The sequence below is a fragment of the Copidosoma floridanum genome, unplaced genomic scaffold (assembly GCF_036245765.1).
Source record: "Copidosoma floridanum isolate Cflo_tuat_1 unplaced genomic scaffold, Cflo_Japanese_pri ptg000013l, whole genome shotgun sequence".
Taxonomy (NCBI): Eukaryota; Metazoa; Arthropoda; class Insecta; order Hymenoptera; family Encyrtidae; genus Copidosoma; species Copidosoma floridanum.
This window is the reverse complement of record NW_028321890.1, coordinates 4,301,660-4,373,748: the sequence shown is the minus strand read 5'-3', so window position 1 is coordinate 4,373,748 and position 72,089 is coordinate 4,301,660. Positions and strand designations below refer to the sequence as shown.

General features: G+C 31.4%; 1 pseudogene; it reads right to left on the bottom strand.

Annotated features, from left to right (window-relative positions):
- Positions 1-20,022: 20,022 nt before the first annotated feature.
- Positions 20,023-39,834, bottom strand: LOC149374801 (uncharacterized; annotated as a pseudogene).
- Positions 39,835-72,089: the final 32,255 nt, after the last annotated feature.

The following is a 72,089-nucleotide window of genomic DNA, read 5'->3' as shown; positions in this document are numbered from 1 at the left end:
ACTTCCACTGTGCCCATGGTATGATTTGTATGGTATCAATTAAAGGGGAAGATTAAATAAGTGTGGCAATACACCCCCACACATAGGTGGTGAGTGGGTGGCCCCGGCGACTGGGCCAATAGGCTGTCGCGGTAACCTGATATTAAAAATATATATATATATATATATATATAAATTTAAGATTACCTGCATGGCACTGGAACACTAGAACATGGGCATGCGTAAAACTTTCTAGTTGTATGATTAATATAGATTAGATGATGATACGTATGTATAGTAAAGAGGTAACCATTGCTAAGGCAGGATGTCTCATTTATAGCATAGAACACTTATAACAATATATCTATTTATATTAGGAACCACAACTTAATAACAAAAAGCATGACGATTTAATCACATAACCAATTAAACAAATCAATATTTAGCTGTCCTGTTGACAGCCTCTTCAGGATTAGAGATTATGTAGGTGCCAAAACAACACGTAATAGGAACGCCCATGGTGTCTATATTCTCGTCTACATATATTATTAATTTAACTTAGTTACAGCAACAGTTTTGTTCTGAACATTCAGTTATATAAGAATTTAAAAAAAAAGATTTTTAAAGTTATAAAAAAATGGCACAGACATGTAAAAAGTGACTTATCTGGTCAAACATAGTAACATCAGTGCCATCTAGTAGATACTTTAGTGAAAATCCTGTTGCCGTGTGTTATGTTCTATTATACCTTTCTACACCCTCTCTAGCGACTGTCTTATAGGATTTTTTTTCTCTAGATCATTTATGTCATACCTAATTTTATTTAACAATGCCAGATTTAGCCTTTTGCTTATGCTACTTATAAAGTGTGTATTTACCTATGTAATAATCAGTTTTGTTTTATTTTTTTTTAGAAACTCTCCAAATTCTGTAGAATTAGTTCCTGCATACTGATACGTGAGGATTATTCCAATTTGATCCATTTCTCAGACTTTTTTGACTAACATAAAAAAATCACATGTAATTTCTGTTTTTTAAGACACAATAAATACATCCCTTGTAAAGTAGTCCCCTAATAGATATAGATATTTTTCTGTAGATCAAGATCTACTAATCCCTTCAGTGGTGTTAACAGACTTAATCTCGAAAGGTTTTGATGCTGATTCTCAGTGTAATGGTAATCTATATTTTCTTTGATCTCTTGGCTTATTTTTTTACAAACTTTACAATCATTAAAAATTTTTTTTATATTTTTGTCAAGTTTTTTGATGTGTACAAAAGGCTCATTTTTTTTAACATCTGTCTAATACAATAATAATACCATTTTTCATGTACATCCTTAATTAATCGTTAATTTAAATTTTCTAGTAACAGTATTTTCGTTTTGTGGAATGCTTGTCTATAAAATACATTACTTTTTTTATTAGTTTTGCGTTGTTGTTTTTATTGTTTAATTATTTTGTTAATCTATCTTGATGCCTTTTATCTTAAATAAGTTTATTATTCTTTAAGCTTCTATTTCTTTACTTCCTTCTAGCTCCACTACCAGATTTTCGTCCAAACAGTCTGCCTCCTTATCTTAATTATCTAAAATGTATTTTATTTTAAAATCATATTGTGACAGATAATAAGCTAAGTCTTCTAATCCTTGTTTTATTCTACTTTTTGTATTCATTTACTTCAAAGACTTGAGATACAAATATACTACATATTTTTTTATTCGATTAGCCAGTGTTGCCAATATTTTACAGTGTTTTTTATACCAAAGCATTCTAGGTATACTGTCTTCTTTGTTCTTTTGAACTTCCTTTGGTTTTTTTAAGAAGTATGCTACAGATTTCCCTTTGCTATTAGGTTATCTTTGTTTTTATACTGCGTTAATACGTTCTAGTAATGCAGTACGAAAAAAAAAGATTTTTTTATTCTTTTCAACGAATCTTGACATTCTTGTGACCAAACGGATTCATTATATTTCCTTAGTAGTTTGTGTAATGGACCTAGAATCATTCACTATTTATTATGATTTCATGATATAAATTAATATTTTCTGTGAACTATCTTGTATTTTTTTCAGTTTTCAAAGTAGAAGAATCTCTGATAAAAACTAAATTATCTTCAATTAGGTTGTTTCAATTGTTCTGTTTTTTATGACCCAGATATTTTACTACATCAAAAGCAAGCGTACATTTTTTTAAATTTTAGCCTTAATTATTTTCCTATTATTGCTTTTAACAATTGTTCGACATATGTTATCTGGTTTTTTAAGGTTGAAGAGTAAATAAGTATATCTTCTATATAGCTGACCAAAAACTCTATACGTTTGTTTTTATTAAAATACTGCTTCAAATTTGTTGAAAAATCTTGTTGTGTGATGAACCTAGTCTTGTTTCTGTGTTGAATATGGAGAAGAATCGACAAAAAAGCTGAATTAATACCTTAGGTAGTGTTACGTGGGATTCTCGATGCAGGATTAAATAGAAGCGTGACTTGTTGTTACTTATGCTTTATTAGAATTACTTATCATTGAGGGAAGTTGTGCGTGTCTTCTCGTCTCGTGGACTTCGTCCTTACCCTCTCGCGTCTCTAGCTGATCTGATTGTCCCTTCTCTCTCCCTTTTTTATCACCTCTATTCTCTATTCCCCTACCTTTCAGGCCCAAGCCAGCAGAGGCGCACGCACGCATAGCTATATGCTATCGTACGTAACAGTAGTAAAATGATTACGATTTCTTGGTTTTTATAATTGGATAATCTTTTAAAAAATGGGGTTCAACTTGTGGTACAAAAATTTTTATGAAATTCCTAAGATCTATGAACAGCCCAGACCTTTTGTTGCCGTCTACTCTTAATCCCAAAGTTACAGGGGCTTAAAAAAGACTATATAATACTTTTACTTATTTTTTGTTTAGTAATCTGGAAACTTGTGGTTGTATTTCATCTTATTGTTCCATCAGCTGATGTGCATCTGTATGGTCTTTTACTGCAGTATGTACTGACTAGTAAATCTATTTGTGCTTCATAATCCTTGACCATACCAATATCGTATTCATCTCTTGCAAATAATCTCTTGCAGTCTATAATTAATTTTTCTATCTTATATCTCTTTTGATTATCTAAGTGGTCTATCTTTATATTTATGATACTAATCAACCTTGATACCTCATCGTTGATTTTACATTTTTGTTAAATTTCGAATTTTTCAGTGTGAGCTACGTAGAGTTTTTTTTATCATGTCAAATCCAATGATAAAATCTTGAACGTCATCTTTGTCAATTGCATGCGTCTATGTATATTTTGCAAAATCAGAAATTTTCATCTTAATAGTCATCATTTTTTTTATTTTTTTTTCACTGTTAGCTATATTTAAGTATGATTTACTATTATCTATTTTTACTTTTAGCAGTGAGACATAACACCCTTTGTCATAAGTTTCGTCTTCGTTCAATTTTTTCTCCGTTAATGCTTCAATTTTAAGTAACGGTGTAACTTTTAGTTTTTTTTTTTCTAAGCTCAAGTGTACTGTAAATGTATAGTTTAATGATTAGTAATGACTTTTCGTCTATTGCTTTTGTCTCTATCAATATTCTTTATCTTGAACCTGCACTACTCTTCAGTACATCTCACGCCTTTATTTACGTTTTGACATGTTTTGCGTGGCCTTTTTACTCTCCTTTTTTATTATACTCTGTCCTTACATACTTTTTCTTAAAAACAATGTTTTTTTCTTACTTTCTTTCATATTTACTAATTTGGTTGATTAAATCTACTGATACATACCTTTGTCTTTGTCTATCTTGTTTATCGTGAAATCTGATAGCCAGTTGCTATAATAACAACTAACTTCTTTTCATTCATATTTTTATTCATATCTAGTAAAAGTTTTTTTTTAAAGCATAATCAATTTACTACCCTTTGTCATGTATAACAGCAAGGTTAAACATTACTGTGTTCCAGTTATCTTTATTAGTAAACATCTCCGGAAAGTTTTTTTCCGTTCCGTCCAAGTTGAGCCGATTGTAAGTTGTGTAATCTTTAAACTACACTAATCCTGGCAGCTTTTTTTAAGGACAGTCTTAATACCTTTTCTTTGTTTAATATTAGTTTGTATTAAATCTTATACACTTTTTTTAAATTCTTTCTTCCACTGCTTTGCATTAGGGTTTTTACTGTTGAATTTTCAATTATAAATTAAGTTAACGTTTTCTGAAGCTAAACTTTTCCTGAATACACTTTTATTATTGCTTATTACCTTTCTTATTGATATAAACTGGTTCCAGTTCAGTAATAAAGTAATCCAGTCTTTCATCTTTTAACGTTTTATTTATAAGCTGTTTTTGATTTTGGTGCATTCAACTTTTTTTATTAACTCTTTATGTGTGCTTATAAATAAACAATTTTCTTATAAAATGTACATTTTCTTATCTTCTGTTGTAGTTGCGGTAAACGTTATGATGTTTGACATCAAATTCTGAGGTGATGCCACCAATGAAAATTCAAACAGTAACCTTTTAACCATAATTACTAGAATTATTACTTTGTATAACAATTAACTTATTATAATTCATTGAAGATTTTCGAAAGTCAAAACTTGATTTTTTACTTCATAGCAAAAGATAAAAGGTTTGATTTACTGTACAAGAATTCTGGTGTACAATTGTTACAATCTTACCTGTAACAAGAGAGATAACAATTAAAATTCGTTTATTTCTCCTGTTACACTGACACTTTTCCACTATATTTATACACGTTTTATTAATTTTGATTTTATTGTAAGTATTTGAAATACGTATATTCGATGCTAAAATTAGCCTTTTTCTATGCGTGATGCGCGGTGGATTTGAGTAACGGAAATATATTATGTATGTGTGTATGTAATGTATATATGTGTGTGTGTGTATATTACATAGTTATTTTTAGTCAATTCAGGCTCAAACACCCTCTATTCCTCACTGCTCCTATCTATTCCAACAATTTAAACCGTGTTTTGGTCAAGGACCTTCCATGAAGGTTATTCGATTATATTGAGGTCGGTTTTATTATTTAGATGTAAATTGTTTTTTCTTTGTTACATAGATATTTCAGGGGACTCAGCCTCTAATCCCTTATCCTTTTTTAATCTTTCACCCATCCCTTACAATTTATAGCGTTTGGTGATCAAGGATTATTAAAGCTTATATGTTTATCTCATGGTTGGTTTAATTCTTGAAGGGTAAATTGCATGTGCGATTAAACTACGGGTTCAGATAGGTTTTAAGGACTTAATGTTGTTTAAAAGAAAATTAAAAGTAATTAAAAAAAACTTAAAATTAATGGTATGGATAGTCAACTATTTGGTCCACGTCTCTATAAAATTTTGAGTTAATTAAGAGCTTCATAACGGAGTTTAAAAAAGTAAAGTTGTGTAAATTTAACCGCTCAACTACAGTGTAAATGGGGAGAGGTAGTTTAACTCGCAATAACTTGTGATAACTATTTTCGTTACATTAAATTTTTTTCAAAAAAACAGTCACCCATTCTTGAAAATATTTCGCATTAATTAATACTAAGATCATTAACATTTGGGAATTTCTCAGCAAAATAATTGAACCTTAAGATAAAAAATCATGCCATAAGTAACTTCAAGTTTTGAAAAACAAGTAAAAAAACATGACTTTAACTTTAATACAGATTTCATTTCATATTAATTTCAAACATATTTATGAAGTAAAAGAATTTTTAAGATAGTTGGATAGTTTACAGGGCCAAAAAAAATATCTATAGTGCTAAATGTATAATCATCAAAAAATCCCCCCCACTCTCGTCCATCCCCATTTAACTTCTCAACAACCTCAATAGTTTAGAAAATGATTGCGTTTTGTTGGGTAGTAGTTTTGATTGCACTAATCAATTTGAGTGTCGTACAAGAAACTTCGGTATATTTTTAAGAAGTTTTAAGCTTGTATAATAGTACAATTTTTAGAATAATATCCTGTAATAATAAAGAAAAATAAATTATTTGTGTACTAAATGAATAATTTATATTGATAAAATTGTAAATTATAAATTTATAAATCTTAAATTTTTATGTCTTTTTGAATTTTTTAGCCTTAAAAATCCTTTCATACATTTTGTATGGATTTGTTTAATTTCACATGTACTGTAAATATAATTTTTCAAGTATCACAAACGTATAAAAATTTTTGATATGTCTTCTTATGTTCTATTAACTTTTCAGGGTTTAAAAATTTTGTTTTACGTACATTGCAGATGAATAAATCTTTTAAACTAAAACCTAATTCTTAATTTCAAGTTGTACTAAAATAGTTGTGTGAGTTTAATGATATATTTTTACTTCAACTGCATTGTGTGATAGATAAGTTACAAGCTTAATTTTTCAATTGATCATATATGTTCATTGTAATCCTTTTTGCATCAGTTTTTATTACATTTTAAAGTAACCTGTAAAACATATGTGTAGATATAAAAAAAAGATAATTATTATTTTTTAATTTCTTATTTTACGAAATAAGACTTACGAAATTTGCCAAATTACAAATTACAGATAACAATTTTAAATATACAGCATTCGTTAAAAGATCAAAAAATTTCTAGCTTTAAAAATTTTTTCAAACATTTTCTAATGTGGATATTGGGGATAGGTGAGTATCTAAATTTTTTTTCATTATTGAAAAATTTCAGACCCATCAATATTTTGTATTTTAAATTCATTTTTAGCTTTAATCTGAATGAAAATATTACTTGGATGTTTGCATCTCAAAAGGGTAACATATACCTGTCCATAAAAGACTATAAGTTTTTTCACACATAACCTTACAGAACCAAAACAGTGACCTTAAGATTTGTTAATAGTCATTGAAAAAGCTAATACAAAGGGAAACTGTTTTCTGTACAAAATAAAAGAAAGTGATAATGTGCTACCCGTACCTAATGCTATTTTCGGTACTAAAACTTTACATCCTTTTTCGTAACTTGTAATTGTTTTTGCATCAATGTAATGTTACAATAATTTCATTGTTTATAACCTTGTATTATTACAAAGGCCATCTGAAATACTTAAGTTTCTTATTTATGTAACAGTAGCACTTATTTTTTAAGTTAATGGTTGTGTTAAAGTACTTTTAAAATATTATATAAAAATTTCCATGAGAAAGTTCATGTAAATATAATTGTCTGTTTCATAAACTCTTTCATGAGTAGCATGGTCTATAATATAATAAGTTATTTTCTCTCTTTCATTGTTCTTAAAATTTTATTGTTTAAAAATAAGTACATTTATCATGAGACGTTAATGTTACATTATTTAGTAAAAAACTATTAACATACTAATAATGTTCGAATAAACATTGTTTGATCTTCATTAGTCAGATGTTTTTAAGCAATTTATTTTTCCATTACCAATATCCAATAAGAACGAGGGAAATTTTTTGTCTATTGATTTAATATTTGTTTTCAAACGTAAAATCCTAAATGAATTACAAATTTTTAATTATTTAAAAGTCTCTTTTATCATGTTAAATTTATAACTATATTTAACTACGTGCAGTTTGACGAAAATCACCTCCTAAAATTATTGATTTGTTCTTGAACGGTGTGTTTGTATGATACAAATCTCTTAGAGTTCTGTCAATTGTTTCTATGGTTTTTTTTGTATCCTAGAATCATCGTCCCAAAGTATGATATCAACTTCAGTTAATTTTTTTTTATTTTATTCTAATTCTTAAAAAGATTTTTTAATTTAATTTAAATCCAATGGCAATCTAAAATTTCTGTGGTTCGTCATTCCTTCTGGTAACAAAATCGAAGCATACCTGTCCAAGGCATAGATATAATTTTTTTGTGGATTGAAATAAAATATTGTTTTAAGGTTTTGTATAAAAAAGTTTTACCAGAACCACCAGGACTGTCAATAAAAGAAATTTTATTTTTAAATTTGGTAACTTTAAGAAAAATAAGCTTTCGATTATTATTTAACTTTAAGAACATTTCAAAAAATTGTACTGTGTAAATTTAATTACCCATTGTGTCCTTAACAGAATGTTTTTCTGCGTGTGTGGTTGGTTTTGGTACCAAAATCCAAAAAAGATTTCTCATTAGATATATCTATAGACTCCTTTTACTTGCTATTTTGTCATAAAATAATATTGAAATGCAAACTTGGTAGTTTGGAACATGACTATTTATTCATAATTTATTTATATCTATCAATATTTCGCTGTCTTGCTGACAGACTCTTCAGGATTAAACTCTATAATTATAATGAAATAAAACTTAATGAGAATCTGATTAGTGTATCATTTAAATTCCATGTACAAATATTGACAAGTACAATAATATTATACCATCGGCAAGACTCGACGACCGCGTTAGTTCATCAGCCACCTGAATGACAGAGTGACGAGCCTCATAAAGCTATCATTGACTTACCTCATTGGCACGCTCTTCAGCGAGCTTAGCTGAGTAAGCAACAGAAATCTTGGTTATGGCATTTCAGAACGCGTTAGCAGCACTGAAACAGTATATATCCTAGTAGTAACTTCATTTTTGTAGGCATCAAAATGGGCTTTTTGGCATTCACTCGTGGGGCTCAGCAGCTTGACAATGTTACTCTCAGTAAGTCCCTTCACCCTCGCAGCTACAGGTGTTACGCAATTAGAGAAACTGTCACCCTCAGTACTCTCTTCTGTAGCTCAGGTCAGCAGACACCACATGTCAAAACATAGTAGCAGACGACCTAGCCAGACAGACTCTCAGCATTGAGCTCACAAGCAGTTGGCAGCAAGCACAGTTGGCAATTCAGGGACAGACGCAAACAACAGTAGATACTTTGTGACTGGCACACTCATCACATAACCAGCTTCCCTTACAAACAGTTTGAGGTTACGAGATGCAGAGAGATGCGTTAACATCTGTAACCACAGGAAAACAGTAACTTTCAATTAGGCTAGCAGCAACACATGGAGTTGCAAAAAGAAAGTTTGCAACTGCACCTGCAATAAAACGTCCAAGGAAAGATGAGAGGCAGGGGGAGTATGTAAAGAAAGCGCACCAAAACTACGACTATTACGCTACTCATGGGTGAAGGGAGGAAGAGTGTAGAGTATGTTTATTTGAGCTAAAGACCTGAGAAAGAGAGAGAGAGGACAACTAGAGTATGAAGAGAATGAGAGGAAGAAAGCAAAAGCCTTTTTTTGTCCAGGACAAGCAGAACATAGGGGACGTGCTCTCGTGGCTCGCTTAGTGTGAGGTGAAGGCACTGCAGTGATGTGAAGCGTAGTCAAGTGTATAGAATATAGAGTAAAGAAAGATATTGTGTATTAGAAATAACTGTTTGAAATTAACATAAGTTAAGAGATCTGCTGTTGTTAAGTTATCAGTTCTTTCCGTAGAATGAGAGAACTCCTACGCAAATTCCCCTTTTTAGGAGCCAAAGTCCAGATAAACGAGCGACACAAGAGAAACGTACAAAAGAGACAACTGTCAACACTGCATAAGCTCACCCTCTTTTTATTTTTAGTTGTAGACTGCAGAAGCATTGTTACATAACGATTTACGTACATTATTTTCCCCGTTGGAAAACAAAAAATTAAGTGGCGGAGGTGAGACTGTAAGGTTAGAGTACGGTGAAAGTATTAACTAGTCACCATTAGTCGTTAACACTTTTGCAGGATACCATCGTTTTTCTCATTCTGCAGTTGTCTCTACTGGGTCAACTTTTACATCCGCGGTATTGAGCACATTTTACGTAATTTTATGGTCATTCCATAGTAACAATGAAAGCATTTTGTCAATATCTTTCTTTTTTTGCTTTATTTACTTTTTCTATATAAAAAAAATAGCTAAAAAAATTCTTATTTAACAATCACCGTATCCTTGACTGTGTACTTATTTCTTACTTACATATTTATTTTTTCTGATTACTTACACTTTTTTGCTGTCAACAGACTTATATTTTAATAATAATGTAAATCAAAATTTACATATGTACAGTCAAAATTCGTTAAGCGGGCCACTTGAAAATCAATGGTCAGAATATTTGGAAATAATGTAGGTATTTAGTTATTGGTATCGAAAATCTTGATGAGATTTGGCTTGTCAGTTCAAAAATAATAGCACTTTAAGGATATATTTTTATCATTTATGTAGCATATCATTTGTTTCAAATTTTTCACAATTGTTATAAGCAACTGTAAATAGTTAATACTTCTCAATCAATTATAACAATATAAATTACGGCATTCAATTCTATTTTTAATTTTAGATTAGTGAATAAAAAAGTGATTTGCGGACTCACATTATGCTAAGAACTACGTTGATTGGTTTACATTGCTATGTGACGCAGTGTCATGACCAGTGTTGTATAAATAACTGTTTAAAAATGCCAAGAGCTGATCCTTGTTGTAATCCATTAAGAAAGAAAGTCACAGTTGTGTGTATAGAAACTTTATTAAATTTACATGTAAATAAAATCAAAAGTGTAAGAGTTTGGTAGGGTTATTTATGTGTCAAAGTTGCAAAAGGCAAGTAAAGAAACAATCAGGCATTATTGACAACTAAAAATTTGTAGATAACGGAGAGAAAACAGAACCAGCGACTCTCTAAAGTGGTACTGACAGTGACAAAAATGATGATTTTGATAGAAATCCTGATTTTAACGACAAGGTAATCGTAACGTAGAATTGCTTTCAATTACTTTTAAAGATTAAATTTTTTCAATTATTAGTTATTAGTAGTTACTATTAATATGTCTATGACACTGCATTTCTGAAAGGTTTATTCTTTTTAAATTTTTTGACTCAAACACTTCATTCAAACCTAAAATAGCAGTTTTCGTATTATAGGCGCACAGTACAAAGTGAACGCCGAGAGAGTGGGATTTTTGTATGTTTGTGCCCAAGATGGAAACAATGTTTTTGTTGCCAAGGGTGCAAAGTTCTTTACCACACGTAAGGGCAAAGTGATTTAAGGGCCTAAAATTTGCTTCTAGGGTGCAAAGCAGCAGTTGTACTTGGCACCCGTGGTAAAAGAAGTCTGGTTTTTTTTAGTACAACAGTATATTAACTATGTACAAATAATGTGACTATTTTAATTTAACGTTCTAATTAATAATACCTGCTGCGTCAATAGAATGAAATAAGTCAGTAGTTTAAAAGTCTTATTATTAATAAGTTAGGATCTTATTTTACCTAAGTAAAACAAATATTTATTAATAAAAAAAAAATAACGTAAATACTTAAAATATCTTAGTTTTGGACAACGTAATCATTTTGTACTTTAATATTATAAATTTATTTAAGTATTCTTTATTGCTATGAATGTTCGAAATTAAGTTCATAATTACAAGATTTTGCGGGACCAACTATCAAAAGAGCTTGCTGCGAATCACTCTCTGTTAAAACAAAATAGAGCAGTAACTTTTTTATTGATGAAACTTGGATCAAAAACTTAAGGCCTGCTATTTCCAAGGAAACTACACATGCAGGTAAAATTTGTTTAGTAACAACAACAGTACCTATAACTTGGAGTGCTCGGCACATGAAAGAAAGATTAACCAAATGGCATCACGAGCAAAAAAATTATATACTCTTTCAGATATGGAGCTAGTGCTCAAAAGAAATAAAGTCGTCGGTGTTTAAAAGATTAGATTGATGGTAAAGTCAAAAATTATTTTCTTTCTGATAAAGTTAGTAAAGTAATGCTGGGTATAAAAGATTACATGTGAGTTGTAGAAAATAGTCAGCAACAGACAAAACAAAGGAGACTACTCTTAAACAATCTTGGTGACTTACATGATCAGTTTATGCAGCAGAACCAAGAAATAAAAATTTCTCTATCTAAATTCTGTAAACTAAGACCACAAAAACGTATTTCAGCTAGTGCAAAAGGAACTTACAGTATCAGTGTTTTTAAAATACTCAAAAACATACAATTAAAATTTGAAGGATTGAAAAATAATTTATCTGAAAAGGTACTTATTTTAATCATACATATCGAGATGTATTGAATGACATGCTTTGCGAGAGTCCAACACCCGATTGTTTTTTTAACGATTGTGAGAAGTGTCTTGGCTGTGAAGTGATTATTGTTGAATGGATTTTTTAGAAAAATCAGAAATTACTGAGATAACGTTCAGTCAATGGACCAGCACAGATAGGTGCAGGATACAGTGCAAGCTATTATCTAAAAAAGAATGAAAAGAAGAATTTTTGATACAATTAAACAATGATTTTCTTGAATTGGCCAAGCACAATTTTTTAGCAAGATTTCAAAAAGCTTTTCTTCAACAAATAAAAAATTTAGTCAAAGAAGAAGAATTGGTAGTCTGCTTGGATTTCAGTGAAAATTAAACATTCCAAATTCAAAATGCCGTGTAATCGCATCTTTGGGCCAATGTTCAAGCTACTTCGCATATATGCGTAGTTTATTTAGAAAAAAAAGCACCTTAAAACATGAGAATTGCATTGTGATTTTAGAATACCTTTGACATGATGCTAATTCAGTGTATTTATTCAACTCCAAGTTTATATCTTACTTGAAAGAAAAAATTGGTTAAGATAAAAAAAAAAATGTTTTTTTTTTTGGAATGGAGCTAGGTCTCAGTATAAAAATAAATTCAACTTTATCAGTTTATTTAACCATGAAGTGGATTTTAGAGTAGAAGTGGAATGAAATTTTTACGCCACTTTTCACGGCAAAGGAGCTTGTAATGGAATCGGAGGTACGGTAAGAAGACATGCTCATCGATCTAGTTTGCAGAGCATAAATAATAAACACGTCACTTCTCCGAAACTTCTTTACAAATTGGCAGTATAATTTTTTTAAAACATTTACTTCGCTTTTTGATCCAAAGAAGAGCATAAAGTTAACAAGAAAGTTCTAAGGCCTCAATATATGATGTCAAACACAGTTAAACACACTCGTCAATACCATTGCTCTACACCTATCAGTAAAAATAAAGTATCATGCAGAAACTTTTCAGAATCTGAAAAATTAATTGTTGAAAGTTTCAATAATTGAAACGAGAACAACCCGTACGAGTTAATAAAAATTAACAGCTTTGGTTGTATATGACATCCCATGTCATATACTTGATATTTATAACTTCAAAACAAAGAGTTTTGTTTTTAAATTGTAGAAGGCAAAAGCTCAGCGATCTCAAACCATTCAGCCGTGCAACTGCTTCTGAAATCAAGTGATATACAACTTACTTCTTTTGAAACAAGCTACCGTTGCAAAACTTAAATTACGTGTGCAAACTCCAACAATCTTATAAAGCGTTCATCTTACAACATCAATTTGCAGTGGTACATCTGAGAATATAAATAATCAACAATGTCAATACTCTTTACTGTAAATGTCCAAAAAAAGTATACACAACTCTGACAGCAACATGTACTTAAAGTAAAAACCAAGAGATCGGAAATTTTAATAATTATTTACTGCGTAATTATTGCACCACGATTACGCTTGTGTCAATCAAGAGTAGTTAGGTTAAGCTTCGATTGGTCTTTTGGATCCAGAATTTGACGCCCATTCCTTGAACGCAATAGTAGAAAAACTCCTTGCACATAACAATATTTGCCTTTTCTCTTTAATCAAGTGCTCTAAAGTAACTATGGAGGTTGAAGAGTGAGTTTTGTTGAGTCTTTTAAGAGGATGTATTACTTATTTCGGTGATTAAGCTGCGTCTTAGAAACGTGCATTTCAAGCAAATGAATGACCTCATTTGGTGACTAAGCTATGTGAAAAAAGCTCGAGAAAACCAGACCACTGTAGACTCACCTAAAAAGTGAGTCAAGGAGCAACAAGAAAGCAAGGAACTTGGGTTCTAACGTTAAAAGGAGCGGCCTAATTATTGTCTTCGTCATGAGTGCTTTCATTTAGGATAAAAATCATCATTGCAGTCAACCTTGTAAGATCTTGCAACCGTGTGTGCGCAAGTAGCGACTAACCAACGATCATTGAAGTTAGTTAAGTTAAGAAAACTATGAATTGTATGAATATTGTAAATGTTAATCCAAAACTTTATAATTTATACTATTTGTAAAATTAACTATTTCCAGCTTTCCTAAGCTAATTAAACTATCAGATGAAACATAAGTTAGTTGTTATCTAAATTTCCTTTCCCAATTTAAAAATATCTTAATTACTTAATTATGTAAAATATTTTAAGATTCAAAAATTGAATAGACGACGTATGACAAAGACCTTACAGGGACGTGCGATAAAAAGACACATAAGATAAGCTTCTACTGCATTATAGAATATATAAATTATAGCTGTAGCTTAACGCCAGTTTGCCTGTGACACACTTGTACAACTTTATACATATCAATTAGCAAAACCTAACACCACAGCGCTGAGTCAACTATTTAAACGAAAACTATACTGTAAGTAAAGGTAAATAAGTTTTTTGGGCCGACGTCTGGTTCCTGACGAACAAAATTTTATTTCACTTGTTTATAAAACGAACCTACGAGTTTCACCCTTTATTCATAGATGTTTGGACGTAACATGTACTTAACAAAACAATTTATTTTTTAACAATTATTCATACGAATGACATAATAAATTAACACGCAATCAAACATATTGATCCATTCTTTTAACTTAAAATCACACTTACTCAAATTCTACTTACCTGGAATCCTTTTTTCACACAAATAACTGCACTAATAGAGAATCACGTGCAAGGCGCAATGCTTTGCGTCAAAGTGCAACGTTAACAAATCAACGACGTAGTTCCTAACAGAATGCGAGTCCCTGAATTTTTTTTACTCCCTCATTCAAAATTTAGAAAAAATTGAATACCGTTATTCAGATTGTTGTACTTAATTGAGAAGTATTGTTTATTTACAATTCTTAATAACCGTAAAATTTCTTAAACAAATGACACAATACATAAATTCTTAAAATACATCCTTTAAGTCTTATTATTTTGGAACTTACAAACCAAATTCTATTAAGGTTCGTTGAGCCAGTCGAAAGAAAATTTTTTTTTTTGTGAAATGTTGGGGAAAAATACAGTTAGTAATAACTTCTGAGAAAATGAGAATTTAAAAAAAATAAACATTACGTATTTCTTTGTTTTAAACAGTTATAACTTAATACGTACATTTTTTCCAGATATTTTGACTACTAATTTTTAAGTGGTCCACTTTATGAGTTTGGATTCTATGTATATATATTTCCACGACAATTACAACGTTCTATTTTTTCACATTTCTTGTATTAATTTTTTTTACATTTTACATAAGCAGAATATCTTGACATCCTATTTTAATACGCACTTAACATTAAATCAAGATTCAACATAAAATAAAGTCATGGATTTAAACAGAGCTAGTTGTGTACTATTTTTGAGATAGCTAATGCAACACTTTTTTCTATTTTTTTTCTATTCTGCTGTATTTAAAAGGCCAATTAAAATTGTTTGACAAACGCAGCTGAAAAGTTTTGTTATAGAAAACATAAAATACTAGCGACTAAAATCTTATAAATTTAATATTTCAACGGAAAATAATCAGGCAAACGCACGTAATTAACTTTAGGCATTCTGATCATGGCGTTTTTTATTTTAAAATGGTCAAAGATGTTGCAGAAATTTTTTCCAAATTTTGTATTTCAATAAACCAGTTTAACAGACTCGTGAATTTGAAGGTTCTGCCTCTTCAAAAAAAAAAAAAAAAAAAAAAAATAAGACCTCGTAACGCTAAGAAATGTCATGTATCTTAGAAAGGTGACTCAGAAAGTGGTGGGTTAAAATAAAGCTTTTTTGTACCTGATAATGGTGCAGTGGCGAAGTTCAATTTTCATTTGGTGCGTTATAATCTCGATTTTTTTATGTACTTACAAGAGCCCGTAACGATCCTATTTCAAATACCCGTAACGCTAAACATGTCCCGTATGTTTTTGAAGCGTTCGATTTTTGACTCGAAGTGTGGCATCACAATATGGATTTTTTAATGAATTTGTAGGAGCCTGTAACATTGTTTTCTTTACTAGTAGCCCGTAGCAATTCAAAAAGCATTATATCTCCGTATAATGTTGGATTATGGACTCAGATGGTGACTTGTGCGAATATTAATCGTAAGTACATGATGTTTATGTAAGAATAAAGACGAATTTTTATGAAGGGCACTATTACTCCGATAATAATGAGATTTTATAAAAGCCCGTAATGCTTCTATTCGTTGAAAATGAAATAAAGTCATCAAAATTTTTCTTGTGCGGATCTAGCAGGGTCCAAAAATCTTAGCTCGCTGTCATGGATAATATGAAAAAAAAATATTTAACAATTAAAAGTTCATTTTGTATTTTTGTCAATTCCAGCCCTTTAAATATGCTGGTCTTAGTAAAATTACCGGTGAGAAATTTTGGTGAAACATCTTAATTAAGCAGCCACATTTTTGGGCATCCCACAGCCACAACGACCGTTTTGAGGTGTGAAGAGATAGCAGAAATCAATGTCATAAAAGCTTTAAATTTAAGGATAAGTAGGTGTAACTTGAAAAAGAGAGCTATTAAAATTTGATATTTTTTTTAATTTCACTGCTTATTAATATTTCAAACCAACATGGTTTTTGTTAACTTTGATGGTTTGCCACGAAAAATTTTGTTTTGCAACTTAAACAATTGAAAATATCTCAGATAATTTTGCATACTTTTTTTTTGCTAAGAAGTGGCATTGTATTTTTCATAAAAATACAAATATTTAAGCAAAATTCTCTAGTTTACTCTGAAGTAAATATACGAGTACAAGAAATTAACGTTTTTTGCAATAACGGACTAATAATTCAACTTTATTGCACAAAAATTTGTATATCATCTTTATGTATTTATGTATCAGACTGACTTAGCACTTTATTAATTTTATTGAAAATAAAACAGAAAAAAAACAAGAAAGTCGCATTGTAACAGCCAGTGGAAGGTCTGCGCTCCCACGTGTACCCCTCTCTTGCAACTAAGAGGCCGACGTTCCTGTGCACATGGGGCAAAACTTGGGCTGTGGCTATCATTTGAGTTAAAATAAGTTGTTGTATATGATTGTACCGTAAGAAATATAGTATTTATTATACGTTAAACATGCTTAATTTATTAATTGAATATAAAAATTGATTGCAATAAAAAATTTCTTTATTTAACTTTTCGTGTAAGGTACAGAACCCGGTAGTAGATCGCGACCCAGTTGTCTATCAACAACGCACTTTAAAATACTATATAATATGTAGGCTAGGTTATATTTTGAAAACATAATCATAAGACTGATTGACTACTGGGTCGTTATTTACTACTAGGTCCTTTACCTTACGTTAAACTTCAGCTTTTTTGTACGTGGTTTGTACAAGTTTGTACGTGAAAAAACGGTGGCTTTGGGTGCACTTAAAATAATAAGAACGTTTTGTATTCGACAATCCTTTATTACTAATATTGGTGAGGCAAAAGTGTGTTATCGACTTATTGAAAATGCACCAAATGTTACCGAAAATGCAATTATACCTTTTTTTTTTAATAGGTGAAACATATAAGGCTACTATTACTATTTTTTGGCCATCTTCCATCGTAGATATGGCTGAGCAAATGTCTGCAATATCTGTTGTTCGAACATTAAAATCATGGATATTTTGTACAGTCATATCCATATTTGGACCAACGATATTTACTGTATCATCAATATTATGATATATTGCAGCTCCCGCTGACCGTTCATGGTCACGTTTAAAATGGACGATACAGTTAAATTGTGGTACGTCGGTTTGTTGATTATTGTCCATCCATTTTTTAGTCAACATTAAAACATAACATTTTCTAGTGACTGTATCATTTATATCAAGTAAATGTTTCCGTAGACTTTGAATATTAAAACATAATATAGACATATTTCTTTTACCAGAAATAAAATTGGTAATCATTTGAGCTTTAGTCTCTAGAGAATTTAAAGAGAGCCTTTGAAATTCTTGTACTAAACTTACAGTCGAAGCAGCTTGTTGACGGTTATGATAAAATTTGGACTGAGTCGGATTGTTATCAGGAGTTACAATCGATTACAATATACAAGCCTTCAAGACTTGTTACACGAGAAAGGGCAACGTAAACGAGTGATTGCGAATGCAATTTTTCATACTGATAAACGACTTGATCGAACGTTCCACCTTGTGATTTGTGAATTGTCATAGCACAAGCTGCTATCAATGGGAAATGTTTTTGTTTAACGGTAACTTTATTGTCTCTTGGTAAAGAAATATTCGATGTTCGTAGTTCGATTGGTACGGTGAATCTATTAACCCCATTTTTTATAGCAAATGAACCAGCTGTTTTCTGATTTTTTCACCAATTTTAATGTTACCAGGAAGTTCTAACCAAACTCGACAAACAATATTATCTTTATCGAAATCTAAATGAACTAACTTACTAACAGCACTGTTGGCTAAGCCATCAGATACATTAATGTTTGAAGTAATGAGAAAATACTAATCTTTAACAAAATTAACAATGTAAGGTAAACCACTTGTATCTATTACTGAAATTTTGTGTATTTTTTGTATAAAAGCACTTTCCTGTTGAGCATCTTTTGATCCAAAAATTACATCATTGGCTGTAGAAATAATTTTGTGTGGTGATTGTTGTAAAATTTCATTATTGTAATTATTAACATCTAAATTTTTAGGATATAAACAAATCCCATCAGGGCACAATCTTTGAACTTCAGCTTTGGTGAAAAATCTTCATTCAAGAATATCAAGTTCAACATTTGATAATACTTCACCTTTGCCAATTTTTGTTAATATAGAAAAAAACGTTTCATTAGCTTGCCTCATTACTTGAGTAAGATCGTAAAATCTCAATTTTCAGCATAAATAAGGCTCAACCGGACAATTTTTAATTGATTTGTAAATAAGCGTTGATCTTACTGGTGGGAGTTGACGTAAATCGCCATTAAAAATAACGTCAATATTTTCAAAATAATCTTTGTGATTTCCAGTAATTTGTTTTAGACGCGTGTTAATATTAACGAAGAGTTCTGCACTAACCATGCTTATTTCATCAATAAAAAGTACTTTAACGTATTTAAAAAGACATCTATATAATTGCCAAAGTTGTGATGATAACGGTAATAGATTTGAAAGAGAAATTTGAAGAGCAGTGTGAACGGTGGTACCGTCAATTGCTATAGCAGCTTTACCAGTAGAAGCACAGGTTATGTAAGCATTGCAATGACAATTAGTGTCATTGAACCTATTGTATAATTTCATAATTAGTTTGATAAAAAATGTTTCACCACACCCAACAGGACCAGTCAAAAATATTTGAAAAGGTGACTCATGTTTATTCTAGAGATGATCAATAATGGTATCTAAGAGTTCTCTTTGCTCTTTGTTTGCAGATCTCATTAAATCGTAAAACTCTTCAGTATCCATTAAAGTTTCTCTTTTTATCTTGCTATCACACCAAGTTTATTTAAAGATGCACGTTATAAATTAGTGTTAACAGCACCTTCAGAATCGCGAAGCAATCTTTCATACGGGTCGGGTTAAAAAATTATGTTAGCGTGATTTTGTAAATCTTCGTCTTGAACAGCGTTTTCATCATTTTCTCTATGCAACTGCTTACAAATTTTAAGAGTTTTCTGTATATCCAAGTTAGATTTAAATTCTTTTCTGCGCTCCAAAATGAAATTGTCATTATCTTAATATATTTAAATGAACTTATTTTCAGCTAACACATCATTTTCTTCGCTTTTAAAAGGAATGTGTTACAGTACCATTTCTCGTGCATAATCATTAAAGGCAGTCATATCTTAATAACGATACCTAATAACTCTAGGCTTTTGCCTTTTAATATATTTTTCTTTATTATTCAAATAATACTTAGCAACAAACTGTGCCAACGTAACGTCCTCTAGACTGTCAGGTCTTTTTTCGTTTTTATCAAACACATTCTCTTTCCAAATATATACACAATCGTCATCCATTTCATTAAGTTCTTTCATAGTTTTTCTTATTCTCGTACGTTCTGTAGGTTGAATAGTAGGTATATAAACGACGGCTTAAGACGATTTTGCCATTGGTTCGCGCAATAAGTACCAAGCAGCTTTCTGTGCTGATATTTCAACAGAATTAAGAACGGCAACACTCATTTTTCTTGTAATTTAACTATATCAAACTCAGGATTTTCATCCCTAATTTCAATAATTTGTCGTTGTAAATTACTTATACCTCGATTATGTTTGTTAACGTAGTCAACAACGTAAGCTGCACAAGAATACTCATCTTGAATAATTTGAAAATCCATAATAGTTTTTAAATGATGCAAAACAAATGGATTGAATGTATTGTGCCATTTTTCCGACGGCGTTCAACGATAAAACAACTTTGGTCGAGTGTTGCCAGCACGGATGATGTTACAATAATGTTCGTAAGACATGATGTCGTTGTGACTATAAAAATTTTCAAAATCTTTGTAATCGAAATTTTGTAAATTAGTTTGAATAAGACTGTAATGTTTCATATAATTATTAAAAGTTTTTTTAGAAATATTCGAATCAGTATCTTTCATTGGTATTAATGTCACAGTTTTTTTAGATGGCATGAAAGGTGCTCCAAATCTAGAATTTTCTTTTTGATTTGGATCCATTTTTTTATAACAACTGAAAGTTTGCTTATTAGTTTAAGGTTTAATATTTTCGGATGCTTTAGATGCTGCTACTGGAACTAATTCATCAATCATATTGATCACATCATCGTCATTTTTTAATAAATTTGCAGGTGGATTATCTAACCACAAAAGAATATAAGCATGAGTACTACCTCGAGGTTGAAATTCTATTCTTTTAAAATAATTTATCAATTGTAATTTCCAAATAGACTCTTTGTTATATTTTGCAGAATGTTCATTAAACAATTTACTAATTTATTAAAATAAATTGCACAAGTAATAGCATCGTCATTGATTAATTTGGCTTTTCAATCGTTTCGATCTTATCTTCGATCAGCCGAATACCAAGCAGAATTAGATATACATCGAAGAAAAGCGAGGTTACCTTCGATACAACTGTTTATATAATTTTTCGATTGAATTACCTCTTTTATAATATTAATTTCATGGCCAATATGTTTGAAAGTAACAGCATCTCGAACTCGCTGTCTCATAATTTAAACAGCCAAGTATAAAAGATGTTGGGGATCTGCACTCCAACGATCTGTACGTCGAAGTTCACTGGTAGCTTGCATAAATGAAGTTACATTAACTCCTTTCTTGTAATTTGTAAACTGCCCACAATAAATGTTTGGAAATGAAAGCTCTCCAGCGTGTTCATCAAACAAAATACTAATAGGCACATTTTTTCGCCAGGTGCAATGTATAATATTTTGTCTTCATTCCACATTAGAGTTTGTTGTTGAGCTGTCAGGTTGTCTTCCCTTTGAATATGTTCACTAACTTCATCATGATCAATTTTAGCATCATCTAGATGATTATTTAAGGCCTCCTCTTCGATGGAAATATTATAAAATAGGTACAGTGGAGTCTGCACTAAATATATTAACCAGTCCTTGATATTTTTTTTTTACAAGACCATGAACGTAACTCGATTTATGTATTAACTTTTTCCTAATGTGTACATAAAAAGAATGTTCATCTTGAATATTTCTTGGAAGTTGAATAACTGTTGTTTTAACATCAATTGGAACACTAATAATTGGAGCATAAATACCGAATTGGCCATGGACATGTCTGAGTCTTCTTATTTGCATAAAAGGGATTGTTGAAGAAATAAGTCGCTGTTCACTAAGATTTCACTCTGGTAATTGTGATAGAATGAATGGATATGTAAATCCTTTGTATGTGGATGATAATGGAATTTTTTTTTTGTCCAAACTTTTTTTAAATATAGAACAAATTGCCACTACAGTAATGCCGCTATCAAAATTCTATTAAAAACAAATAATTATTGAATATTAAAATTTGTTTGAGAGTGTAAAAAAAAAGTGATTATTTACCGGTAAAATTGTAATTTAAAATTTTTTTTTCACCAAAGCCTATTGCAAACTGCGCAAGAATGACCCAAAGTATTATTTAAAAAATTGTTTAAAAAATTAGAATGTGCGTGTGCGTGTTGATTATAGTTCGTATATTTTGCCACAACTTCATTATTATCTATTTCCAAGTCAACGTCAATTCTCGAAGCAATATCTGAAGGCTCACGAATGTTTTCAATACTAATTCTTTATTGTAAAGTAATGTTTGAATTAATGGTGTGAAATGCAAGTTTTTTAAATGCAAATGGATAAAATTTGAAGAACTGTTCACTTTAAAATGAGCGAGGATTTATCTTTCCATTTTTATAGTTACATCGATAATAAAATAATGTATGCATATATTGTGTCATATAATCTTGCAAATATATATATATGCAGTCCATGTGTCCGTACTCGTGGTCACTAGAGAGTATCTCATTTGCACTTCTGGGATTCGAACATAAACACACAAAAAAAATGATTATCGTAGTAGCGGTCTCGGTTGTAAAGGTGTAATTGTAAGATTTAAAAGTTTAAAAAAACAGTAGAACAAACAGTTGCTAGCTGGCTTAGATGGAATATCTCTGTTATGATTAAAAATGATATCTGGTGGAGCACATGTGACCCTATACTTATACAGGGTGTTATTACATTATGTCGGTACACGGACAGAGTCCTGTATCGAGCATGGATTATCATGTAACGAGGCATTCGTCCGTAAATTTGTGCATATGTTTTGTCTTGGCTTCAGAGTATTGGTTTTTTTGTCTCTGAAATAAAAACAAATAAAAAAAAAAGAATTAATAAAAACTAATAATATAATGAAAATTTAAAAACGAGAATTCATACAAATTTAAATTTTTTTAATTATAAAATTAATTTTGAATTCGTAGCAAACATAAAAGATTTATTTGTTGTTGACTTTAAGTAAAAAATATAAGTACGCGTAATACCTTTGAAGATCATAATTCTGTGAAGATAATGCAGCGTTAAGTTGAGACATTTGTTTTTGTAATTTAAGTTTTTTTCTATATCTTCGACAATATTGAGCATTCGTAGACGTACTAAAAAAAGTAAGTAATAAATTGTTAAGAAGTACTTTAAAAGTTTATGAACACAATCAAAACTTACTGGTCAGATGTATGATTAGAATATCGTTTTCGTAAATTTGACAATTGTAATGTAGGCGTACGTAATTGTGATATCAGTATGTCTGTATGTGTTTTCTTCAATTTATTTAAAGGAGGATATGGACTTTGTTTTTCTGCGAAATATTTGCTTCTTGTTTTATTCTCAATATCACAAGATTCCTGTGATTTTACTTGAAACATAGTACGTTTTTCTCTAAATTCCCTCACTCTTTCTGTTGAATTACAAAATGGTGAAATATTGTTGTTACATATTATTGCTCTTTGTTATTCATTTTGCTGTTGATTTTGTTGCTGCTTTTGCTGTTCATTTTGTTGTCGATTTTCGTTTTCGTGAAATGTTACTGTATGTCTTTGACGTAGCCTTAACAATTGAGACGAAAAGTTAGAATTTGATTTGGTTTGAACTGATGTTCTGGAATGAAAAAATGGACTCGTGTCTCCTCTTATGCTTAGATTAATTTAAAGAAAACTAAAATTCTGGTTTGAGGTGGCAAAATATGAACTCGTTTGTGATGTGGCATATTTATGTTATTCAAGAGAATTAAAACTTTGTTTTACATTATGAGGAGATTTGGTTAATTGTTTATTTGTTGATTTCTTTGACTTTTTTGTTTTTGATTTTTAAGGACTTAAATCCGTTTCAACTAAATTTAAAGAGCAAACAGATTCTTAAACTATTGACGTAGTTATTGCTAACACGTGCAAACTAAAGATTAAAATGCACTTTGTATCTACAGAAAATCACTATCACAAAATATTAATACTGAACTCATTGACACGTTGCAACACGATGACAATTAACCTCAAAATGAAATACACATGCTTTTTACGTAGCACTAAAAATTGCTTCTTCTTACAAAGTTGACTGTCAGAGAGGGGAGCAATGTCTTTAGAAGCCTGTTGCGGTTGTAGTTTATAAATAATGACAGTCGGCGCCACCATGTCAGAGCCAAAAAAAACTTTAAGCGGGCATTCAAAAACTATTTGAAATACATTTCACATAGAATTATATATATATATAAATTATTAACATAATTATTTAATGACAATTTGCCATTATTTGTTTATCAAATGCAAAATGAGCGCCCTTAACAACCATTTAAATGATATGTAACGCGAAACATACATATGTAATGAAGTTATATAATTTATTTATTATAAATGTAATAAATTACTATATTTGTATAATTATGTGACATTGAAATATAATTAGTTTGTCGAATTCAAAAGAAGGGCCTCTAAAAACCATTGATACGTTCTGCAACTCTATTGTATATGTTTATTTTAATAATTTATTTATTTATAAGATAATTTATTTATAACAGTAATTATCAGCATAACTGTAATGCCGAAAAAATCTCAGGTTTAATGAAAATCGGTCGGTATTTTATGCATTAAATGCATAAAATACAAATATTTAGTGCGTAATAGCGCGCCTTGTTATATTTAATCCACATAACCATATTTATGCTAATTAAATTTTTTTTTGTTTTTGGATGTTTTGTTTTTGGATTTGGAAAACAAATACATAATTTATTATTAATTAAATGTATTATCAGTATATGCATATAAAAATGAAATATTATAGTTACCAACCACACGATAAGTACAAGAAACTGAGTTTCTATAGTCGGCAGCGCTTATTGCAGAGTTGGTAAGGTACCCAACTCGTTTGCAAGAGGTCGAGGGTTCAAATCTCTGAACTGGAAAATGTTCAAAAGGATGTTTCAAGGGGACTGTAGGTAAGGGGGACGAGGTATGGGGGAAAACTTGAGAGGAAAAAACTTTCGGTAAGCCACTTCCGTTTCATAAAATCTGTTGGTTTTAAAATTCCAGCCCCCGGAGTAGGCGACATGAAGAACTTCGTTCTAAAAATTTTGTGATTGTTAGATTGGAATTTTATCAAGAAATTTTTAAGATGACTTCTAGAGAATCAGAATTTCCTGCGAAAAATACTCTTTTTTGTCGAATTAACGTTTAATTGGGATGGGACATTTAATATTCACAACAATCACTTTTACGTAGAGGTTAATCCAAACAAGATTGTTGTGAATAAGCACTACCAAAGGCTTAGTCTGAACAAGTGGGCAAGCTTACTTGGTAATCGTGTGGTGGAATTTGTTTTTCTGTCACAGGAGGACATATTTGCGTCCAAATACGTGCATATACTTATACGTATTCATTAAAATAAAGACTGGGCGACTAAATTCCACAACTGGTCGACTGCTGCACATTACCACCAATTTTAAGAAACGATTTGCCAAGACTGTTGCAACATATACCAGACGAAGAAAAGTTACTTATCTAGTACCAACACGATGGTGCTTCGATTCACTCGGTTTGGCAAGTCCAGGATGAATTAAATATACAGTTATGAAACTCTTGGATAGGTCCCGGTAGTATGGAAAAAATTGTAAAATCAGTTTCGTAATGTATCAAATGCTCTCTGCACTATTATAAAATTGATGAACCACCAATCATTTCAGAAGGACACTAAATCCTTGAATCTCAGTAACTCTTAATCATACTTAAGCCAAATGCAAATTCCAATGCAATCACTTCTATTAAGGTCCTGTAACTAGGCTTCCACGGTCACCAGCCCTAAATCCATTGGATTTTTTTTTTCCGTGTGCAATAAAGGGCCGAATTCACGCTGCTGAGATAGACTATGAGAAACAGTTAGAATTGCGCATAAATAAAGCTGTAGACCATATATCCCCCGAGATAGTGTGAAAAGCTTTACAAATTTTCGTTTAAAGACTTCACTGTTGCATTTAGCATGAAGAAGGACATCAAACATTTCTTATAGATACAATGATTTAATTAAATACAGATTATACAATAATTAACTTTAGAACAAACACATGTTTGAATTAAGTAAGGTAGTGAAAAGCAACCATTGACCTAGTATGGTCCGAGTACCAAAAAGTACCACGAAAGAATCGTTGCTTAAGAGCAACTCAAGTACCAACCAAAGGCAGCCAAAGTTCCACCAAAGTTCCACTCAAGAGCCACCAAAGTACCACCCAAGTCCCACTGCTTTAGTGCCACCCAAGTGCCACCGAAGTACCACCGAATACTGCGCAAGTGGCACTGCTTAAGTGGCACCCAAGTAGCGCACAAGTGCCACCAAAGAATATCCAAAGTACCGCCCAAGTGCTGCCCAAGTACCACCGAAGTACTGCTAAGGTGCTGCCCAAGTGACATTGCTTTGGTGCCACCAAGAACGGCTCAAGTGCTGCCAAAGTGCCGTCAAAGTTTCGCCTTCCGAATACAGCTGCTTCCATGGCACCCAAGCACCACCGATGGACCACTGCACAATTGTCACCCAGGAGCAGCCCAAGTACCACCTAATAGCCGCTTAAGATGAATTATTAATTATTTTTGTTATAAGTATTTATTATTATTATAAGTATTGTTTAGAATTTATTTTCATTACCCTGATTGTATTATTCATCCTGTTTATTATCGTTATCCTTATCATCATTGTCAATTTCATTTTATGCGATTCTTATAATTAAAATGATTTCAAGAAAATATCTTGGGTAGACTCAATAATGTTTTCGTACTCTTATTTATTTGTTTTACGTTTCTAACACTTAGCCCTTCACTTCCTCCTATTAACTCCATAGCCACACGTTCTAATGATTTAATTACATTTGAGTGCCATCGCTCACCCACTAGAGTATCTCTTTCAATTTAATTTGCTGACCTAGAAGGTCGTTTTTATGTTGTCACGATCGATGACAATGCACTTAATGGTAGGCTGTGCCATTAAAATTTGCATTCGAGACACGCTGAAATTGACCACTTTAGTAGATCCATTTACTAAAAAAATAATTGTTGAATAACTATTCTGTAAACAGCCTTTAACTCAGAAAAAGCTGCTCTACATGCCAGTTCCTGCTCGAAAAATGCTTAATTATTTCCCTATCTACATGGGACGTTCTTTGTGGACGTGAGACCCTATGTTGCCCAAAATTTGTTAAGATTTGTTAACTTATTCAAGATCGCAAAATTAAGATTAGAACATCTAGATTTTTATGCCCAGTGGCACAATATGATAATCTAATATGGCATGGCCGATATTTGAGCTTCTCAAGCTGTCACTTGATTTCAGATACAGGTTAGTGAAAGTTAAAAATTGTTTACCATTTTTTAAATAGTTGTTTTCTAATTTATTGTACCCTTAAAACTCATGATGTTGATGGTGATTGACAATACATTGACCAATTAAATTTTTTTTTTCTATTGAGTTGCAATTGTTTTAGATTACGTATCTAAAGTCAGATATTGCAACTTGAAGATAAGAACGAGTCCTAGGTAACTCAAAAAGGGATAAAAAAATCACAATAAAAATTACTTTAATTATTATCGTGTGATAGTCTTCGATCTATTACTGGTATGTTACATTGAATGATAATAATAATTTAGTTGTTATTTACAACATAAAAATTTTTCTTTTTAGCATATAATACAGACAATATTCAATATATTTTATGTAAGGTTGTAAAATAAGATTGTCACAGTATCACGAGGTTATGTTAAAGGCTAATTTTATTATGAATTATAAAAAATCAAAGATTAATTTTTTTAGAAAAATGTATTAATTTTGTATTATCGTTCTAATATTAGTGTTTATCATGAAAAAATTTCAATACGTCGATCTGAACCATATAAATAGACATTTTTTAATCTATTAATAAATTTTTCGTTTCTATTTTATTATTAAATATATCACGTGAGATTTAAACGAAGCATTTTTGGCTTATGAATGTGTGAATTCAGACGTATACGCAGTATAAGCCTGGTTTACTGTTTCATTAGTCCAAAGGTAAGATTCTTAATAAAAAAATCTTTTTGGTTATTAATATTTTTACCCACTTATAGTAGTACGTACGTCTTTTTCATCTTTACGCAATCATTTATAGGTATAAAGCGTTCAATAAAGATTTTTATTGTATTCTGAGTAAGATTTTTTACTAATAATTCTCCTACCTACTTATAATATTATGGATAAAGTATTTTCTATTTTTTGAAGCTCTTATTAATAAGTGTAAAGAGATCAATAGTGAAAAATTAATTTTTTTTTTTATACGACTCCGTACCGAAACTGACACCATGCTATAAGAATTTAATTGTACGTCGAATTTTAAATTAAGTATGTGTTTATAGTGAAAGTAAGTGAAATTTTATATGGATTTGTTTCCGTAAATTCATAGATTACAGTTACACCAGCAGTTTGTTAGGAACATTCAATTCTTTATTATAAGTAAGAGAGGACGCAAATTTAATATTTGGTGTGATGTTTTGATCCTAGCTCACATTATGATGCCAGATAATAATGCATTTACCAATAAATATAAATACTATTTACGTATTACGCAAAGCTAAAAAAGTATTTTATTTATTAATTTGTGGAAACTGTTGCGTTTATATCAATAGTAATTTTTATTATTAATTACAGTGACACATGTTATGCATTTATCTTTTCCATTTAAAATGCACGGAAAACCTAAGGTAGTTATGTAATTATATTTTGTTATGAAAATTTTATAGAGCAAACAAAATAGCTCATTCTTAGTCTTCTTGTACATTAAATCAGAACAAATCATATCGTCTGATAAAATTGATAAGGTATGCGCATTTTCTTATTATGGTTACTGTTATTAAAACACTGCAACCTTAATAACTTTAACGTTGAAAAAAAAAATAGGTTTGCTTATGTATTTTGCAGTATGTCTGATGTAGTACTAGTTCATGGTGATCGATGTTGTAACCCTTACAACAGGGAAGGTTGTAAGGGAAAAGATTTAGGATATCTTTAAAAAAATCTTAAAAGAAAATTTCCTAACACTTCTCAGAATGCGAAGATATGTTAGAATTGTAGAAATAATGATGACAAATGTAATGGTAGTATGGATTTTGAGATACATGAATTTATAGTTAATGATAAACTAAGTGATAGTACTATAGTAGATTCTATTAGTTCTTGTAATGATAATTATCACTATAATTGTTATGTATCTGAGAGTTTCGTGAATAAGTTAAGAAGGGAGACTGAATTAGAGGAGATGCTTGATAGACTAAGACAAAAGTTTTAAAGCTTATCAATCAAGGATCCGTAAAAGTTAAGCATTTTAACAATTGCACTTCAGTCATGGTTAGTGCATAAAATAGCTAGCGAATTTGGATGCAGCTGGAAACTTGCAAATTGATCAAAGGACCGCAAGATATCGATTGGTATTTTGGCAGTTCTCAATGTTATATCAGGTTGTATAGTTCAAGAAAAAACGGTCAGAAAAATAATTGATTTTTATAAGAGTGATGCTTACAGTAGAATTTTGTCCGGCAAAAAAAGTCTTATTTCGGTAAAAATGTCTGACGATCGCTGTTTGATATAAAAGCGACTCTTTTTAATGGATTTACAGGGACTCTACCTGACATACAAAGAAGACATTCCTAATATTCCGGTAAGCTACAGCAAATTCACCCAGCCTCGTACAAAAAACTGTGTTCTAGCAGGTTCCAGTGGAACACATCCAGTCTATATTTGCACCATCCACCAAAACTGTAAACTACTTTTAGATGCAATTATTGGCCAACTAACGAGTCATTTAAATAAGTCTATAAAAGATTATGAGGATTTTCTGAAGAAAATAACTTCTGATAAACCTGAATAACTTTATTATTTATAAAAATTTGACAAATTTACTGTCATCAAAAATTTCTTACAATTTTTTAACCAAACAATGACAGATCATCATATTTATAAAGTACAATTCAGTAGATGGACAGAAACAGATCAATAAACTTTAATAACGCAAATTCTGTCCACTGAAGATTTTTAAGATAAATTAGGTGATAAGCTATTGCTTTTGAAACCTCACAGTTTTATAGCAAAAATGGAGTGCGACTTTAAAAAAAAAAAATTAATATTGGTGAGGGTAACATGCTTGTTATATTAGACTTCTTAGAAAACTACAAATATTCTGTTTAAGAAGCTTCACAGGCCTTATGTTTCTATAACTCTCAATGCAATGTATTCCCTGTAGTTTATTTATGCAGAGAAAAGAATAAGCTTTAACACAAAAGTCTCGTTTTCCTGTCAGATAGCACACGTTATGACACAGCAGCAGTTTACACGATGCTGATTCTACAAATAACAAAAAGTATCTAAGCAAAAAAAGTTATTTATTTTAATGACAGTGCCAAGCAGCATTTTAAAAATAAGTTTCAATGATAAATGTCGTCGATCACCAAACGAATTTTAATGTCCAAGCTAAAAGGGATTGTCATGCAACTGCTCATGGCAAAGGAGCATCAGATGGTATTGAAGCATTGTTCAAAAAAAAGGCTGTACGATGTAGTCTTCCATGCAAACCGTCTGACACCATTCTAACACCTACAAAACTTGTTGATTGGAGTCAGAAACATTTTAACAGTTTTACAACACTGTTTAACAGCAAAGTAGAACATGAAAAAAATTTAAGATCACTCAGAAAAAGGTTTGTGGAGGCTCCAGCTCTTTCAGAGATACTAAGGAGTCATTGCTTTACAGTGTTTGAAAAAAGTCAACTACTTATCAAAAGATACTCAAATGATTTTACGGGTACAAAACTTCATTACATTTGAAATAAATGTTACAGGCTTTATTATAATAATCTTTTCTCATAATTATATTCTTTTTACTTAAGACTAGTAATAAATTCGCTTCACAAAACCTCGTGATACTGTGACAGTCTTATTTTACAACCTCACATAAAATATATAGAATATTGTCTGTACTATATGCCAAAAAGAAAATTTGTTTGTTGTAAATAACAACTAAATCATTATCATCATTGAATGTGACATACCAGTAATAGATCAAAGACTATCCCACAAAGATTAATAAAGTTATTTTTATTGTGGTTTTTTATCCCTTTTTGAGTTACCTAGGAATCGTTTTCATCTTCAAGTTGCAATATCTCACTTTAGATACGTGATCTAAGACCATTGCAACTCAAGAGAAGAAAATTTAAATTGGTCAATGTATTGTCGATCACTATCAACATCATGAGTTTGAAGGGTACAATAAAGTAGAAAAAAATTACTTTTTTGTTATTAATCAAATTTTGGAACGGATAGAGTAAAAAATGAGACCAATCAATAAATAAAAATAAAAAGAAAATTTCAAAACAATCTTTTATTCATTGAACCAAAAAATGGTAAATAATTTTTAAACTTTTACTAATCTGTATCTGACTATAAGTGACAGCTTGGGAAGCTCAAATAAATGTATTATAATTAAACTTTTTTTTTATACCTGACATTTTAAGTATCTCATTAATTTAGATTCTAAGTATTTTTCAGTAGAAATGTGTTTTATTTTCAATGATGTTACATAGCTTATTGTATCCTACTCTTCGTTCTTTTTAATTTAATACCCATATCAAAGAGGTTGCAAGAAAAAAGGTAATCCACAATTCCCTCTCGGTTTCTATTTTACATTTCTCATAACGTTAAATAGATTGTTGTATTCTACTCGTCGTGCGCTTTCTTTTAAGAGCCATTTCCAGAGACTTGCAAAAAGAAGGTAATATGCTATTTCTTATAACTGCCATATTGAATAAGCAATGATGTTGAATAAACAATTTTGCATTATCTTCAGAACCAAGGGTGTGTGCGAAATTTCAACCCGATCGAAAGTCGGAAAGTGATCAAAAAATTGATTGCAAGATTTGTCTTGGACAGACAGACGGGAAACCAAGTTAAATCAAAGCTTGTGAAACAAATTTTTGCTTCACTTTAGTCACCTTGAATGACTGCCCTACCAAACAAAGTGGCTTTTATTAGAAACTTTTTAAAGGTTAGAATAGAAATACTTAAAGTGTGATCAGAAGTAATATCAAATTTTTTACAGCAATGATAATTTCTTGAATTATATTTAATACTCTATTCTAAATTTGTCTGAAATGACAGCAAATAACTTAAAAATGCTATTACAAGGAAAATTTTAAGGTTAAAAAATAAACATTGTGTCTAATAAAACAAAATATCCTTATTGAGTTTGAGCAACGAACAATTTTTTAAAGTTTTCTTATATGCCATTATAACGTTGTATATACGTAAAGACTGTAAGCAACCAAAAAACTTTTTTTGGAGAGATTTTTAAGGTTATTGACAGGATATTGTAAGATTATAACTGTTTTAAACTACTTAACTGTTTTAAATAATTGAAAACAATGAGGAAACGCTATTTCAAGGCATATTTTTAGACTAGGGACAAATAGTTGTACGTTAAGCAATAAAAGAGAATATATTTGTATCTAGCAATGAAAAATGAGTTGCATTAGCCTTTAAAAATATTTTTTCAACACCTGGAAAATATAAAAATTAAACAAAACTGCTGTTTTTGAGTTGTGTTTACCACTTTTAACTGCAATATTGGCCTTGCCATATAAGATTATCATATTGTGCCAATGGGCATAAAAAGCTAGATGTTCTTATCTTAATTTTGCGATCTTGAATAATTTAACAAATCTTAACAAATTTTGGGCAACATAGGGTCTCACGTCCACAAAGAATGCCGCATGTATACATACGTATATATGTATGTGTATATCATCGATAAATAGTAAAAATATGGGACAGTAATTAAAGTTCTGTCGTAAAGTTGGGAAAACGTGGAGCACTTGCATAAGCGCAAGGTAAAGGTGACTACACTTTAGATTGTCACTAATTATCTTTTTTAGTATTTGCCGTTAAGTATACGACAAATCTATGACTGGTACTGTTCTTATTATAGTCTCAAAGCTTATGTGGAATCTTGTGGATGGAAGAAGCGTAAGTTGTCTTCATTGGTGAATTAAACCTTTTATCCTCTAGAATGCAATATTATGGGACTGCAGCCTTTCCTTTCTACCTAATTCATGCAGCGGATAAGTATGTTCTAGCTCATTAAGTTGCAAAAAAGTAATTTGTTTATCATTTCGTATACATATACAGTGTACAATGTAGCTTCATTCAGTGTCAAATACATACTTTATGGTTCATAAATTGCCTTTTTATAAATTAGACAAGTAGTGCACACCTATGTTTAACTGCGGATGCTGAAGACAGTAATTGTTGACAAGTTGACATAATCACTTGAATGTTGGGTTTATGCACTAATTGCACTAATCAAATACACACGAACGTGTCACAAGCTTTTGTCATTAAATAAGCAATTAGAAAGAAGATATTATAAAGAATCATTATTGACAGCGGAAAGATAATGTTCAAGCTGGAAGAGAGGCAACTGATGTGGAGAGGGCACACAAAGCAGTGGGCAGATTTAATTAAACTGTGAGAGATATTTAATAAAAAATTATTTCCCTCTTTTTATTATACTATGCATAATTAGGTATGTGCAACCGGCAGACATATATCGTACGATAGTTGAAAGCTTGAAGAGTCGCTTCAAAGTCAGTATTCTTAATATTAATTTTTATCAGACCTATTTTTGAGAATCATAGTTTTTATTACATTGTTTATTAAGTAGATTCTGATGAAACTGTCATTTATATACTATAACCAAAGAAAAAGGTGTGTCAAATATTTTACAGTAACTTATTAGGGATTGAGTGGTTAATTTGAATGTATCAACAACCACTTTTGATAATTAAGACAGTTGTTAAACTATCTAAAAGTGACACGATATTAAATAAACAGTAACAAATTTTTACATGCTTACCAGCAACTTTGACTTATACTGTTATAGAGCCTTATTTTTATGTTATTTAATATACATTCACCTTAGCAAAAAAACTACGAAGTGACAAAGGAGTTATTTTGAAATGTCCAAAATGTCTGATCTTAGAGTGAAAAAAGTTGAAAGTACTTGCATTAATGTTGAAATTATTGAAATGATATACGTTTTGAGATTATTAATAGCTTTGATTTGTATAATAATCTTTCATTTTAGTTCCAAAATGAAACGTACAACAATGCCATTGTTTTGTAAGAAAAGCCGTTTCACAATCGACTAATAGTTTCATAGTAAATTCTTGTACATTCGATAAAAATACCTTATCAAAGTGAAAAAAATTAAATGTCACAGTCAATGATAAGAATTCAATAAAAAACATTTAGTCACGATGTATCCTATGCAATTTAGAAAAATTTTGTGTATGGTTTTCTGAGACGATTCAAAATAAGTTGAGTAATTTCTCAATGGCAGCAAAACTTAGACTAAAGGACGTCTGTCTTACCTGTAGTATAAACGTCTTATTTACCTTTTGTAGTATATTGGTAAGAAAAAACTTTTCTTTAAATAAAATAATATTTTTTATTTTAAAGAACGGAATGTTACGTGTATAAGAAAATTACAAGACTCGATCTTAATACCCTGCTACCGTCTAAGAGAGGTTAAATTGCTGCTGGATACTAAGCATGAGTAAGTGGACGTGATCGAGGCCAAACTATAAATGTTAAATGCCATTTAAGTTTAGCAACTTATGTTAATTTGCTGGATAATATGCTGTTATTTTTTATCCAAGAGCCTTTTAAAATAAAGAAGTGATAAGTGTTGTAAATTTTAAGTGCAGTGGACACTGCAGGAGTTGTCTGAACATGTTATGAGGAAAACCCCTTTCTCTCACAATATTGAATATTGAATTACAAAGAAGCTCCACTTATAGGGTAAGTCCATTCATCATCAATTGTGATTTTTTATTGTTTTGTATTGATAGCAAAAAATTTGTATACAAAACTAATTATTCACATTATGTAGAATAATAACTGTAAAGTAACTCATTTGTTTTATTATTAAAACACGTGGTATGGTTATTATCATGTCTAGTGACGTCTACCCACAGTCACTAAAAAAGACCATATGGTGTGGCTTGGCTAGTGATTACACCTACAGATCAATCCCGATGCACGATCAATTGCTTGCCTGTTCACCAACAGTTTCCACTCCATAACTTCGTCTCCACAGAAATTGATATCTGGCTTAGGCCTGCCAGAGCACTTTTTTCCAGGAGTATGCTAATTAATTTTACCTCCATTCTTTAACCTATTCCCAGTCCCACCTCCAGTTATTAATCTGACTTAATTTTCAAATAGGCCACGCCCTGTGGGCTTGTCATCTTTCCTGGAGAAGCAGTTAATTGGTGAGCAAGTAGCTGGTAATAATTAGACAAGTTATATTAAGCATTTATTTGACTCTTGTGATGACTTTTAAAATGTTTTTATTATTTGAAACAAAATCAAACTAAGTTTTGCTAATTATTTAATTAAGATTTTCTGATCACAATAAAAATTATTTAACGAAATTCCTGAGCTACTTTAACGGCCATCGCAGGAGAGCTGCTGACGATGAATCGCTCTTTATCCGTAAAGGTACAGGTAAATTTCTTTAAAAATAATTTTACGTGATAATGATTATACTGAACTTTTCATACAAAAATATATCAAGAAAAGACTTCACCAAATAAAAAATACTAATAATGATATTAACAACATACTAAATGACAATCTACGTGATAAAATAAAAATTTCTATTCCATTTAACCCATTTAACCCATTATTCTTTAAATTTTGTTCAAAAATTTTCAAAAAATTAAATATACAAATTTACCCTATTATACAAAATAAATTGGACAGTGTTATTATTCTTGGGGAAGACAAGATTGATAAGCTCGATCAAACCAATGTTGTGTATCATTTTGTATGTGATTCTTGCTCTGCATCATATGTAGGTGAAACAAAGAGAGCATTGAAAAAATGCCTGAATGAACATAAAAGTACCAAGAAAGATGAACTTGTTGTCGCTTCACACATGAAAAAAAATTTAACCATAATCTTAATTTTTCTCAAACAAAGATTCTAGACCGTCAACCTAATAGACAAAAAAGATAAATATCTGAAATGCTATACATACACTTTACTAAACACACAATTAATAAGAAAGAAGATACCTTACTTCTCAAAACATATATAAAGATTTAATAAGTTATCTTTTTAAATAATACAATGTAGTTATGTACTGCTGTTATGTATATTCGTAAGAAGCGTACATTTACTGTTTATATGTATATGCGTAAATACATACATGTTTGACACTTACGTTATTCGTTTGAGATACCCAACAGTCTGTAACGATTGTCTTAACAATATAGACGTGAGTAACTGTTTAGTTTTAAAAATATTTATATTAGTATTTTATTCGTGACTACTTACTTATAATTAATTTTGCATTAATGCAGATATTTGTAAATATTGGCCCTGCAATGTAATTTATGAAATTTGTTGTGTTTTTTCTGTTAATAAAATGAGCCTGATGAGGTTGGTGTTAAGACCAACGAAACGTTGCTCAAACTAATACCTGACTTTGGAGTTCTTATTCTCACTCCTAAATTAGCTCTTACTGATCGTGTGCTTATGCACTAATCCTCAAGAAATCATGAAATTTCTTCAAATATTCCAATTGCATTGGAACACTCCTAAACACAAACACATTTCCTATTTGTGCACTGAGCGCTACATTCTAATTCTTGTGCACAAAAGTTACGTAAAAGAGCCATAACGTAAGAATCGGGGGTTCTTCCTAAAAAACTATTATATTTACAGTAGACAGCTGTGACGCTGGTGCTCTCAAAATCCCACTGACTTACAATAGCAGAATAAGGCCTACTTTTACAGCAAAAAAACATCCAACTTTAAAAGATTGTGTGCCTTACTTAAAAATAAGAAGAAAACTAATCCAACACTATAAAACTCGTTAACATTTCTCGAATCACGAAACTAGCTGCATCATTATCTATGCTTATAGACACAGAAGCTATCACAGTGTTTGTCAAAACATATATCCTTTTAAAATAATAACTGTGTTCAACATCAAATAAGTATTACAAAACATTAACTATATACAATTTATGTATTCACGCACTAGCAATTAACTTTAGTATTTTGTAACTAATAGCATGCGTACAATAGTCCTGCGTGATCAACAATCATAGTGCTTCACGTTTAGGTTACTTTGGCTGCTCACGACTGCTCGCTTGTGAGCATTTAGTCAGTCCGCACCGATCGCTCGTTCATTGAACCACAGTCGGGTCACTGTGTACACTAACCAAGTGGACATTTTCTCGAGTAAATCATTTTAAATAGAAAGAGAAAATGTTTTGTGTAGTTTACTCGTGTGACTCCAACAAAATTGTTTTCAGTTTAATTATATTAGTAAAATAAGTGTTCTTCAACTTCGTTCAATATCCTTAAACTAGCGCACATAAAACGTAATTTTGTTATTCACCACAGTTTTTCAATTTTTTCTCATTAAGTGTTCTAATTTCTGATGTCAATATACTTTATTATTTTGTTATATATAAAACAGTGTGAGTGTTAATCTTTCAATAAACCCAAGCAATTGGCTCCCACTCTTTTCCCTCACAACCGGTAAATCAAATCATACAGTTCACAATCATTGGGTTTTCAATCACAAACATTTGTCCTTCGAGCCGGATCAAAAGGGTGAGTGGGGAGCTCCGGCTTATTATTAGCCACGTGCGAGTTACAAAGTTGGACATCTTAACCAACTTCTTCTTCATGAGTGAAGTGCGGACGCGGTCAGCGCGCCGGTACGTTGGGCGTACTTTCTCTCTCTCACACACACTCGCATACAACAACACTTGGTACCTGTGGTAAGTTCAGTGCTTTTTCTCATTGTACACAAACTCAAGTACATACTCGTTGGCTTCGTTGCGTAGCTTATTGCTACACTTTTCTCGTGTGATTTGTCACCATCTTTTTGTGCACAGGCACTAGTATGTACTCACTGGCCATCTTGTTCTTCTTGCGTTGCGCAGACAGACCACGTTTTGAGACCACGTTCAACCTCATCTTATACTAAGGGGAAACAGTTAGCGGGAATTTGGGGAAAGTCAAATGTAAAATTCACTGTACCCATGGTCGTACAATTCACATAATCATCATCAGATCTATTATCTTCTTCCTCATAGTTACTGGCCTGATTAACCCTAACTGTTTTATCGAAAGTTTTCCCCATAGCGTTTATTTCTTCCACATACACATCATCATTCATCGCCCATTTGCTCACATTCATTAGAGGAGTTATAAGTCGAAGTTTTTCTTGTTCAGACTCATCTGCTTGTTTTCTTAAAAATCCAGGGTTTTTGTTGAGCATTCTTTTTGAGAGCTAAAAAGAGCCTCTTGAAAGATAAAAGCTCAGATTATTTTTAGCTGTTCTAGCTTGAGTACTATTACTCCTTTGCTACTTTGGTAAATAGATTTTAGCTACATAGAAAACAATTGGCTTATATTTAGCCATGGCCTTCATAGTCTTATAAACATAGTGCTCTCTTGCACTCATAAGAACATGGCTCGCACATAATTGGCCATTAGTGCCCTCGCTCTTTCAATTTCCTTTGTGTGCCGTACTTAAAACCTTCTTGCTCCACAGAACAACAAGGGTTTCATTGGCAGCGGGCTAACACTGACGATGTGCTCGCCTGTCACAGTTGGGCATAGCACTTGGAAGTGCTTCTCATCGTTGCTACAGGCCGCCATTGCCTGCCAGTTCAACGTTAACCGTCGTTGTGATTGAGCAACTTCAATGTCTGGGCCTGAATACCTGTGCACATAATCGTCGTCTTCAAGGTCCTGCAAACATTCTTCGCACTCAATTAAGCAGGTAGATGATCACCTGCGTCGTCTACGGCTGCTCCTTCAACAGTTTTTAAATTGCGATTCCTAGTCAATTTAAATAACTATTAATGACGCAATTCAATTTAGTGATGAAAATTAGAAAATTTCAGTTTATTTAAGCACTAGTACAAGTATTGATTTGCGTTTAATATAGATCTATTCAATTAAGAGATTTTCTAATAATCAGTTATAATATTTGTTTAAACAATTTGTACTGTTAAGAGCTGGCTTGATTGTCTTTGCCAGGTGTAAATAACGTTTGGTCACTATGAATGCATATTACTTAACGCAGCTTGGCCTCTATACCAAAATAAAGAATGCTTTCATTAATTTCAAAAAAATTGGCTTGGCCAAAATGACAAAGGGTCAAGCTGTGGATCGACGATAGCAGATCAAAGATGTGTTTAAACAATTTAACACGATTAATACTACTATTATGACTTTGGATCCTCTTGATAAATGACACGACTATTTTAAAACTGGCGTGTTTGAGGGTGGTAAAGACCTTTTTTATTCGGCCATTAAAGAATTGAAGGACTACCTGTTCTCGTAATCAACCGAAAATCCAGCTCCTGTACCTCCCAACTAAGCCCCACTTCAAAATTGTGTGCAAAGTTATGCCTAGTTACCTTTTATTGATTTACCAGTTTTTAATGGTAACCTTAGTTGTTGGGAGCATTTTTAAGATGTGTATAGAGCTCTGGTACACAGGAAGCAGGATCTTCCAGGGATTATTAAGTACCAGTTCCTACGTACTCATGTTACTTCAGATTTAATTAAAACAATTCCTCTTACTGAGAAAAACTACTTGCAGGCTTGAGAGACCCTGCTTGCCTTCTACGACAACCAGCGTCGATTAGTGTCCTCATATACCAGCAATTTTATCAGTGCCCAAACCATGAAAAATTCTTCTTGCACTAATATGAAGCGCATTTTAAAGGAGATGTTAGGTCCCTTTTGTTCTTTATCAGCCATGGAAAAACACATGGGCAACAATGTCATTTTCATTGCTTTCGTGACTAGCAAATTTGATTTCCACACCAATAAAGATTGGCAGAAGCATCTGGGGAGTAGTAATAATGCACCTACGCTAGGAAACATACGTGAGTTCATAACAGCCCAAATTATAACTTTAAAAGCTTCTGCTAGAAAAAACCCGATCAATCCAGACCAAGGAGCAAACCTAATAAGTCAGTTGTAGTAAATCAAACTGTAGCTTATTCTTCTGAAACAAATACACCTAATGAGTCAGTTTTAGTGCATCAAACTGCAGCTTATTCTTCTAAAACCAATACACCAAAATGCTTGTTCTGTAATCAAACTCATGAGTTGTACCAATGTGACAGTTTTAAATCAAAGCCTTGGAATTAAAAAAATAGTTTTATTAAAAGCAAAAGAATTTGTCTTAATTATTTTGGTAAACTAAGTTCAAATAAGTGCACATCAAAATTTAATTGCTTTAAATGTCATTAAAGGCATAACCCATTGATGCATAAAGATGAGTTTGATTCTCACAAGGGCAAACCTTATAATGAAAAGAATAACGAGAATCCTGATCCTAAAAACAATGCATGTCTTAATGTCGGTATTGCTTCTGGAGTGAACTTTCCCAGAGCACCCAAAGTTCTTCTTGCCAATGCAGTGGTATACATTGTTGATTCTAATGGTTCAAGTCTCACAGTGAGACAACTTATTGACCAATGCTCGCAATCATCTTTGTCTCCGAATCTCTTTATAACTTATTGAATTTTAAGAGTTGCAGTACCAATATCTCATTGTCTGGTATAGGAGACCAAGCTGTAAATGTAAAACAGTCAGTTGAATTCAAAATTCAACCTCATTTTGAATCCAATTTTAGTTTGGAGGTTGAAGCTTTGGTAGTGCCTTGGGTCACTTCTTATAAATCTCCAGTTTGTAGTAAGGTACTAAACTTAAGCCATTGAAAGGGTCTGCAATTGGCTGATTCCAATTTTTTGGGGCTGCATGAAATAGATGTATTACTTGATGCATCTGTTCATGCTGCAATAATAAATAATTTTGTTAAAAGAGGTGAAGCTAGTCAACCCATAGCCTCATCTTCCAAACTAGGTTGGCTTCTGTCCAGCCCAGTATCTTCATCATCGTCGTTAAATTCAACAGACCCAGTGTCTTTACATATCATAGATAATTCTTATCTTTTTGATCTTGTGCATAAGTTTTGGTCAATTGAGGAGCCCATATCTAAACCTACGTTAAGTCCTAAGGAATCTGGATGTGAAGAGCATTTCTCTTACACTTATTCCAGGTAACCTCATGTCCGCTATATGGTCCCTTTGCCCTTCAAAGCTTCGGTAGACGACCTCAAAGCCGCTAATAAGTTCTGGCATCAGGCTGCATTGTCTATGCTCAAGCAGCTAGAGCAACGATTCCTCAGAGACCCTGAATTGTATAAAGCTTATAACCAGTTTATGACTGAGTACTTGGTCTTGGGGCATATGAGGAAAGGTCATGAACTTAATCGTGCTCAATATTTTTCACCTTATCATGGTGTTTATAAAACTAACGGTGAAACTTTTAAATTGAGAGTTGTATTTAATAGATCATTCGAAAACCGTTAAGGCCATTCGTTGAATTCCGTTTTGCATTCAGGCCCCAATTTATTAAATTATTTGTTTAAGATGATTCTTAAATAGAGATTTTATAGTTTTGTATTCACTTCTGAAGTAGAGAAAATTTTCAGACAGATAACGGTTCACCCTGAGTATCAGGTCTTTCAGGCTATTCTTTAGCGCTCACAACCATCTGTTCCAGTAAAAACTTATTTACTCACTACAGTCACTTATGATCTGGCCAGCTCGCCATATTTAGCTACTCGTGTTCTTCGACAGCTGGCAATGGATAGTATTCATTTACATGCAAGAGCCACCAAAATTATCTTAGAAGAGTTCTATGTTGACGATTGTCTCTCTGGCGCTCAGTCTCTTTCAGAAGCACAGCAAAAGGGCGCTGAACTCCTAGATTCAGCTCAATCAGGCAGTTTTTCTCTGAGAAAATGGTCTTCTTACTCGGTGGAAGTACTCTCAAAGATCCCTGATAAGTTTAAGATTAGCAAGCCCAAAAAATTCAAAGACTATGATCAAACGGTCTCTGTTCTTGGCTTGTCTTGGAATCCTAAAAATGATGAATTTTAATTTCAACTAGTCGTTGATCCTAAACCTCAGTCTTGGACGTGACGATCATTATTAAGACAGTTGGCGAAGATCTTTGACCCTTTGGGATGATTTTCACCTGTTATCATTTTGGGCAAAATTCTCTTTCAGTCCCTGTGGCTGCTTAAAGTATCATGGGATCAACCCTTGCCACCACCAATAGTCCCTAAATGGATTAGTTGGTTGGACGAATTACCCCAGTTGAACCAAATTAGAATACCTCGCTGGAATTTCTTTTCACCTGATTTCAATTTCTTTGAAATTCATGGTTTCGCAGATGCATCTAAGTCAGCTTGTGCTGCAGTTTTATATGTTCGTATTGTTAAGAATCAAGGTGTTGATGTAACTCTTTAATTAGCTAAAATCAAAGTAAGCCCAATTAAGACTGAGTATTCCACGGTTGGAACTTTGCGCTGCTCAGCTTCTTGCGAAAATAATTAGACATGTCTTAGATTGTTGTCCTGCCAAGGAAGCGCCTGTCCACCTATGGACCGACTGTTTAAATGTATTGCATTGCCCTTATGCTCTGCCTTTTAAGTGGCCTACCTTTATTGCCAACAGGTGCTTTAATATTTACGAGCTAGTACCTAAAGCTGAATGGCATCATATAAGGTCCATGCAAAACCCAGCTGATATCGCCTCGCGGGGAATTTATCCGAGTCAAATGAGTGGACAGCGTTTATGGTTTTCTGGCCCAGATATACTACACGAGTTCCAACCCGAATACCCAAAGCTCAAAATTGATCTCCTTAAAGATGCTTCGCATGTAAATATATTCGTTAAGGATAAAGGCCTAGGTACCTTTGTCAATGGATTGTATGGACGTTATTTCAAATGGAAAAGACTACTTCAAGTATTTGCCTACTGTCTTAGATTTGTTTATAGACTCCTTGTCAAAATAATTCAAAGGAAGTCAAAAATTTATACTGACAATTTTAAACCTAAATTGCCCCTTATTTCTGTAAACATTTATTTTAATTAAGCTTTATTCAACATATCAATCACGGAATTAGAAAATGCTGCACTCTTGTTAGTCTACACACATTAGCAACGTTGTTTTTCTGCCGATTTAGCTGTTCTTCGACGAAACCAAAGTTTCAAGCCTGATGAATTTGAACAGCTTTCATCGTTTAGTCGCTTACGTAAACTTACACCAGTGCTTACTCATGAACTTCTACGAATAGGTTATAGGCTTAGCAACTTGCTATTGGATCCAGATTCGAAGCACCCACTGATACTTTATGGTTTTTTGTTGCACTCATTTTTTTGTTTTATTTTATTTTTCATTCTATTGTGTTTTTTCATATCCTTTTTTATTTTATTTATTTTTTTTTCATATTTAATTTCAGTACTTTTTTTTCTTTAATTTTTTTTTATGCATTTTGTTTTTGTAATTAGAAAAAATTTATTTTCTGTACTTTTACTTTATTTCCTTTTTTATTCTTTTTTCTGTTTCATTTCATTTTTTAATGTCTTCACTGTTTTCATTTTTTTTTCTTATTTCATTTTTTAATTATTTTTTTTATTGTCTTCTTTTTCATTTTTCTTATCATTTCTCATTTATTTTCTTTTCTTTTCTTTTGAAGTTTTTTATTCTGATTTTGTACTTTTTTTTTATTTTTATTTTTAATTGTTTATAATTTTGTTTTGTATATTTTTTTTTTAGTTAACTCCTGTGTATACAATTTTTTTAAACTCGTATTCTTTTTCCTTTTTTTGAAAGTGTATAGTTATTTAATACAATTTTTGTTTTATTTTTATATAATTATTAAATAACATTTTTTTATTATTTGCTAATGAAATTTTAAATAAGCACCCTTAAAAACTATTAAAATGATATGTAACTTAAAATATACATATATAATGATCTTACATAATCTATTGATAATTGATTCTATAAATGACTATATTTATATAACTATATGACATTGTAACATAATTTGTTTGTTAAATTCGAAATAAGCACCCTTACAAACCATTGATACGTTTTGCAACTCTATTGTATATGTTTATTTCAGTAATTTATTCATTAATCAAATAATTTATTTACAACAGTAATGACTAGCATTGCTTCAATGCCAATAAAACATCAGGTTTAAAAAAAATTGGTCGGTATTTTATGCATTAAAATAATAAAATACTACTATTTTATGCGTAATAACGCGCCTTATTCGATTTAATCTACATAACCATATTTATGCTAATTAAATTTTTTGTTTCTTTAAATTTATTATTCAGAAAAAAAATTATTTTTAGGAGAAAGAAATTTGTAGTTAGCGACTTCTGTTTTATGAAAGTCTGTCGTTTTTAAAACTTCAGCCCCCCTTTAGCACACGACATAAGGAACTTCGTTTTGATAAATAATCAAAAAAATAATTTATTATTAATTAAAGGTATTATCAGTGAATGCATATGAAAATGTAAAATAAGTTACGAACCACACGATAAGTACGAGAAACCGAATTTTTAAAGTCGGCAGCGCTCGTAGCAGAGTGGGTAAGGTACTCAACTGGTATGCAGGAGGTTGAGGGTTATAATACTAGTAAAGCCGAAATACACCAAGCCACGCCCATGTACAACGCTACAATATTTACAACTAAACATCGTTCAAGTAACTGATCTACACCATTCTACAAACAATCACCTAAAAAGGACGTGTCATGGAGTCAACCATCACACACTATACTTGCTTTTACACGTTAACCTAACAATCATGCACTAAACCAATATACCTAGTAACGAACCTTAAACTCTTATGGTGATAACTAAAATCATTAAAAGTCTTGCAACTATTGCAGAAAATTAGGTCACTGAAAAAGTGATTAGAAAAAAAGCCTACAACGATAAGATTCAGCAAGAGGTATCGGAAAACGGCTCAGGTTTCTCTTAGACGCGAAGCTTAGGAAGAACCAGCAATGTAACACCATCATCTTCCCAAAACGGTCAGATGTTAACAGAACCATCTCAATGAAAATTAAAACACTAACACTTTCTGTAACAATTGTATTTAGTAAAACCAATCAATACTTGCCGTGCATTCTCAATACCAGTGCACAGGCTTCACTTATTAAAAAACTGTTATTCTACCAAATATCATAACTTTTCAGATACCAAACGCATAATAAACAGAGAAATTAAGACCCAGAGACAAATCATTCTAAGCTTTCATAAATGCTTCTTTGAATATTACATCATAACTAATGATTGCCTATAAAAAAAAACGGCCCAATAGGATACGAGATATTTTGTATTTATCTAATACAAATTAATTACTATAAAAAATACTTAATAACACAAACTTACGTGATATATCATCTAACTGATATAAATTTAATTACAAACTAAAATAAATAACACAAAGCATTCTTAAAATCAGCGTGAAAACTCCGTAGCATGCACAAATATTCCATACGACTTTTTACGTGTTAAAAAGAAACAGAGCACTCTTTTTTAAAACCTCCAAAAACTACAAAACCTGAGTTTAGTAGTAATCATGAAACGAAAAATTTTCAATTGCAAAATTATCTAAAACCAGAAAACATGCAACAAAAAAAGTATTACTAGCACTGAAATCCAAAATCATGAAACAAAAAATTATTTGACAAGCACTGATCTCTAAAATCAAAGTGCTTAAACTTTTGTTACAAACTCCGAAATCCGAAAGATCAAAGTACAAACCACAATGACATAAAAGTTCAAATTTTTAAACTGAACAATAATCAAGTATGTGCATTTAAGAATTAAAAAGTTGGAACTCTCCAAAAAAATATTGCAAAACCACTGATAATTGCATAGATTCTTAATGTGAAAATAATAACTATAATCAATCCCAAAAACTACTTAAAACTATACACACAGAATATGATAATATAAACAGAAGTGACACAAAAAAAAAAAACTCCTTTAAAACCTCAAAAAAACTCAAAAAATTTACTTACATACGAAAATAAAGACTATGACTTCACGCAACATGCAAACCTGTCTCAAAAATATTTCAACACTGACTATCAAGAAGAGCTCCAAATATTGCAAAAACAGATAGAAACATAATTAAAAAAATTAAATTTACAGAGAATAATTCAACCAAAGAAACATGCATGCAGTTGCATAAAAAATCTCAAATTACACATTAGGACGTAACACTACATGAACAAAAGTTTCTAAATTTTTTACGTCTTAAACACATTCAGCATACAAAATTAGCAACCATAAAAAAAAAAAAAGTAGAACATGCTTACAAATTTTAAATTGATAGTAAAAGTTTACCTGCTACGGACCTTATGTAACCTTATATCATAACAATCACTTGTACCCCCATTAAAATTAATCCTTACCAGCAACCTCCCATCTTACGAGACATATTAAACAGACAAGTCAAAGAAATGCTTGACAATAAAATTATGGAACCTTTCATGAGCACTTACGCAGCACCTGTTTTTTACGTGCCAAAAAAGCTCGGACTAAACGGACAAAAGAGATATAGAGTCGTAACAGACTTTAGAAAACTCAATGACGTCATACCCGACTACGTCCACCTAGTACCTATCATATCAGATTTTTTAGACAAAATTGGTGCATCTAAGTGTCTTACAATTTTTGATTCAACAGCTAATTTTCACTAAATTAAAGAAAAAAAGAAGATATAAATAAAACTGTTTTCATGTGCAATAAATTCCTTTTTAATTTTAAAAGATACGCTTTTAATTTAACACGATAAGTGCCCCAATATTTCTAGTACTCTTAGCTGCTTTAACCTCAAGCTTTGTAGAAACAGTTAATTTTTTTAATGATGTATGCATTCACTTCCAAGAACTCCATAAATACTGCAATAAAATTATTTAAATTTTGATGCAAGTAAGAAAAGCAAACTAAATCTTACAGCCAGAAAAATATAAATTTCTAAAAGAAGGAATAAATCACCGTGGTTGTACGGCGAGTAGAGAAAGATCGAAACCTGACCCAAAAAAGATAGAGGCAGTTAAAGAATTTTCTTGGCCAAAAAACCAAGAAAATGTTTGGCAATTTTTAGAATTAGTAGGCTATTACCATAAATTTATAAAAAAAACTGTGAAAAAATAGCAAGGACCTTAAATACGCTACTAAAAAAAGATCAGAAGTTTTTGTGAAATGATAGAACTTGAAGAACATTTTAAATCTTGAGAGATAAAATATGCTCACCTTCACCTCAAATCAATGATGACTTAGAAAAAATGTTAATACACACAACGGATGCATCAGGTTACGCTACAGAAGCGGTACTCTTACAAGAAAAAACTGGGAACGATAGGCCAATTGCTTTCATATTTCGCACCTTAACCAAAATCAAAAGTAACTACTGTACCTTTTCCAAGGAAGCACTAACTTTAATATATTGCACAGAATAATTTAAAATAGACCTGTACGGAAGAAAACTCATGTAAGTAACTGATCATGAACCGGTTGTATGACTCAGTTCAATAAAATATTCATGCTCTTAAGTTACATGCTGGTGACTCAAAATCGCTGATTTTCATTTTGACATATTATATAAACAAGGCTTTCGGAATGGTAACGCAGACGCATTATCGTGTAATCCAATCAATGTTTGCATACTTTCACTTACTTGCACAAAAGAAGAGCCGCAAGAGGTGCCAAATATTGTATCAGACGAAAACAAGAAATACGGCAAAACAACACGCTACAGGGCTGGTAAGAACAACAGCTTCCGCTTCAAAAAAGCCCTATCAGCCTTAGCTCGCAAAGAATGAAAACTCAACAGGAATAAAAATAAAGATTATGCATCCGGCTCGTTTATGTTGGAAGACAACGTGTAAGAGCAGGCTGTCTCCTCTGTAGGAGAAGGGCAAATCAAGAAAAACGTACTAACTATCCATCAAGAAACCATCAAGAAATAAGAGTCAACTACGAGATTCTCATTATGGCAAAGAAAGTTTTCTTATATCCTGACTCTATGTGAAGCATCCATTTTAGGAGAGAACGAAAAAAATTAAACACAGAATACTTATCTACATGAATCACGTAAAAAAACTAAATGATTTTTTCTTAAGAAAAGATCTGTATGAAAGAACACAGTTAGGTTGACTTCACCGACAACCTTGGTCGATCATTAGATAACGAAGCACAAGATATCCTTACAATAAACGAATTACCCCGCTTGGGAAGATTAATTATCAATGCACCGAAATTAATTTAGTCTAACAACAATTTTGACAGAGTTTTACCCACAGCAGGTCAAGACAGAGAAATCTTAACAAAAACAGCAACATCACTAAATAAGTCACTTATTAACTTGAAAAAAATATCAGTAGAGAAAGTATACCGACAGTCAGCATCACTAAAACCACCAAATTAAAAAACATTAAGTTCCACAAGATATTGCAGATGTTACAAAAATACATTGCAGAAACATTGTTATTTGGCTGGAGGTAATACAACATCCACCTTCACAAGAAAAATACAACATTATTGAAGAAATGCATAACTCCGCTATAGGAGGACATGAATAAGTGAAGAAGGCTTTAAATAAACTAAAGCAATAATACTTTTGGGAACATCGAAAAAAGACATCCAATCATACATACAAAAATGCCTTGAATCCTAACTACAAAGATAAGTGCATAATAAAACCAAACAAATATTAATTATCACTGACACACTCACCAAAGCTATTGCAAAAGTAAGAAAGATAAATGCAATACAATACATTTAACAGAAGCATAAAACTACATGACAACGTAACGTTTAAAATGTAATTCCAGTTGACTTATGTGACCGTAATCACTGCACGTATCGCTTTACAGGAAACATAAACAGGGTACTTGAAATAGTAAGTGAGTTCAAATCATTGTATGTACTCAAATCAGACCATGTGTCATACGCATTTCAACATATCGGTTTTCTGTACACATACTCTTTCTTGCTTATAAAAACAGAGCATCTGAAAACAATTTTACTGACAGATCCTGAAGTGCAGAATTTCCCAGTGAAAAACAGCGTCAGTATGAATAACATGTATATTTTTCACATGTTAATTCTGAATTTATTTTTACAGAAACGCTGTTTAGAAAGCAAATAAAAAATTTTACAGAGACGTACTGTTGAAACAATGTGAATAAGAAAGAAAAGTAATCAAAAATGCGCTTAACATCGCCACCATTTTACCAGATAATTAAGTCTATTTACTCACAGCTGGCCCACGTTATGTCAGCTATTTGGCCAGGGAGATAGCGTATATTATTTAGTGTATACCAGTAGAAGTACGCATAAGAAGAACTGATGCATGTTACCAGGAAGTACAAATTTTTTAGAAAAAAACTGTACTTCTTGGTGCTGCACACTCACGTACTTAGAAATATGGCACTAAAACAGGATGCGATACTCTTCATAATGTTAAACTTTGGATCACAATAGTACAAAATATTACTACAAGTTACAACTTAAGATGATTCACAATTACTTAAGCCAGATACAAAACAAACTTGGAAATGTTGGAACTCTAATCCCCTCGACTTAGCAAAAAGCGGTATTTATTATCATAACATGATGTAGGAATATTAAAAACTTTTATTATGATTCCTTTCAAATGCTCAGCAGTATTCAAACTCGTAGAAGCACGTATAAAACGAAAAATCAAACTTGCACGGCAACTTTTACTGCTACATTTCGTTGACAAAAACACGTATCATACACTCGCTGAAAATACTTTGAACAAAATGTGGCAAAAACTCATTTTTTTGGCTACAGTGCAACTTTTATCACTATAATAATCTTTAGAACCGCTTAATGTATTAAAGACACAATTATTTACGGATACGCCTTAGACAAAGTTTACAGATGTTCATTTCACATTTTAGGGGCAATCCGCAACTCACTCACGAATCTGCTACTATACCTGGCCCAATCACCAACTGACAGCGAAAACTCAGGCAATGGAAGAAATTCCACTGCAATATTCCCACCAAGTTACCAGCAAATACCAGTAAAAGAACTCACAGAAACAATAGACATATACATATGGACTCTCTTACAACCTCCACACCTTCAAAAATTGACACACACTAGTACCCTATACTTAACAAACGTTAAAAATAAATAAATCTGTCACCTTCATTCAAAAATACAATTTTCTTAACCTTTGAATTAATACTAATCACATTATAGTTTGGACAACACAACATTAAAATAAATTAACGACAAATTACTCTTATAGAAATGATCATGTACGACAGTTATACATTAAAACTAGTAGAATAGCAACTACCTAACAATAACACAAATTCCCCAGAAGTGTTAAAAATTAGCAATAGACTGTTTCACAAAGGGGCTTAAATTCCAGTAGGTTCATACGTAGGCCAATTCGCATATTATTTAACTCTCAAAATGAGCTTTAAACACGCCGAGTAAATTAACAATCACTTACGAGATTTGGAAAACTTAAAAGTGCAGTTATACGTTAATATGTCTATGTAATATACAAAAAAAGTAATAAAAAATTTTTATCTTCTTACTTACAATATCTTGATCTCATTTCTAGATATCAGAAATACTTTTAAGTTATATTATCTTTACAATCATGATAATGACAAAAGCCTGGGTAATACCCGAATTTTGTCAATAACATTTTAACTCAGCAATTGCTTTTGAAACGAATACAAGATATGAGAATAATAAGTGAATAATAATCAATAGTATCTTACATGAATACGTAGCATCTTAAAAAAGCTTTCTCTGACCTCATCTACGTATGAACTGACCTTTACACGACCCTTCTAAAAGGAAACATCTATAAAAATACCTTGTTTCACACAATAGAAGAATTAACAATCAAAATTCAAGAACTAGGCAGCCTTAACTTTATATTCTACAGATAATAAACGTGAAGAGTGCTCTTATCACATGGAGAATAAAATAAACCAAAACAAAAAAATGACTACAAAGTGACTAAAAGACTTACAAGCTAATCTCCCTGAGTTAAAAAGGAGCTAAAACACACCAACTGAGATGTACGTGCAAGCAGACGCCCTATTACTTAAAACTTACCATATTTTTGTTATCTTCAAGAATTTCGTTAAAAAAATTACCAACTTTGTGCAACAAAATAAGTTTATGTTTTAAGTGCAACTCATTTGTTACGTAAGTTTTTTTGTAAACACTATTTCTCGACGAGAAACGTCGATCCTAGTTGATGCAATTAACACAGAATCTTAAGATAAGTACGGTCAACTATAATTTCATGAAATTGACAGTGCAATCATAATACAATGAATATTTTCTCTCGTAGAAATAATGAATTTTAAACTATTAAAAATTATGCCATGGCCAGAATTAAAAAAAAAAAAATAGCCGTTATGGCAATATCGCAGCTTACAGAATACCCACAGTAGATTATTAGGTTATTATAAGTAACAACCTTGAATACTAATGTATTTTTCAATTAGAACTGAAAAAATTTCTTTAAATGACGTGTATTTGTGCTAATCACTACCATGTTATATACAATCAAACTCTCGCAAAGTAAAGATTATCTGTAACTCTAAAAACATTGATGTCTACAAATGTAATATACAAGTATTTAACGCTTAGCCATCTTATATTACTAGAATTCTATAAAGAAAGAAAATATCACTCACAATTCGTTAAATATGGAATCATTAAAACATATTTTGGATGCACCACAAAAGACGTAAGAAAATTTTTCGACTCTGGAACCAATAAATACGTAAACAGCAACATAATCATTCCATCTCTCACTCTTACGATATACGAACCTGAAAAAATATTAAACTGTACTTGTACGTATCCACCACAACAACAAATGTATCTCACACTTAATTTAAAAAACAAACAAATATCACTATAGCCACAACAATATCCCAAATTTTTAATCAGCCACTTGTTTCTTATACTATTAACTTTGCACTTGTCGTGGAGATTCGGGCCTTAAATAGGCATAACACTATCCTTATCAATCCTCATTGTATGTTACGTAGTGTTTACTAAAAAAGCCTTCAAAAAGTTTATGACAAAGCTAGATCAAACCAGCATTAGCTATACCTGTCAGTGGTATTGACCACGACTTTTACTGAGATTACAAAGGCCTAACGCTCATTTCTAAGGACAATGTAAGCCCCACAGCCACAAGAACTGAGCAAAATTACAATGTTCCAAACATCCCCCCTGTACGAGTAGCTCACAGAAGATCCATTTATAGTGACGGAAAATAAGTCAAAGTTATAGAAGCAGATACAAGAAAGGTGCTGCACTATTTAAACATTTGTAAACACAATTTAATAACTTTATTACGATAACATCAATACCTCCCTCTATGATGTACACCCAAGATCCCAAGATTCACTAACAAAATCCCCAAAAAATTGGAAGAGGGGAGAATACCCTTCATAGCTTATTCAATATTTCAGCAGCAAAGCCATTGGTTTTAAATTTGGCCAAAATCAAGTTTTTTGAGCTGCTTCAATTGGAGTAAATAAAACATAATTCATCATGCTCACTCCATTTCTATAACATCCAAACAAGAAAATCACAAATGTTGTTTGAACGCGAGTACAGAAAATTTCTGCTATCATTTTTTGAGCCTCGTAAAGTAATAATACGTTTTTTTCTCTCACCTTTAATATCCTCCATACAAGTAAAAATGGCCCTAACCTCCCAGCAACACGAAAACTTAATGACAGATTTTGTTATGCTTATAGGGATAACAATGTTAGCATTTTGGATATTTATACGAATGGCAGAGTCCAAAAGAGGTTTAAACTAATTGAGACCAGAAAAAGTAGCAAGATTAAAGGGCCAATGGTGCCAAGAAAAGTCAGTACCATATAACCAGCAAAAGAAAAATATGAGTGCCAAAAACTCCTTTGGGTCCTCAATCACCATTTAGCGTGGCTAAACCATAAACAGTAAGGACTTTTGATGGGTACATTTATGAAAAACATATAATTCGTCATTAACAAGATCTTGTGGGAGCAGCAACTCTTCTGAAAGACCATTCAGGAGACTAAGTGAAGCCTTGCGTTAAATAAAGTCATGGAACAAAGCCTTAACCATAAACTCACATACTAAGAAGTAAATGTGCTATAGGGTAATCCCTGCACCAACGCTTACGAGCTCCACAGGTGGCAGACAATAGCCATAAATACTCAGAGAGATACGTACTGTTAAATTTTGAAGAGCACAAGCTTTTGCAAAAGGAACAGCCTTGCTAACTGCCCTAACTATGAAGTATGCCACGAATGGGGTGATGGATTACTGGTCTGGAGATTGTGTCCTCAGTACTGTCATTGGTACATTAATTGCAGGTTAAAAGATATCCAAAACATGTGTATGTTTAAGGGTATACACTGAGTATACTATTAAAGAACACGTTAAAGATTTGTTCACCAAAAATTATTGTTGGAGCTGTGAACCCATGACTAAAATATTTTCTCCTTCCTAGCAACATGTACACCACTTGTAAACTAAGCCATTTGAACATCGACCCCAAACTAAACTTTTCTTATCCAGCTTGTATTGCATCAATAGACCCATCAACCATAATACTAACTCTAAGCACTGGATATCTGTTTGTAAGATACGCTTAAACCATCGATCTATCGTTGCTTGTCGTATACCAACTCATACGCAACCAATCTCACACGTATGCAAGCACGAAACTAACCATCGTACAAAAGCTGGAAGTAGAAAAAATCTTGCTCGAAGCAGCTCTCTACATCTATGGTTTAAAGCACCTACATATGCCAGGCAGCACTTGCAACCAATACTTGGGTTGTTTTAAGAAATTAAACAATGGTCTTCAGCATTGCAAAAAAAGAAAGTTCTTAGAGCACCCCAAATAGGACCAAGCCAAATTTTGCAAAGAAGAGCAGTCCTCATTCAAAATTACTGACATTCCATACGCAACCCTTTCGAAGCAGAAAAGGCTATGAGAAATATACAATGCCTCAATAATGTGAATTTTGTCTCCTGGAAATAAATCACTGGAAAGATTGCTATGTTGCTATGGTAAAAGATTGACCATACGTAGTAATGTTTGCCTTCACTGTTTATCAACTATTTACAAATACGACTGCAGTATTATGGTCTAGTGGTAGTCAATTTTTTTTTTTTCTTTTACAATCCTACCTAAATCACTATTTGAAAGCGGTTAGTAACATCTTTTTATCCTATCAACCTAGCATTTTCATAACTTCTTGTAAGATTATTACTAAGAAAGCAAAACTTCTAAAGCTAAGTTTCGATGTATTTTCATAGGAAGATTCATCACTGACCAAATATTATTTTCAGAATACTTTTGTAATAATAGTAATAAGAGTGATAGTCATCATAATAATAATGATAATTATAATAATAATAATACTACTACTACTAATAATAAATAAGTGTGGTATGGGAGCTTGCGTGGGTGCTTAAATGTGGGCAGGCTTCTGTGAACCGCTTCGTTATATCACCTTTCTGCCGATGAACAGCTGTACCTCGGTGGCCTAAGTTTCCACCTCACGGCCTCTGCGGTGGGTACGCTTCTTGTGCTTTTGTTGGGGGTTACCGGGTGTGGGCTCGTGCTGGAGAGCATCAGCTCATTGTTTTGCTCCTTCTCTCCAACTACATGGAAAAGAGCAGCTCATGTGCATGACAGGAACTAGAAGATACCCTAGATGACGTAAAAGTTACAAGACGCGTTGGTAACGAAACACTGAAGGAAGCCCGTATGAGGGGCTAAGCCTCCATGGCCCTGGCTAGAAGATTAAATTCGAGAGCAGATTCCGAGCCGGGTATTCCAGAAGAAAGGTCTTGCCAGTTTAGTAAATATGGTTCTAACGAGTCCCACACAGGGGAGGGTTCGTACACCCTTCTATCGTGCATAAAAGCATTCTGGACGAACTCGGAAAAAAAATACTAATAATAGTAATACTAATAATTGAAATAATAATGATGAGAATAATAATAATAATAATAATTAAAATAATTATAATAATACGAATAATAATAATATTGGAGATAATAATGATAATAATGGTAAAAACAACAATTATTATAAAAATAATGTTAATAATAGTAATAGAAATAACGAAAATAATAACAATAATATTTAAAGTAATTAAAATTCTAATAATTAAAATAATGATTAGAGTAAGTATAATAATGGTGACACTAATTATAGTAATAATAATATTTGTAACCATAATAGTAATAAGAATAATAGTTATTATAATAAATATAATAAAAATAAAAATAATAATAACAACAATGATAATAATAAAAGTGATAATAATAATTTTAATAACAATAACTATTATAATAATTATTATACCAATAGTAATAATAATAACAATAATAATCATAATAGTAATAATAGTACTAGTAGTAGCTATACATGTTAAAAAAAAAAACTATACAAACAAAAAACTTTCATGATATATCAATTGTTATCAAACAAGCACTTCTAAAGACAATACTTGCCTTATTATGAGATAACTCGTAACTTTTTATTTTGTTAATTGTAGAGGTGAAACAATATTTAATGTAAATATAACTATTTGCGAATTATGTGAAAATATATACATATTTGTTATACGTAAGCCAGCATTACCGAGCATAAACTTGCTTGGCAAGTTTAAATGTAAGAAGGCCATGTCACGTCTAATGACGTCTTCCTCCAGTCAGTAACAAATACCATATGCCATAGCTTGACTAGCAGCTGCACCTACAGATCAATACTTCTGCATAAATGGTCGATCGCATTTTCACCAACACTTTGCACTCCCTAACCTTATCCCAGCTTAATTCACTATCTTGCCTAGGTCTGCAGCTACACCTTTTTTCTAGGAATATATTAATCAAATTTTCCTTGACTTCTAGACTAACCTTCAGTTACACTGCCGATAATTGATCTGGTTTAGGGCTTGAATAGAATCGTGCCCTGCAGGCTTGTCCTTGTACCTAGAGACGCAGCTGACCAGTAAGAAAGGAGCTGGTAATAGTTTAGCGAGTTATATTTATAAGCATTTATCTTTTTATTTTGATTATTTTTATAACATTTGTAGTTTTTGTAAGTAAATCAAATTAAGTTTTGCTGATTATCTGGTTAAGCTTTTTGCTCGCAGTATAAGTTATCCATCGAAATACCTAAGCCACTTTTACGGCCATCGCAAGAGAGCTGCTGACGATGAATCGTCCTTTATCCGTAAAAGTACTGGTAAATTTCTTCAAATGTTTTAACTGCATTGGAACAGTGATAAACACGAAAATATATCCTGTTTGAGCGCTGAACGCTACATTTGAATACTTACGCACAAAAGTTACGTTGAAGAGCCATGACTTTATACTATTTTACTGTTATTTAGAATTCTACCACTAGAGATAATGATTGTTTTAACTGACAATGTTTTATTCTATAAAGATGTAAAACAATGGATGTTTGAACAAAGTTTAAAATAAATAAAAGTATCGTATATAATCATTATAATACCCAAATAAATACTTAAAACAGTACAGAAAACTGCTTTTGAAGCTCAGTCATATACAAGTAAGAAATCAAGTTACTGTTGGTCTTTATCTGTTACATCTCATATTAGGATAAGCAAGCTTTAATGGATACATAACTTTTAAAGGTATAAGATAATTATGACTTTTTAGTTATGTGTACTACATATTTACTTTTGTTTGTCAAGCTTATACATAAAATTATTAGTGTACATTACTTCACTTTTATACATGTTTACCCCTTATTATTTTGGACTAAACTGGGCCTCGAGCCCATAGCCCATAAGAAATGAAATCAAAATTTTATTATTTTTTAAAAACAAGGAGATAAATAAAATTTGCTCTATAGTACTGTGTTGTCATCTCGTTTTTGTCAAATGCTTATAATTGACGTATGGTTATTTATCTGCAATTTCTTTAGGCAGCCACAGACGTAGAAACTATCAGTATAGACTATGGAGTATCAGGGTCATTTTGACTCCTACTAATGCACGTTTCCAGCATTTATTTAAGTGCTTACAGCTGATTTTTTTTTTAATATAAAATGTTAAAAATAAATATGCAGTTCTAAATCAAATTTTGTCTTTTTAAGTATTATATAAAAACAAGTAATTTACTAAAGACCATACTTTAAAAATTAAAATAATTTACAATTGTGTTGGACTTAAAGTTCTTTACATTACTAAACCTTGTATTCCTCAAAAATCTGACAGGCAAAGACATATTGCATACTTTTTTTTTAAATTACATAAAAACTTAAAGTTAGTCTTATGTTTTATATAATTATTATAAATTAGGCATCAAAAACTGCCACTTTGGAAAACCTTTTATCAGGAATTTCTGGCGAACTTGCTAGAACTACTACCATACAATTACAAGATTCTGGAAGAACTCTTCAATATTACCCTGACAGAATACTGCAGTTTTTAATATTGCTTGCACTTATTTAATGAAAACAAAAAAAAAGGGTATGTTTACTGAGCACGAAGCTGCATCATTTTTAGCATTAATTGGCCACCAGACAACTACTGCTGTGATCTAAGCATCATGCATGGCGTATCAATCAAATAAGTGACATAGATCCTCGACTAAGTCGATACTACTGACGTGCATTAATGTATCCCACCTAATTGGCCGTCAACACCTTTAAACAACAGGTACTATGTAAGTTTGCCATTGTGGTCAAGTACTGAGAACGAATAAAAGAATCTTGGGCAAACATAAGTGAGTATAAGTGTAGCACGTACTTACATTATATTTACTGCTCTTCCATAATAGTATCAAGAAATATTCTTCAAGTATAGGACAACAATACATCAAAGTCCTGTTCACTCTTACAAATAAACAGAGGTTTTTAATACTATTGGCAATAAATCTATGGTTTCTGTAAGTCGAGAATCACATTTATTTCCAATAAAAAAATCTGCAAGCATGAATAGACAAGTATAAATAATGCAGAACAATAAATTTTTAAGGCCCTTATAGTTACGTAGTGAACCACTTTACTCTAGAAATAATCAATCAATTAAAAAAAATTATACGCATTTACAAGTTCACGGCTAAATAATACATGTTCTAAAATTAGTTACCCATAATACTGTACAAGAAAGATGATAATGACTTTAATGCACATACATTTTTTAGTACAGTCACAGTAAATAAATAAAATTATTAAAATCTCTTTAATTGCCATTAATAGATGAGATACTGATTCTATAAGAAGAAAAATAATGATTGTGCAAGGAACAAATTTCTTATTACCTTGATCCTATGAAAAAAAAAAAATGTTGTGATCATTAATATTTCAATTTTTAAAAGCTTTTTTTCACAATTTTTAGTTCATTGAAGGTTTACATAAGTAAATGAAGATTTATAAAATCAAACTCAATTACATTAAATGGTCTTTATCTTTTGAATAATTGTAAAATTATACCTTGCTTGTTAGTCTTATTTGTTTTCACTTGTTTGTTGTTGTTTTGACTCGCCCATACGTTCAGAATTTCTGAACAGTCAAGGTACGTATACATAAAGTCACCAAGTAAATGACTACCTTAGAATGTGGTTAATTATGTTTTAAATTATACTTAGCTTGTTATACCAAATAACATAGACGAATATAGAAAGTATGTCTTTACAAAGTGCTTAAGTAGAAACTAAATGTTAAAATATCTATTTTACAGTAATCAAAAGAAATTTTCAAAGTAAAAAGAAAAAATTATATTCCAGAAAGAGTCTTACGTCCGATTCTACTTGTAACTAAGGATGTAGAGATCACAAGTAGGATTCTACATATAATGTGTGAAGCCTGGTTAGATTACATTTATTTACATCAAATAAAGTTCAGGTATTACGATAACTTCTTTGAATTAAATTATGCTTAAAATGTATTTTCGCTCAAATTTTTTCAGTGAATGGGGTGCACGGCAGCTACTTGCAGACTTTTTTCATGTTTCAACTTGGATAAGGAGTTGTTTGATTATTTCGGAAACAGTTCGATTACATCTCATTAAGAATAACGTCTTACAAAAATGTGAGGGTGTCGGACGGCTTCTTCTTCGTCACACAGGGGAAGCAATATCTATAAACCAAAAACTAAGTAAGTGAGATAAAAGTGATTATTACTTCATATTGTACTTGTATTTTCAATTATCAGTTTCAATCTTGTTTCAACTATTATTTTTTACCAAAATACACAACAAGTTTAATCTGTAATCTATATCCAACATAAGCATGTGTTCAAAAAATATATTTATCACACAAAACATTAATAACGAGCACCAGACAGTCAATAACTATTATAAAGTTAATTCTGAAGCATATAGCTCTGCTTGCTGCATTTTTATTACGGTGATGAAGATCAATGCATGGGCTCACAATAAGTTAAAATCAAATTTGTCTAGGTAGTACACTACGATTTGTTAAAAAAAAGGTGTTTGGATCGTATTTCTTGCAGATCGTATAAAAAATAATTCTCTTTAATAAGTGTGCATAATGCTTCATGTAAGACATTGTCAAAATTTTTATTACAAATTTCTTAGGATTAATTTTAATAGTTGTTTAGTATTTACCAAAAACTATTTTCTAAGATTTTTTGGAGTTATAATCAAAAAGATTTGTTGCATTTTTTTCCAATGCTGACATTTTTCAAAATGTTAATATGTCAAACTTTAAAAAAGTAATAACGGCTATTGCTGTTCTTGTAAAATCATACGCAAAACAAAAAATGTCATTTTGCAAAGCTCTTATTCTTTTAAAAATATAACTTCTTTAATGAATAAGTCTTCTTTAACAACCGAATAACCTCAGCTACTCAGTAAAGATGTAGAAAAAATCTAAAACTTAATTCATGGAACGTCGGCTTTTCTTGAAAGTACTCCACAATAATCCTATGACACTAACTTAACATTTGAATAAATTTTGTTACTTATTGGGAAAAAGACTAAAAAAAGCTGTGGATGGACTAAAAAATTTAACCTTCTCTCGAGAGCACCCGATAATTCTTGTAAAAAACTAACCTTACTACCAAACTGCTTCGAATACTTTGAAAGGCTGTACTTAATTCAGAAAACTTTTCTCGACAGGACTCAGAAATGTTTGCAATAAAATAAGCAAATAAAAAATGTATAGCAATAATAATATTTGTACTCAACAACCCAAATTTCTAAATAACTGTAGAAGGGTTGCGTAAAAATAAAAGATATTGACCCACGCACAATAACGAAAAAATTCAACCAACTTAACCTTTTTTTAAGAAAACTGAAGAAGCTAAAGGGCAAGAAGAAATTAAGACAGAAACTATTAAGAATATTGGGGGTTGAGCCAGGCTTATTCTAGGTTTGATGGCAAAAAAATGCACTTAGAAATAAGGATTTGGTTTTTACGCTCCCTAATAGATTTTGGAGCCAACAGACTGTCAATCTGTTTAATAGTTTGTTCGTGTATTGGAAAAACTAAAAAAACAGTTTTATGGGGTGTAAAATATATGTATCAATGTACTCTTTCCTTCTGCAGGTCATATTCTATATGATTCTTCAGTATTGCTGTTTTAAATATTAATAATTTTATTTGGTTTTAACTAATGAAATATTCTACACCATCTTGTAAACTTATTCTTTTCATTTAGTTTTAAAATGAACTACAATAAATTTATCAAACAATTATAAAAACTCAGATTGAAACATAAAACTGATAATTAAGACTCGATGAGCGGTGGAAAGCTCCTAACTATAACGTTGCGCAAAAAAGTGCACCTCAGGTAAAGTTTTAGTTAAAAGTTCTTTGTCTTACATAATACGGGAGTAGTATTTGCTGACTTTATATCTTGAGGCTTAGTGGCTCGCTTTAGTTATCACTTGACACTTTCAAAAGCCACGACATATACCCTTTGCTTTGTTAGCTGACGTCTTTCGTTAAGCTTAACTCTTTTAAAAGTCTTAAAATTTCATCATTGAGAAAATAAATATAATAGAAAAAAAGTAAGAAATAAAAAATTAGCTTGTTAATACAAATCATCACTTAACAATATGGATAGCCTTACGGTAACCATTATATAATGTAAGAAAGAGACTTACAAATATGAAGAAATACAATATGAAAAAAAAATTTATTCATTTACGGAAGTTGTCACTGCACAGCCTACCGTTATTCTAATTTTTACAGTCTTCGGTAGGTATGCATAAATATGTATGTATATATATATATATATATATATATATATATATGTATATATATATATATATATATATATATATATATATATATATATACATTAAAATAATTTAATTTAAGGTAGTAAGTGGATCGTGGACAATCAAACACTTGAAGAAAAAAGTTCGAAGAAAAAAAGTTTTCCACTCTTTAACTTTTTTTTTCTTAAAATTATTTTAACCTTATAAATAACAATTCATTGGCAAAAATCTTTAATATACATTCCAGCAGAATTTAAAAAAAACGATAACGATAAATATGTGAGTTTTTATGTTTTTTTTTTTTTTTTTTTAGAAGTATGATTCTCATGAAGTTAATGGTTTGGGCGTAAAATGATAAAATTATAATATTTGGATACATGATAGTTGTATTGGTTAATAGGTGAAGTATGTTCATACTTCCGTAAAAAAGAAGGGTAAATTTTTGAAGTGCAAACTTCTTATGGCGCGTTGGGCACTTTTGTGGGTGAGCGTTTTCAGCCGTTCTCGCGACAGACGAGATTTTACACAGATATACTCCGCGTGTATTCTTATAATATATGTGTATAATGTACGCGCTCTTTGCATGGGCAATGGGCATTCGTTCGTGCTCTCGCGACAGACGAGATAACATACCTATATGTATACTTAGAGTGTATAGGTATGCGAGAGTGCTGCATGCTATACGCAGCAGCGTTGGTCTGAGCATTATTCCACACTCACAGTTCATGCTTGATCGCACACAGCGCTTTTGTCTGGATCTCACCGTGAACTGCTTGGCACGAGAATTCAAATTCAAAATCGTATGATTTTTTCAGCAGACAGAAGGCGCAGAAATTCAAATTTGAAAGAAATCTTTGTATGTATTGGCTAATTAATGCCTAAAAATATTGGATAATGTTGTATGATTATAGAGATCAAAAGGTCCTCTATAAGAGAGAAAAAAAATGTTTCATCCCAAGAGCACGCCAGGACTCATTAGTGAGGCTGATGATGTGCTCCCTGCCTTAGACACAGAAGAGGTGAGGGCTTAGAGTGACTCGATTGCGCTTATATATGAATCGTGCGAGAATTTCGCCGCTTGACGGGAGCGAAATTCAGGGGCTTGGCCACCTGGCGAGTAGAGCCTAAAGCACGAGAGATGTGAGATGCCACATGATTATATACATAAATAGTATACCAAGAATTTTTTCAAATTTGAATTTCTGCGCCTGCCTGTTGAAAAATTCATACGATTTTGAATTCAAATTCTCACGCAAAGTAGTTCTCGGTAGGATCCAGTCATCGGCGCTATGTGCGATCAAGCATGAACTGTGAGCGTGGAATAATGCTCAGACCAACGCTGATACGCAGTCTTTGCATGGGCATTCGTTCGTGCCCTCGCGACAGACAAGATTGAGAGTTTTTTTATCTTAATTTTTTTATGTACAATTTCTCATGCGCGAGCGCACCTAAAAATGCTCACCCAAAAAAGTGCTTAACGCGCCATAAGTTCAAGTTTTCACTTCTGCCTGCACTCTTAGAGTGCTACTTGTACTTGGTTTTTCATTTTCTGCGTTTGTTTGTCTCCTCCTTTTTTTTTAATGTGCTTTCAATAAAGTTACGTCTCAACGATAATCCACGTAAGCGTTCGAGGTTGATGTCATACCCTGCCTTACAACAGAGGTCGTGATGTCAGTCATATTTGACGAGGATAACATCCTTATTGCTAATATTTTATTTTATTTTCATAATAATTTGGATTTCACACAATATAATATGCAATAATAAATCGCATTTGTATACATGATTTTCGTATGACGTATGTATTGTTGTGCCTTATTCTTGGTTGCGTATTCTTTGATTGTTAGCATATCAAACGTGATTATTTTACAGTTTTTTATACGGCCTGATTAAATACGTAGCAAATGCCACGTATAAATCCTTTTTATCATCTCTCGTAACTTGGAGTTTTATACAACTAATATCATTGAGTGGGCAAAAATGCATCAGGTATTAGATCCACCCATTCAGTCGTGATTAAGATCAGTAGTTTTATCATTAGCCTTGGTGGTAATTTTTTAGTCATGCTGCCAGAAATGTCTACAACTAGTGAAATATTTGTTGTAGTTGTGGTTATTGTTATGTAAACGATAGCATTAGGCTCCTTTTGTAGGGTTGTAATGCAATGTTCAACTACCTTTCGCATTGCCTCAGCTTCATATTCCGTCCCATATAAGATATGGACAGGTACTATGTTTTCGCGTCTTGAGGTTTGTTGGAAAAAGAAATATCTTGTATGCCGTAAGGATATTTAAATAACTCCGTCAAGTATTTAGTATTATAAGGTTTCCTTATTAGGACATGAATATCCCTGTCTGTACGTTTTACTTGTACAAAGTGAGAAATAGGTATTTCTTTAGTTTCGTCGCATGCCTTGATCGTCGTATTTTTATCTTATCTAGGCTATTATGGTCCACATTAAGATGAGTGCTGCTTAATGGACCTTCGTTATTTATGTACTGATGGTTAATTTTCTTGATATGTCACATTGTGCGATAAATGAGGTAGTAAATTCAGTAGCTCCTGTAGCGTTGGCGCTGCATTTAAAAGTTTAGCCACTATTTTTGCCTCTGGTAGAGAACGAAGCACCACCTAATAACTCGAATAACCCATAGCACAGGGTACTTGTTCTATGGACTGCACTATTCAGAAGTTCTTCAGAATCTCTTTTAGCATAAGCCGGATATAATGTTCCTCCAACAGTATATTGGGGTATATTGTAGTATATATAGCTAAGTTGGGGTCCATCGGTCATTGCTTTGACGATTTTAGGATTTTCTTTGTCCATTGTGTATGTTATTCTATAAGCATAAATATGGTAGGTGTTATGATGATTATTGATTCATATTGTATATGTATAAGTACTGTTGTAGTGTATTTCCTGCTCTTATTAATTTTAATAATTCATAGGTTGTATTTGAAATGTAAATATGAAAGTCAAATAAGGTTCATAAAACTATTGAATAATGGATAGAAAATACATGGATAGATACAATCATTACTGATCATGCTATGCCGAAATATTTGCAGATTTACAATGCAATGGAATAAGTAATTTTAATACATGCTAAAGCTTAATATTAAAAAAAAAATTTTTACAACCGACTAACATTCAACTGCGATAAAATACAACATGCGTTTTGATTTCAAAGCCTTAAAGTTAATTATTTTATTATTTACAAAAATTTTTTTCTTTTCTGATGTTTATGTCTCCGAATACTGTTTAACTACGTGGTAGTAATAACTATCTCAATTTCAATTTGCTCATTGGTTCTCAAAAGTTTGAAATCAAAATCTTAAAACTAAGTGATGTATTTCTTGACACAAAAAGTAGCTAGTTGAATATGAGGGCTCAACTATTGGGTTTATTTTCTGCTACTTTTGATTTTTTTCTCGTAAATCTATGATTTTGGCAAAGCTCGGCTTTGTTTCTAAAGTTTATGTACTTCGTTGTCTTCTGCATGTAATGTCATTTTTTAATATGTCATTAACTCAACTTGATGTTGACATAAAGAGTGAGTGAACTTCTTGTTCAGTTTCTGTTTCGCACTCCTTTCAATTGGTTCGGCATATCGCGCGATACTTGGGTTCATCGTTTTGCAACGCTAAATTGGCGGTCTCAGGATCTTTGTATTCGAAATATCCTTGTGATAATTTTTCCGTCGATCTGTAACGGTATAAAAATATTCTGGGGTACCAAACTGAGAAAAATAGTCAAAGAAATATATCTTCTTCTTCTTTTCTTCTACATCCCACGGTAGAACACACATAAGTCTTTTTGGATTAATGTTTGGTATATCGTTGTCGCTTTTTGGTGATGTTTGTTAAGGAATTCTTTATGCTTGACAAATAGTGCATTTTATCTCAAAAGTGAAAAATATCCGAGCTTTCTCTCCTATTTTAAGTTTGTTTCTCCTTCTACTTTTGGCTTCATATGTTCTTCATTTTATTTATTATATTTTTTACATTTAATTTTTCATCTGCCCATGCTTGTTTATTAAAGTTAAGTTCTCAATTTAATTTTATAGCGTCATGGAAGGCATTCGTGTCCTTTAAAGGTTCATGTAATTCAGTTAAGTTTAAGCTCACTTCTGCTTAATAGGTATATTACATCTGAGTAAGGATCTGATGTTTTCTAATTAAGGTGAGTTTGTGTGTTTTTCCCATACACACATCATTTAATTGTAAAATATCTACACTTTTAACTCTTTCTTGTTTATTCATTTTTTTATGGCAAATAATGCTTAATTGTTCTTCATAAGGTGTCAAGAACAAAAATAAGTTATCAGCTGGTAAGTTAATTCATTGACTTTCTGTTTTAGATGTCAACATAATTTCACAGTATTTAAATATTTTTATTTCAGGTCGTAACAGTATAAGAATTTAGAATCGTTTGTAAAAAAGGGTTTTTTTAATGGTTCTATAGTGGAGAAAATTTAACCATACATCGTTTTATCACATTAGTTAAGTATAACTTCATTTAATTTTAAACACGAATTATGGTCTGCTGCTACTGCTTAGTAAGGGAACTATGGTTTTATTCGGGCAGATCTATTTTGTCCAGATAAAAGTATCATAACTGGATGTAGTCTGTAAAGATTACAAAGGGTTTGATTTATGAGTGACAAATTTAATATTGCCACGGTTCTATTCTCGTGATGCACATTGTTTAGATTGCTTAGAGTGCTTTTTTTGCTAGCATTAAGATTCTCTATTGGCGCTCCAAATTATAGATTATATAATAGGTTCTTTTTATCATGAAATAGGGTTCTAAATGTATTGGGAGAAAACAGCTTTAATTGTGCTCAACCTCTTTGTCAATTATGTAAGATATCAATTAGATCTTTATAAAAATGATGAGTTAATTAAGAGGAAGATTAGTTAAATGTTTTATCTTTAAGTTCAAGAGGTCCATTTCTACATAGTAAGTACAATTAGGATAACCAAACTGTGCAATAAAATATTGAAAAGTTTTATTTAATCCTTGGGTAAGTGTTTGTTCTAATACGAATTTAACAATATCCATCCAGATCATAATTTTTTAATTAGTTGTCCTAATTTTTGTAATACCAACTCGTTTGTAGTAGATGCCAGGGCTCGCTTTAAGTAGTTCTAGGCTACAGTTGCCATGATTAGCATAGCTTAAATCTATGCAATCTTCAAGCACTGTTGTCATTAAGATGGCTAATAAAATCCGCATCATTGTGCTGGCTTTTCCTAGTAGACATGTAAAATATATTTCTTACAAGGATATTGTTATTGGGTAACTAGTTCTAATTTATCAGTGTTGCCGTATGATTTCACCATTGTTTTTTTTAAGTTACACATTATTTTACTCTAAAATTGTTCTAAACTTTAGTGGTTCGTTAGAGTAGCAATCAAATTTATGGAAATGCACTTCTTTCTTTACCCAAATATAATCTCCTAGTTTAAAATTTATAGACTTTAATTTCTTATTATATTTTGTTTTTGCCTGTACTTCCATCTTTGTTTACTTATTTTCTGCCGCAGTTCGTATTTCTGAAAGTCGCTTCATAAGATTTTGTAAGAACAATAAATAGGTTTGTAACCTCTTATATTTAAGTGTATTTAAGGGCAACCTTGCTACTTTCCCAAATACTAGTTCATAGGGCGTCAACTTCGTGTCTGCGTGAACATTAGTGTTACTTGTGACAGCTGAAAATTTTATCTGTAAACGCTAGATTTCTTTTGTTTTTATTTGTTCAATTTTTATCTCTTGACATTTTCTGCATTAACGAACACAATTGAAAATATCATTTCTCATTCCAGGCCAATAACATCGTTTTTTTACTTTTCGATAAGTTTGGTTCATTTTCTTATGTCCTCTAACAGGGCCGTCATATAGTGCTTATATTATTTTATTACATTCTTGAATTCTTGGAAAATCAACCATATTGTGACAGACAGTAATTTGTACACGTATTTTTTTAAAAAATGTTAAAAAGATTTCTGTTATTTATCAAGGTACTAAATTGTCTGTAAGATCTCCCATTCTTGAAGTTTGAAAATTTTTAAGATTTCATCTTAACAGTAGTTTCTAAGTAATTTAAACGCTTATGTAAGACATTCTGAAGCAACTAAGTCTTTTATATTTAATGAATAACGATTGACAGTATGTTATGTCCTCCATGAAGTATTTTTAAAAATTTGGTCAACTTTTAGTTTCTTTGATTTAAAATAACTAAAGTCTATTGTAACTATTAATCTTAACAGTCTTGAAACAGATGTGAATGGTTGACAATCTTTGCTAATAAAATAAATTCTATTGTCTTTTTTGTACGTTAGACAATATGTGGTGGTAATTACATAGTTTATTAGCTCAGCTATATTTACGTTCTTACAATTTTCAATACTACTGCTGCAATCACTTAGACTAACATGCACCTTTCCGAACTGTTGTTTCTATCGATTGATTAGTTAAAAACGGTATAAATCCAATAGTGCATGAAATGAGAATCAATACTTCAATTCATTAATTAGTTTGCTATGCAGTTTGTTAATTTGTTGTTGTCATTCAAGTTACCTGAGGTTTTTTCTGTTATTTGTTCCTAGTCTGGTGCTTTTGACCGTCTGTTTTTTGCAATAATAAAAGTACTCGTGTGCGTTGGTGTACTAAAACTTAAGAGTGTATTTTCTTGAATACGAGTGGTAACTAATAATTTTTTACTCGTCATATATATTCCTAAACCTTCATCTTCGTCAAATAGAGGTTCAAAGTCCGTTGTACGTCTTGATAAATCTGCAATTTATTTATCTTTTACAGAATCGTAAAAATTTACGAAATCATAGGTGACAATTTCAATTAATGTGTCCTGAATTATAGAATCCAGCTTATCACCATTAGAAAATCAGGTTGCTAATAATGAATCAGTATCAGCTTGCTTGAATTCATCATCGTTGTTATAATTATCTTAATATTCTTGAAGTTTTTGGTTAAATTTTTTTGGTAGCTTTTGTATTTTTGAATAAGTAAGCTTATAAATATTACTTGTGGTATTTTTAGGTTGGTCCTCAAAAAAATCGTTGTTTGAACGTTTACTAAGTGAAATTAGTGTTACAAATATTTCAGTATTTATCGCGTCTGAGTCTGTGTCAGTATCTGTATTTGAGTTTACTTCCATTTCAGTCAATTCTTATCGTAATCCACTTTGTCGAGGGTCACATACCGGTATTATGTATCTTCTCTTGACGATTCTTCAGTATTACTTGACGGATAACCAAGGTTAATTATATCTCTGACTGGTAATTGTGGCATTTTCTCATTTTTAGAACTATTAAGTTTTATTCCCGTGGTTTCTGTACTTTTATCGCTAGCGTGTGGTGTTGAGGCTGCTTGTTGTAAAAAATTTACTTTCAATAAGTTAAAACCTCTTGATGTATTTCTAGTAACATTTTCTAATATATTTGGTCGAGATGTGGATGATGTCTATGGTTGTGGAAATGTTTCAGTTCAAGTTCTTCGAGCAATCACACTATTATCTAACTTAATTTGTTCCTTGCTTGTTTTTGAACTAACGAGTTGTCCAGGGCTTCTAGCTAACTAAGGTACATTTGTTTGTGATTTAGTCATGCTTCTAGGTTTTGTTACTTTCACTGTCTCTTTTAATATTGTTGGCAATGCTTGAGGTTTGATCGTCATTATATTGGATGTTCTTACTATTCATTTTCTGTGACTAAGTAAGTCTATTTTCACCTTTTTCTCTATTTTCTTTCGAGTCATCATTATAACTATTAATAATGGTAATCCAATAAGAATATTATTTTCCGTATACAGAAATGGCCCTACTGGGTTTCTAAATAATGCATTAGTATTCCTGTTAAGTTTTCCTGGCTGGTATTTGAAAGTGTATTCGTAATCGATAAATTAAAGCATCCACCACATCAAACGATGATCCGGATCTTTTCTTGTATGAATTCAATTCAATGGCTGATGATAAGGTACCAAAATGAATTTATTGACTAATAAACAACATATCGCGTATAGTGCAGATAAACATGTTTTTCAATCGTAGAATTATTTATTTCAGCCTCTTTTACAGTTTTTGAAGGACAGGTGACAGGATGGTCAAATCCATATTTTTCTTGACCTAATATCGCTCCAACAGCCTAGTCAGATGCATCTGCTGTCAACTTAAATGATTTACTAAAGTCAGAAAATTGTAAAATAGGCTCTTGGCATGGATGGTCTTTTAGTATTTGAAAGCTCTTTTCTTGCACTTCAACCCATTTAAATTTTTTTTCCTTGTTTAATAAATCTGACTATACCTTAGCTATTTTTGAAAAATCTTTAATATAGCGTCTATAGTGTACTCTTAGTCCTTAGTATTGTCTCGTATTTTTCATAGTTTTTATTTGGGAAAATTTTCTAACAGCTTGTATTTTTCTAGGGTCCAGTTTAATTCCTCGTTGATTTCCTATATGCCCAGCAAATATAACTTCTTCTCGCAAAAATTCCACTTTATTCGGCGAGAGTACTATATTTGATGATCTTAACCGGTTGAAACGTAACCTTACTCTACGGTCATTATCTATTAGATCTTTTGCGTGAATAATATCAAGTGGCGCGGTAGCGCCACATGCAAGTTTGAGTAGCAGACGGTGCATGGCTACCGCGATACTATATACGCTCAAATTCGCATTTTGAATTTTCGAAATGGTGAAAAAATTATTAAACATCATCATATATGTAGTAGTTTAATGTTATTCGGCTTTTCTGATGATAAACTATGATTTGAAAAAAAAATCCCGACCAGAAAAGCTTTTTTAATTGTTTTATCATATATACGTTCTTGAAAAGTGCTGATTTCATTTCAAGAATTTTTGTGTTCAGACCAAAAAGTTCCGACTCTTAAGTTAGCCACGGACAAGCTTTAGTAGTATAAAACGAGCAAGTGTTCAGTTCGATGTGAAGTTAGTCGCGCTAAGAGTATTTACTTTATTTATTTCATTATATATATATATATATATATATATAAATGTGTGTGCGTATGTTATGATAATAATAAATTCAAGGTACTGAAACAATCAATATATCAGATCTCATCTCATCTCATCTCAGAAAAATATACAATAATTTCAATGATAAGCATCACATAGATAAATTTTCTTGATTCCCTGGTCATTGTTAAACACACACAGTGGCGCTGTAGTAGCATTTCTTGATGCCCTTGTCACAGTAGGCTGTGGACGCGCAGTACGTTGCGAAGTTCATGTGGTCGTTACGAATGAGTCGTATCGACGCCGGTGTCAAAATCAACACAATCATGTAATTCGTTGCCAAGACTGTGATAGGCGAAAAACTACGGAACAGCCTGATTATATTGTCAGGTTACAATTACTTGAATCAACAACAAAATCTTACACACTACAAAAAATTATAGATGACAATGTAGGAGATTGAATGACTTCTACAATTGATTGCGGTAATGGATGTAAACGGAAAATAATAGAAAAGACTGATATAACTGTGAGCAATAGTGTAATTCTAGTACAATTAGAACTATTTTCTGTAACCTAATATGGTACCCATGAAGTCAATACTGTCAATGTTCAACCCAATAATGCTATTAATGAAATAGTTGGTCTTAAGATTACTAAAATACCACAATTAAAAATAAAAATAGAGAAAAGAATGTATAAGGCTATTAGTGGTATATTTCATCATGGCACAACAACTTCTAGTGGGCATTATACTAATACGCTCGGTCAAGAAAATCAATGGATAAAAGTGGATAATGAAAACGTTCAGTAAAGACCTTAGCCGAAATGTGCTAAGGATCTTTACATTTTGATCTTAGAACAAATCCCTTAAGAAATCCAAAGAAAAGAATTTTATATCAGGAAAGTTATGAAAGCTATAAAAAAAAGAACCTTTAAAAATAAGTATAAAATTCTGCAAGTTTAAAGTTATTGTCTCTGAAGGTACACTTAATCAAATATTTATATTAATTTTTAGAAAAATAATTAATAGTAATTGTTCAACAAATCCATTCAGAAATTCTAAGAATTGAATATTTTATCAGAAAAATTATAAAATCTATAAAAAAACTACCTTTAAAAAAAAAGTCTGAAGTTATGCGAGTTTAAGGTTATTGTCTCTGAAGGAAGTCATATTCAATTATAATAAGTAATTTTTGGAACAGAAGAATTTTGATCACACAAATAATCCCCTGAGAAATTCTAAGAGATGAATTTTTATCAGAAAAGTTATGAAATCTATGAAAAAAACTACCTTTAAAACAAAGTATAAAGTTATGCAAGTTTGAGGTTATTGTCTCTCAAGGTATTTATAATCAATTATAAAAAATTAATTGCAAATATTAAACATAATTAATTATAATATTATTTAAAAAAAATTATAACACCTATAAGGCAAGAACAAATTCTGTTTTTTCAATTTAAATAAACAAATTATTAATATCGTCTTAGGCATGAGAAAGCAGTGAAATCTAAAATTAATAAACAAATTTGAAGATAAATCAAATTAAAATATTTCAGTATATAACAAAATAACTATCACATAATTGATTTTTTATTAAAAAAAACTTTTTTCACATAAAAAACTGAAAAGATTAAAGACAGCAAAAAAAATTTTTTAAGTAAATTGTATTTTTCGTTTTTAAACAAAATAATAAAATGCGAGAAATATTTTTTGCACGTATATTTTATAACTTTCTAAGTTAAAAAACCATATTATTTGTATACATTCTGTATACTAATAATACAGTCAGTTTTTGGTCTTAGAAAGTAATGAAAACAACAAAAAAATTCAAGTTCTTCTTTTGCAATTAGTAGTAATTTAATTGAATATAATACAATCATAAAA